At 41.2% G+C, this 70,678-nt stretch overlaps 6 protein-coding genes across 10 annotated transcripts in view; 3 read left to right on the top strand and 3 right to left on the bottom strand.

Moving 5' to 3' along the window:
• The first annotated feature begins 2,256 nt into the window (after positions 1 to 2,256).
• capn10 (calpain 10) lies at positions 2,257 to 12,764 on the top strand. Of its 4 annotated transcripts, none has more exons than XM_061694866.1 (14): positions 2,257 to 2,478; positions 3,597 to 3,819; positions 4,208 to 4,339; positions 4,423 to 4,619; positions 4,875 to 5,110; positions 5,184 to 5,325; positions 6,423 to 6,589; positions 7,138 to 7,178; positions 7,290 to 7,379; positions 7,448 to 7,650; positions 7,878 to 8,130; positions 8,198 to 8,388; positions 10,349 to 10,394; positions 10,885 to 12,764. In XM_061694866.1, the coding sequence occupies exons 2-14, from the start codon at positions 3,676 to 3,678 to the stop codon at positions 10,912 to 10,914; spliced, it is 1,872 nt and encodes a 623-aa protein (XP_061550850.1). In that variant the 5' UTR covers positions 2,257 to 2,478; positions 3,597 to 3,675; the 3' UTR covers positions 10,915 to 12,764. The 4 variants fall into 4 exon arrangements, with proteins under 4 accessions (XP_061550850.1, XP_061550849.1, XP_061550848.1 ...); XM_061694865.1 differs by having other exon boundaries at positions 4,423 to 4,512; positions 4,609 to 4,619; positions 7,138 to 7,379; XM_061694864.1 differs by having other exon boundaries at positions 7,138 to 7,379.
• A 1,508-nt stretch (positions 12,765 to 14,272) lies between these two features.
• eif4e2 (eukaryotic translation initiation factor 4E family member 2) lies at positions 14,273 to 26,236 on the top strand. 2 transcript variants are annotated; one of them, XM_061694713.1, is made up of 8 exons: positions 14,273 to 14,611; positions 15,778 to 15,889; positions 17,367 to 17,501; positions 18,391 to 18,495; positions 18,567 to 18,719; positions 18,899 to 19,039; positions 24,942 to 25,018; positions 25,111 to 26,236. In XM_061694713.1, exons 1-7 carry the CDS (start codon positions 14,592 to 14,594, stop codon positions 24,975 to 24,977), a joined length of 702 nt encoding a protein of 233 aa, XP_061550697.1. In that variant the 5' UTR covers positions 14,273 to 14,591; the 3' UTR covers positions 24,978 to 25,018; positions 25,111 to 26,236. The 2 variants fall into 2 exon arrangements, with proteins under 2 accessions (XP_061550697.1, XP_061550696.1); XM_061694712.1 differs by having other exon boundaries at positions 18,899 to 19,035.
• A 3,082-nt stretch (positions 26,237 to 29,318) lies between these two features.
• On the bottom strand, positions 29,319 to 34,793 carry LOC133412091 (phospholipid scramblase 1). Its single transcript, XM_061695149.1, has 7 exons — positions 34,526 to 34,793; positions 34,377 to 34,454; positions 33,157 to 33,349; positions 30,149 to 30,260; positions 29,965 to 30,064; positions 29,778 to 29,836; positions 29,319 to 29,396 (listed from the first exon to the last, which is right to left on the bottom strand). The coding sequence occupies exons 1-7, from the start codon at positions 34,791 to 34,793 to the stop codon at positions 29,370 to 29,372; spliced, it is 837 nt and encodes a 278-aa protein (XP_061551133.1). The 3' UTR covers positions 29,319 to 29,369.
• A 3,491-nt stretch (positions 34,794 to 38,284) lies between these two features.
• On the bottom strand, positions 38,285 to 48,037 carry chrng (cholinergic receptor, nicotinic, gamma). Its single transcript, XM_061694400.1, is given in 13 exon segments — positions 38,285 to 38,482; positions 38,727 to 38,860; positions 38,938 to 39,202; positions 39,740 to 39,854; positions 39,925 to 40,039; positions 40,170 to 40,370; positions 42,587 to 42,684; positions 45,209 to 45,364; positions 45,439 to 45,563; positions 46,897 to 46,941; positions 47,028 to 47,164; positions 47,928 to 48,019; positions 48,021 to 48,037. Coding segments are annotated over 13 exon segments (1,698 nt in total).
• Positions 48,038 to 49,093: 1,056 nt separating this feature from the next.
• Positions 49,094 to 57,057, bottom strand: prss56 (serine protease 56). Its single transcript, XM_061694403.1, has 15 exons — positions 56,958 to 57,057; positions 56,297 to 56,701; positions 53,982 to 54,140; positions 53,654 to 53,908; positions 53,322 to 53,511; positions 52,938 to 53,046; positions 52,671 to 52,827; positions 52,441 to 52,583; positions 52,124 to 52,283; positions 51,823 to 52,011; positions 51,497 to 51,688; positions 51,175 to 51,368; positions 49,946 to 50,468; positions 49,766 to 49,872; positions 49,094 to 49,662 (listed from the first exon to the last, which is right to left on the bottom strand). Exons 1-15 carry the CDS (start codon positions 57,055 to 57,057, stop codon positions 49,489 to 49,491), a joined length of 3,057 nt encoding a protein of 1,018 aa, XP_061550387.1. The 3' UTR covers positions 49,094 to 49,488.
• Positions 57,058 to 68,021: 10,964 nt separating this feature from the next.
• Positions 68,022 to 70,678, top strand: part of vwa5b2 (von Willebrand factor A domain containing 5B2) — a 19,598-nt gene continuing 16,941 nt past the window's right edge. The window contains exon 1 of the mRNA XM_061694659.1: positions 68,022 to 68,160. Within this exon, the coding sequence (XP_061550643.1) occupies positions 68,022 to 68,160 (139 nt within the window). The remainder of the gene's footprint in view (positions 68,161 to 70,678) is intronic.

Consider the following 70,678-nt stretch of genomic DNA (forward strand, 5'->3'; position numbering starts at 1 on the left):
AGGTTTGTTCAGCTTTGATGGCAGTGCCAACAGCATGGAACCAGGATGAGGATGATGATGACTGCATGATTTGTAACAGAATATACAAATTAGTTTAAACATGTTCAAGTTCTCGTCCCAAGTTATGGATGATAAAGGGAAAATTCAACTCCATGTTAAAGCCAATAGTAATAAAAAATCATTCACATGCACATTTTCACAGATTCCAATGGAAAAAGGTCTCTCTAGCGCCATCTAGTGTTCACTTTGCACAGATGTAACGAGAAGCATGGGATGAGGTCAAATCATGGTTCTGACAATTTCCGTGCAGTTTACCAACTTCTACTGAGCCAAGGCAAATATTGCATTAGAAAAATCTCTAGGCACAACAGCAAGCAAAATCTTCAGTGTCAGGGGGCGGGGTTGGTTTTAGGGGGTTTAGGACAATGAACCTTAGCCATTAACACAAATTACCAAATATTTGGGGGAGGATTCAGGGGGGCTGAAATAGGCCTAGTGACGCCACTGAACCAAGTTAAAATATGTAGGTAAAGTAACGTAACGTATTTCCATGGAGCAGGCATCACAAAGTGTGACACAGTTTAAATTTGAATAAACAGTCCTTTGTATAAAAAAAGATGACATTAAATGGTCAAAACACATTAAAATGTGTAGCCTACGCGCATGACAGGAATGAAACAAAGAATAATCTTCAATTAAGGCACATCATGAAATGCCGAAATACATAAGCAAATTAAGACATCTGATTATGCCCAGATTAAGACACATTCACTGCCATTGACGGCTTTAGAAGTTAACTGGGAAGGCTGGCAGTGAATGAGTTTTAATAGAACAAAACATCCATCCATTTTCTGAGCCGCTTCTCCTCACTAGGGTCGCGGGCCTGCTGGAGCCTATCCCAGCTATCATCGGGCGGGAGGCGGGGTACACCCTGAACTGGCCGCCAGCCAATCGCAGGGCACATACAAACAAATAACCATTCGCACTCACATTCACACCTACGGGCAATTTAGAGTTGTCAATTAACCTACCATGCATGTTTTTGGGATGTGGGAGGAAACCGGAGTACCCGGAGAAAACCCACACAGACACAGGATGAACATGCAAACTCCACACAGGTGGGTCGGGGATTGAATCCCGGTCTTCAGAACTGTGAGACAGATGCTCTAACCAGTCGTCCAACGACGCCGCCTAGAACAAAACAACTTCTAATAAATTTTATTTACATATGATGTAATTTTACAAAAACTATTACTTGTGTGTATGTGTGTGTGTGTATATATATATAAACAACACAGGATATAACAATTATGAAAAATACCATAGATTATATGTAGTACAAATACACTACTACACTATTTGTACTATATAGTACAAATACATTGTTACTGTAATTAAGTACATTTTTCAGGTATCTGTACTGAAATATTTATTTTTCTGTCAACGTTTTACTTTTACTCCTCACATTTGAAAACAGAAATGTGTACTTTCCTTACCGTGTCAAAATAGGCTCTGACTTTTTCAACCACCATTGATGACGACAACTTGGAGATAAAGAAAAGACATTAATATAGAGAGGTACAGTCCTTAATTGATTGAGATCTTTGGGGTTTATGAGGCAGAAAAAATAGGGTTAGCAACGACATGGAGGAACGTGAACCAGGGTGTATGAAGGACAATGACGCAATAGATTCTGAGAAGCAAGATATTCCACATGAGTCCTGAATTAAGAGAATTGTTTGATGTTGTTTGCTACAAGAATGATTTCGTCTTGTGTCTTGTCTTATGCCAGTTTAAAAAGTACCAACTTCTGGCGTTAAAAAAAACCATCTCAATCTGAAAAAAATAAAAATAAATAAATAACACTTACACGTAAGGTGTTTTTTCGGCTATCAAGAGCTAATAATTAAGGATTTTGTGGCTAGGTCTTGGTCTAAAATAAGAAACACGTAACGTAGTTTTTTTTCTTCACAGTACAAGCACTATAGGGAAACTTTTTTTCATTGTGCCAGGTTATCAAACTGAATATTGTATTGAATTAATATGTTAAATTCCTTTGACGTTTTCACTTTTGTATTTATGTACATTTCAGTATGTACCTTTTACAATTTTACACAAAAGCACACATTTCGACGCTTAAATCAGTAAAAACTGGGGGCGAATGACCGTGTTGTACACTATCCCAACAGTAGGTGGCAGCAGTGTTGAACAGCATAAAATAAATGCACTGTATTAATGAATTTACCGACCGGAAGTGACCTTATCTACATAATCTTTGTTCCCACTAAATGATATAACTCGGCTCTCTTTTATAATAAAAGACGTACCAACAATTTGGTGCACACTCTCGTGAATGACAGCAACTCCGAAATCATAACAAGATGAGCTCACGTGAAGACCCTGCATCATCTCCAACGTACAGGCTAACGCTAGCTAGCCTCTATGATATGACGACAAGGGGAAAGATGCTCGAAGCAGGTGAGAGCTAATACGACACGGTTTGTTTTACTGCGTATGGCTTAGACAGACGGGTTCTGATTTATATTGACCCAAATATATTTTAACCCGAAAATTCCATTATCTTTAACAGTGTTTAAATTATTGTGCAAGGGTCCTCGGTTTACGACGGCATTTCGTTCTTATGGCTTCGACGTAATCAGAATGTGTCCGTAAGTGGGAACGCACCGTAGTCTGTCATTAACCAATGCTAATCTATGAAGTCATAATTACAGTACCAACCCTTTAGCTACCACCTTATTGTGGTGGAGGGGTTTGTGTGCCCTAATGATCCTAGGAGCTAAGTTGCTGGGTGGGCTTCATGTCCCTGGTAGGGTCACCCAGGGGATACAGGTCCTAGGTGAGGAACCAGACAAAGCACAACTCGGACCCTCAATGATGGAAAACATACATGGACACGTTTCCCGACACTGGTCACTGGAGCTGGGCCGGCACCCTTGGAGCCCGAAGGTACACCGTGGGTCTCCCTTCCCCTGGGCTCACACTTTTAGGGTTGGGTGCAGTGTGAGCCCAGCGGCGACCGAAGGTGAGGAGCACCATGGCGGTCCGATTCCTAGCTACAGAAGGCTTCTCTATGGACGTAGAACGGGACTCTCTGGCAGGAAAGGAGCCTGAGCTGGTGTTTGAGGTTGAAAGGCCCTGACTGGATGTAGTTGGGCTCGCCTTGACACACGACTTGGACTCTGGAACCAGTCCTCTTGAGGGGTTAGGATGTGTCCTGAACACCTCCAGGCATGTCCTGCTGGGTGGAGGCCCTGGGGAAGACTCACTCAAGGACCCCCAACAAAACAGGACATCTCAAATGCAGAAGAAAAAACACTATGAATGAATGAAACCTAAAAAAACAACACCAAGGTTCCACCAAAGTAATAATTTTATTTGCCCTGGCTAATAGGAAAGTAGTAATTGGTGTCAAGGAAGTATGTTGAAGTGATATATGTCACTTACCATGCCGTGAATTATTTATTTTTTTGTAATATATGTGCATTGGCTCAATAAAGGTTGGGAAACACTGGTCTAGGGAATATATTTTCATGGTGGGGATTGTAATTAGTTTGTTTATTCTACTCTTGTACAAGTGAAACAGCCATGAAGACTGTGATGGTGTTCATAGCTGGCTAAGAGTACACAGCAACCTGCTGGTTGGAGGTTGCTGTCATGAAGGCAGGCGAAAGGACGGAGTGTGGCAGTGGGGTTCTCTTTGAGGACTGGGACTTCCCCTCGGATGACTCGTCTCTTTTCTGTGACAGTTCCACACCCATCTCCAGGCTACAGGGCCACATCACCTGGCTACGGCCACAGGTCAGACCCAATCCAAGAAGCCTGGGGCAGTTGGCAACACTACTGAGAATTTCCCTCCCTGTCTGTGTTGGTGACATTTTTTTAAATTACTGTGGCATACTTGTTTAACTAATGCTCAAGTTACACAAAACAGAATTAATATTTTGACACATGCTATGTCAATTTAAATTCCAATTCAATCAAACATATCAGGGCCACACTAAAACAAATGTACAAATAATGTAATGTTAAAAGAATAAAAAATATTGTAAAATAACTATGGAATGTTAAGCAAATAAAATCCTTAATCGTGAGGAAAAAGTTAGATTTTTCTTTTTTCTGTTATTATGAGAGAGAAATATCATTTTCATTGCAGTTATTCTCTTTTCTTGTGTCTGTGTGTGTGCAGGAGATCTGCCAGTCACCAGTTGTCTTCCCTGCCACCATCCACCATAGTCATGCCAAACAAGGCTTGCTGGGAGACTGTTGGTTTCTGTGTGCATGCTCCATGTTGCTCAAGAACAAACATCTTCTGGACAAGGTAGGAAACACTCTAAAATTGTGATACCATTAAGTCTTTCTTTGATAGATTACTCTTACTTTCTTACTCTTACCTTTTTGTAGGTCTTTCCACCGCACCAGCCCATGTGGGGTGACAGCAAGTACAAAGGTTCCTTTCACTTTCACTTTTGGGTGAAGGGACACTGGACAGAGGTGACCATTGATGACCGCCTACCTTGTATTGATTCAGTTCTCTGCTTCTCACACTGCCACATCCCCTCTGCCTTCTGGGTGGCTCTGCTGGAGAAGGGATATGCTAAGTAAGTAGAGTGAAGAGTTATTGTATCCAATTCTATTTTGGATGGGAACTTTGGCCATGTGCACACAAATGTGTTTTGGCCTTTCTTCCACATGCAAACTATGTTTTATGATGCAGAAAATGCCAATGACATGATAATATTAATAATGTAACCCTAGTCATTTTCTTTGTAGTTGATCAAGGAAATGTAGTCATATGCTCATCCCTCGTCTGGATATGAAATCAAACTCGTTTGTACCTCCTCTTTACTTTTAAGACTTCACGGTTCATATGAGCAGCTGTGGGCGGGGCAGGTGTCCGAGGCCTTAGTGGACCTGACTGGGGGTCTTGCAGAGTGCTGGAGTTTGTCCCACTTTGGTTCAGAGGAGGAGGAGCAGCACACATCAAAGGAGAACCACAATCAGGCCAGGAGACAAAGGCTGGACCTGGACATCATATATCCACTGAGAGCCACTTGTGCACTCAGTTGCTCTACTCAAAGCATCCCGGGAGGTGTGTTTTGTTTTGTAGACTTTTAACAAATTTTCATGGCATCATCTGATCATCCATTTTTATTTAATGTTAGGAGACAGCGAGCTGGGTCAACACCATGCCATGGCTGTGATGGAATGGCTGGATGTGAAGACAGTAGCAGGAAGCAGGGTGCGACTGTTCAGGATCAGAAACCCCTGGGGGAGGTGCTGCTGGAGTGGAGCCTGGACAGAGGGGTGAGGCGTTCATGATATTTATCACACTGCAATGTTTCAGATCATCAAACCAATTATGATATCTGTAAATGATGATTTTATTTACAAAGTTAAAAAAAATCCAAACCTATGTGGTAAAGTAATTGCACCCTGAATCTAAAAACTGGTTGTGCCACCCTTAGCAGTGATAACTGGTGAAGTGTTTTGCATTGTTGTGGAGGAATTTTGGCCCTCCCCTCTTCACAGAATTGTTTTAACTCAGTTATATTGGAGGGTTTTTGAGCATGAACTGCCCATTAAAGGTCATACCACAGCATCTCAATTGGATTTAGTAAGTCAGGATTTTGACTTGGTCACTCAGGAACCCTTTTTTTCAGGTCGTCGTTCTGCAGTACAGTAACCCAAGAACCTTGAGGACACAAACTGGTGGCCTGTTTGCCTTGTCTAGTAGACAGCAGAATTCATTGTTCCATTAATCACAGCAAGTTGTCCAGGTCCAAATGAGCAAAGCAGCCCCAGACCGTCACAGTGTCACCGCCATGTTTGATTGTACGCATACCTTCCAAAATGTTCAGGTTTTGTCTCATCAATCCACACAATATTTCTCCCAAATTCTTGAGGATCTGCAAGATGTTTTTTGGCAAACGTGAGACGAGCCTATGTGTTCTTTTTTGTCAGCAGTGATTTTCGCTTTGGAACCCTTCCATGGATGAAAGTCATGAAATTTAGAGTTACATGTTTTTAAATAGACAGCAACTCAGCAACAATAGCTGATGTCCTGTTCTTTTTCAGGCCACACAAGTAGTTGAGACTTAATCAGTGAGGCACCGAGTTGTGCACGTTCCAATTTAACCTAATAGTTTCAAGACCATCAATAGAATTCTTAATGGTCAATTAATCAGCCCGTCCCTATCACATGCCCATTGCCCATGAATTTTTTTTGTTAATATCAGCTCTTATATTGACTCTCATTAGATGGTACAGTGAGTACAAGAAAGGTTATGTCAGTTAACGAGAGCCTGGAATGTTTGCGTCTGACAATCTAATTTGCTCAATGGTTTTTATACATGGTCTGCTTTAGGTCACCTAATTTGCTCAGTCTTACTCTCATTGTCCAGTGGGGCAGGATGGCGTTCGCTGGATTCGGTCGATGCTTCGGATATCCAAGCTCGGGCGGCACAGGGTGACTTCTGGTTGGATGAAACCGAATTCCTGTCCCAGTTTGATGATGTCACAGTAGGTTACCCAATCAGTGAGGAGGGACACCTACGAAATATCTACACTGGTAATTCTCGTCTAGTATAATATGTCTCATTTGTACTTACAGTGGTACCTTGAGTTATGAGTGCACAAGTTTTGTTGCGAGACAAAATGTACGGTGGAGCGGAGGACGGGGCCGAACCGCTAATAGCGAAAGCATTCAGATAATTGACGCACATTATAATTGCATTCATTTATTTATTTATTTTTAACCCAAAGCATTCTTGAATAAGTGCGGATAACCCGCTAATAAGTGTTTCAGGATTAAGAATAAAAAATAAACAAAATTGAAAAGAATCTGCGAATAGGTAAATCTGCAGGTGTTTACTGTACAATAATTGTTATTTCTATTCTATTTACTTGTATTTATTCATTTACAAAACACTATGTTGGTATTATTTCCTTGTTAAAAAATATATTTTTTGTTAAAAATTGTGGCGGATTAAGGACATTTCAATGGAGAATATTTACTTAGAAAATTTAATTATATACAAGGAAATTGAGATACGAGCTTGATCACGGAATGAATTAAACTCGTAAATCAAGGTACAACTGTATTTCGCTCTCAAACAGGAAACCCGCTGCCTCACCGGCATCACCTCGCTGGACGCTGGGTAAATGGCCTATCCTCTGGTGGAAGTCGAAACAGCAGCACTTACAGCAGTAACCCAAAGTTTTGGCTCAAGATGTACGAAAAAGGTGAGGTTCTCATATCCCTGCTGCAGCACAGGAAGTGGAGGCAATATGCAGACAGACCCCCAGAGAATGACGTGAGGCGCCAGCACTACCAGGCAATCGCTTTACACATGTGGAAGGTTTGTGAAATTACACGTTTTAAAGTGCTGTGCGTGTAGCTTTGTGCCATCACTTTTTCTCTCTCCAGGTGGAGAAGAAACATTTTCATCTGAGTCGTACTGTGAACAAACCGCCATGTGCTTCTACTCACTGCCACGCCCACCAGAGAGAGGTGGTGCTTCCTGGTCAGCTGGAGCCCGGACACTACCTTGTGATCCCCAGCATCTACCAGCCAGGAGCAGAGGCCCGCTTCCTCATCAGGGTCTTCTCCTCCTCTTCCTCGTCCCTCAGGTATGCTAACGGCTTGGTGCAAATTGGGGTGACCGTCATGGTTATCATATTTGCTTAGGGAGTATTCATATCTCCATCTTCATGTTGTAGTGTAATGCTCAACCCATTAAACAATCCAGAATGAGTTTATAGGAGACCTCATTTTGTTAAAAATGACAGGCTTGTGTGCTAATAATAATTTTTGATGATCCTGTTGATGTGATCTGTCATGAAACATGTCCTCTTAGTGCCCTGTCGAGCCCAGCACCTCTACTGCCGTTAACTTCAGACGGAGAGTGGGAGACCAGTCACTTCCGGGGCTCGTGGGTGGAAGGAAGCTCTGCAGGAGGAAGCAGGAACTTCCCGTTCCACGGGCAGAACCCATGCTTCCCTTTCACGGTTTGTGAAGAGCCAGTTACGGCAGGCCTCAACATCAAGGTTACCCTGCGCCAGAGCCGTGCTGACACTGATCTGCTCCCCATTGGCTTCCATATTTATAAGGTGACTGGTCCACAATCCATTTAATAATCTCAAATCATGTTTTAATCGGACTTGGATGACTTTCCAGATACCAGCTGGAGAGCAATTTCATTCCATCCCCAGTGAGGACCCCGTTGCCAGTTGTGTTCCCCACTGCCACACTCCGGATGTTAGCTTGTCCTGCTCTCTTCCATGTGGAGCTTACCTCGTCGTACCATCCACATACCAGCCTGACTGCGTAGGAGAATTCACCATCAGCCTTGCTCGGAGAATAAACAGGTTAGCTTTGATACCTAGCTTTTCAATGTGTTTGGATTTTGTTATCACACAGGTGCAGTTGTACCGCAATTTACAAGTGACCCAACTTACGAGTTTTTTGAGATATAAGCCATTACTTAGCTGTTTTTTTTTTTTTTTTTTTTTGGGTCTTGAGTTACAAGCGCTAGTTTGGGTGGCAGTGAACTTTGCAACACAAGAGGCCAAGTGCTTGGTTCAAGCTGTTTTTATTGCCACTTCCATTTGAAGTTTACTTTGAAACTAAACATAAAACAAAAAAGTACAAAACAACCCACACAACTATGCCAAAAGTCCGCTAGCTTAATGCTAACACGTAACGGGAAACACCATAAATAGGCTAACGAAACTAGCATTGATATTCCTCTAGTTACAAACCTTTAAACAATTAATATTTGAACCCACCGGTAAAAGCACATGCAGACAGAGCATACAATAATACTCACAGGCATATATTCGTTATCCTCTGTGAAAAACAATATTACCCTAGCTTAGTTGCGATAGACTTCTTGTCTTTCATCATCAAATCTTTGTGTTGTATTATGGGTGTAACGATTTGTTTTAGCAACAATTCGATTCATATAACGATTTGTGATTGTGGATTCGATTAAAGGTCGATATTGGTTCATTTAGAACAATACAATCTGAAAAGATTCAGTGGTTGGAAATCGATTGAGTAACTTTTTATCCAAAAATTCATCCAGTGTGACAGTGGAATAAATACCTATAAACTGTTTCAGTGCAGCTGTAATTTCTTAGATTCTGGTTTCTTGTAAGGGACTTGTATAGAAACTAATTATGGGCATTAAATATAAAGATTTTACTGATGTGTTTTTCTTTTATGTGTCTTATGTACTGTACTGTATGGGTTTTCTCAGGGAATATGAGTCTGCTTAATAAAAGTTGATTGATTGTATTGTTTTGCAACAAAACAAAGAGGAAAACAGCAACTTATTGTTATTTATATTATTTCAGTTATGATTGTATTTTTAGGCCTTTTTTTCTCTAGAAAACAGATGTTTAATTGGTGTTAGAATTAAGAGGGAGTGCTTGGGGGGGGGGGGAAATGTTTTTTTCAGGAATAGGGTTAATAATACATGGAGAGGTAAATAAATGAACAAACCTGCTCTTTGGAGCACAAATGTGAGCTTGAAATAGCATCCAGTAGTTGACATTGTCGCTGGTTCTCCTCTGGTTCTTGTGCGCCCGAGTTTCCCCTCGAGGGTACTCTGCTGTCGTTGTTAGCGGCTAGCAAGCTAAGATAAGCAGCTTGAATGGCTTCAAAGTGCACAGCAATTTGCACACACATGCATCCTTAATGATAATTTCTCGCTAGTCACCTTCTCATCTGCCATCCACCAGACAGATGGATGTCTTAAACTTAAACAGCACACACATATACTGTGATGTCTTGTATAACCACTACGGGCACTACGGAAAGGAGTGACTAGATGTGGGGCGTAGAAAAGGAAATGAAGAAGAGACGAATAAGAAGCCTTGAGTGCAAAGCAGCAGTGCATAGTGCTGTGTGGTAACTGAAAAATCAAGCAAAGTAAAAGGAATTGCAGACGTTATTCTTGGAAATACAACACCTCCGCATAAAGCCTGGCATGCTTAAATACAGAGTGTTATTTCCTAGTATCGATACAATCAATTGATTACCTTTTAAAACTATTTAAATCGATATATCTACCTTCAGAAGGCTGATTTGCTGAGCACAGCTCGATCCAGTTGGATCATTGGATTTTAAATCGATACATATATTGAAAACTTTTGTTTGTGTTTTTTTCGGAAGCTGAAACGGATTAATGGCGTTTACCTTTATTTCAATGGGGAAATATTATTTGAGGTACAAGTGTTTTGTGTGTGGTCACAGAATGAAATAAACTCGTAAATCAAGGGACAACTGTATTTGTGAGAGTGGATCTGTATTTGTCTCCTTCAGGAGAGTTGTGAAAAGCCAAGAAAAGCTGGGAAAAGCCATTCAGGAGGTAAGTAAATTACATAATTGAATAGTAAAGTGGGGCACACACCGATTTTTGACATCTTATCCAATTTTTTTTTTAAATGTTAGAGACCCTACACGTGATGAGAAAAAATCTCCATGTGTTTGCTTATTGTTCTATAGTGTGTTTTATACTGACTAACACGGCGCACTACACACATATCTTCACTGACAATCACGAACCCAGCGCCACCCTTTATGCCACATGTATTTTTGTGCCCCCCCTTTTTTTTGTTTTTTTGTTTTTATTCCAAAGAATTTTGCTATATTTCTTGGTGAATGTGAGGCTAATTAGAAAATAGGTTCCACTGGGGAAAAAAACAATAGCAAAGTTTGTGAATAGCAAACTGTGTCGAGGTGGGGGTTAAATTATTTATTTATTTATTTATTTTTGTATAGTTTCAGTGTTTTCCATGGTCAGAAGATGGCAGCAGTGAATAATGCTTGTGTCTTTGTTGTGTGTGTCTGGGCGGCAGGTGTCTCACATCTCTATGATGCGAAGCTAGCCCTCTTTGCCGCTTCAATGATGTCGGTGCCGCATGATGAAAGGACTCCCCCTCCTCCCCACCGAGACGTGTGTGTGTGTGCACATGTACGGCTATGCATGTGCACCGTGACTTAGTGGAAATTTGTGCCTCGGGGGGCTTCTCTTCATCCCGAAATTCTGAGGCTGAGGGCCGATGAACAGCAAGGCACTCATTGGCCATTAGGACATCAGAGGTTGTCGGTGGGCTGGGCTGCTAATGAACTATGACGGGACTGGCTGGTGTAAACAAACAGCCGCCATTGAAGAAAGCCGCCACCTCTGTTGCTCATTCAGTCACTGATGCGCCCGTCGGACCGGAACAAAGGCTCCTCTCATGAGGTCCTCACAGAAGCCCTGTGGGCAAGGGGTGAGCGGGGTTGGTCTGCGACCGCTGAGCCAACCAAACCGCAACGCGACACAACCGTGCCACACTGAGCCAAAGTTGTCTACCAATCCCTCAGTCCCCCGCACACTCCTTTCTCAGCGTCCACTGTGTGTGTATGTGTGCGGCTGTTCAGAATCATAGGTTATACCCTATATGTGCCCTCGATGTATCCCACAATGCATCATGAAAAGCAGTGAACAACCAATGGTCACTGGAAAAGCAATATATCCCATGAAGCATTGCACCGATACATAAAAAAAGAAAAAAACATGGAGCGGACATAATTCTTTGTGTTTATGTTATAAAATACACACATCTTAAAACAGTGACCCGACTTAAGACTTTGTCAAGATACGAGTCGTCGATGTGACGATTTTCTTACTTTGACATGCGAGCGCAACCTTTAGATACGAGCGCTGTATGTCGGCAGTTGACTCAACTCTGTTCACTCCAAGCAGCAGTTTGACAGATATCATTAATTAATTATGTTCAAAAAAGACTTTATTGCGGTTTATTGCCACTCAGTGGGTTACCGTCAAATTAAACTTAAAACATAGAGAATTACACATGCATTAAATTAAATTATGTAGCCTCCTCTAGCTTAATGCTAACATCCATCCATCCATTTTCTGAGCTGCTTCTCCTCACTAGGGTTGCGGGCGTGCTGGAGCCTATCCCAGCTGTCATCGGGCAGGAGGCGGGGTTCACCCTGAACTGGTTGCCATACATACTCTTTTTGTTTCATTACTGTATGTGTTTATGAAGTATTATAGAGTTCTCTTTTCTAATTTAAAAAAATCATTCCAAAAATGGGAGGTTGGAACAGATAATGGTATTTCCATTCATTTCAATGGGGAAAGATGAGTTGAGACTTTTGAGTTGCAAGGGTGGTTGTGGAACAAATTAAAGTTGTATATCAAGGGACAACTATACTATCATTTGACTGATGAAGAATGAACTACAGTATATCGTCCACTGTATACAAATCCCTACATAATGATTGGGGAGGAGGGGATAAGCACACGATTCCAAATACAGACTTTGTCATTTCTGGGAGTTCACACCATGAATCTCCCGCACAGCACGCCCTTAAATGATGTCTGTACCGAAGCCATCCGCTGCCTCCCTTTTCCGTCCCCCCTCGGACCACCGCTCTGACCCGAACAGAGCCTCCGAAGTGGCAGTGAAAACAGATGACAAGGAGCAGGATGCAAGGGATGAAACAAGGGACACGGCTCATCAGAGGAGGTCGGCCTGTGTGAAGAGAGCGCCAATTGGTTTTGTGTTGAGGCTGTGTGCGTTTGGCAGCGGATTTGCCTCCTGCTCATCCACCATATCTGTTATTGAAAGGCCTGATGATTGACTCCCTGTGAGACAGTGCTGAGCCAATGAATAAAAGATTTGTTTTGTACTGTAGTTTTTTTTTCTATATATTTGAGGTCCCTATGGAGAATAAAAAGTTCATGAGAAGTTGCATGTGTGTAACTTTGGCTTTGACTGCACAACTAACCCACGAGAAGAGTATTACAGTTACAGAATTTAATGTTGCTTTACTGTAAAGCAAAAAAACAAAAAAGCTGTCTAGTACTTCCTGTGCTTTTCATAGTGATAAAAGAAACCAAACTATAAGCAAAATGCAGCATCTAAAACAGCAAGCCAAGTATGAAAACACTAAATTGTAACAATATTCTACAGTCACAATTGATAATATGTAGAGTGGCTTAAAATGTTAATAGTTCACTGGTTACAGGTTAGAGCAGTGGGTCCCAATTTCACTTAATTGATCTGAATTACTTATGTACAACAAAATAATGTCTTTGTTCATCTCATCTGTTGTTGTACTAGAGCGGCTCCAACTACAGGAGACAAAAATTCCTTGTGTGTGTTTTTGACATACTTGGCAAATAAAGATGATTTTGATTTATGCCAGCGACCTATAGTGACAGTCTGAAAAATTAAATGCTTTTCCACTAAATGGCAGAAGGTTTTAGGTGTCTTATAATGTGAATAAAATGTATATAAACTGAAAGGACTTTAAGCACAAAATAAATATTACAAAGTTTTTAACTACATCTAATACAGTTTCAGTGGTAACTTGACTTACGAGATAAATATATTCCAAGCTCATCACTCAATTTACTTGTATTTCAAAATTTCATGATAGAAATCAATTGAAACGCCATTAATCTGTTCCAGCCCGTTTTTCAATACAAAAATATCACTGTATTGCGTCAAAACAGTAAAAGACGATGTAAAGAAGTAAACAAGTCATAAAATATCATGTGTGATGGCTGTCTGCCTTTAAGGCGTGTGGCCTAGTCAGTGACACCAGAAGCTGGAGTCTTGAGTCACTCCTTGCGAGTGTTTTCATTTTGTATTTGTGCAACTGAGACTGTGCACGGCTTTCCTTCACCTCGACCTAACGACAGCTCGTAATTTGAAAATTTATAAATTGGGGCGCGTCTTAAATCAGGGTACCACTGGTCCAGAAGGATTCATTTGACAATTTTGTCTTAAGTCCAATGCTGGGTTTACACCTAAGAATGTTCACTGTCACAGACTAAAAACTGAAAAGTAAGAGGAAAATTGTGGGAGTTTTACTAGAGTCACAGCGCACTCCCGTCATCTCGATCATTTAGTATCAGTGACGTCACACAACCAACAACCAATAGATGAGCTCTAATCAAACCGGAAACAGGAAACTTTGCAAGCAAAGGGGCTGGGCTGAAAACTCAAGTCTGAGACTATGTGACGAAAATCTCTACTTTGTGAGCGGGTGAGAGATGATAGTTTTCCAAGAATCTGTCCAAATTTTGACAAAGTCTTCTGATGTAAAGCTAGCACAAGACAAAAACTGAAGGCAACAAAAAAGCTTCAGACGACACTATCTGATGTCACTCACTAGGCCACGCCCCCGAAAGGCACACAGCCAACACATCAATACTATATATAGTACGTACAGTATCATTACCCTTTATGATGATTACAGTTCATTTAAATGTTCTTTTATTATGTTTTATACAATACAGTGCTATTTATTTAAAAAGGGTGAACAAAATATTGTGGCGGATTAATGACTAATAAGTCATCGAACCACTCTAAATCTAATATAGTTTAAACCATTGTCCCGATACAACAAATAACATTTATTTTCCAAGCCAACAGGAATGCCGGCGACCACACGCCGTGCGCGTCCACGTCCACGCACCGTGCGCGCTACCCTTCCTGCGGAATTCACGACAGGAGGCTGAGGTCGCCCCACGAGGAAAATAATGAACAACAAATTTGACGCGTGAGTACATGAACATTTCTTTCTAGCGTCTGCAGCCGTGGAGGTTTTCCACTCGGGGCTTGGAAGTAACTTTGATGAGTGTTGCGTGTAAAACATGCTTTTTTTTTTTTTTTGTATGTATTAAAACGTGCAATGTGAAACAATAAACCCAGACGAGTGTGAGGTATAGTTTTACACTACTATCCGAATGATATGGTGACACCCAATACTACTGTGCGTCATATTATCACGGGGAACTTCCTATGTTGTTAGCTTTAGCTTAGCACAGGAGGAAGGTGTTGGCCGCAAATCCACGGAGCGGTAGTTGTTGAGTGGCCGGGGAAAACGCGTGGAGGCTCGGCGTGAACTAGACGCCCACTGCTGCCTGAAACAGCGAAGAGGTAGCTTGCAAAATGACCAGGGCGAACTCTGGGGATGGTTTAAACAGGTGTGTGCACATACCTTCCATTTATGCACCCATAGTCGTTGGCATTTAATTCTTAAAACTACTGTTTATATCTTCTTTCAAGTACTACGTCGTCATTTTTATCTTTCCAGTTACCAATGTTGTGCACTGATCCAATCAAACTCGGTGTCTTGTGATATGTGAAAGAATCACTGCCTAAGTTCATTCAGTTGTATTTAACTATTAAGTGTAATACATTTGCATTTAATCTTTGGCAAGTCTTTTTCTTTAAACATTTATGAAGGTGCAATTTTTATTTAGCAGTGCAAAACTGCATTATGTCACAGTGGCTTCAAATAATATTAAAGTACTTTTTAGGAATACACACGTTAGGTTCTCAGTGTAAAAAGGATTTGTAACCACTGAATTGTGCAATATTGCAGGCAGCTGGCTCATGTTTAATAAAAAAAAAAAAGGAAAACTGCATATTAGTCATTTCAACACACCACGAATGAGGTTATGCAGACTTGTGCCTGCAAAACCACTGGGAAGACTTTAGAATCTTTAGCCATAACGCTGTGTAGTTGGGGACAAATTTGTGAGTGTGCGTAATGTGAGCGCCGTTCGATTGCCACCTACGTGCCTTAAGTTAGGCTTCACCGTGTCAGGTTCTGTCGATAGACCCTGAAGCTGCGACGCAAGATAAAATGACATTACCCCCCGGAGCTTTCAAATAAACGCGGAATGCGAAACAAGTGACGTTTGTTTCCATCAACTCCAGTCTGAAAGATGACGACAGCGGTGACCACGACCAGGAACAAGGCTCACCGAAAGATGGCGAGAAGGAAAAAATTGAAGACAATGACAAGGAGCAGCTCTCCACAAGGAAAAAAGTAAGTTTTGATTTGTTAAACAGTTGCTGCACAGAGAGCCACCAAGATTTGCACATCTGAATGACAACGGATGATTTATGAGCTCTGAAACAGAACCCAGCTCAGGCCAGATATTGTGGCTACATTGTGCGCATTCACACAGAGACACAGCATCCCTCAATCAGAAAAAAATTAGATGTGTAATGGCATCAGTGCCAGCCTCTTGTGTAATGTATAAAATACGTTCAACACAACCGGGCACAGGAAGTGATCGTGTGTCAAACCTGTCACAGCACTGCGGATTTCCCCGTTGGAGCGTAAATTGGTCCTCAAGTAACATAAAATGACTTAATTGATAAATTAAGAGCAGAATGCCAGCACTCTACTTTTGATGTAATAAAAAAAAAGTATAACTTTCAATAAAGTGATTTAAACTTAACAATATGCCAGTTCAAATCTAGTTTGGAGCACCACCAATTCTGGTAAAACTGTGAAAATCAGTGCAGTCTCATTTCATGGCAGCTACATTTAGTGAGAGAAGTAATTTACTGATAACAAAGAATAAAAGAGGGATGATGGATTATGGAGGGGTTATAATAAATGAAAACAGTGCATTAAGGAAGCAAAACTGAGGGACTGTTATGTAAAGCTGGATTCTATGCATAAAGCTGGTATTTTAGTGGGACTGTTTTATGCTAAATTTACACCCAAGGATAGCTAAATGCAACAACTGTTTTTTTCTGATAAAGGAAGTTGGATTTACTCGCTGACGAGGAGGAGATTTTCATCGGGAAGGATGTACATTAGATACAAATACAGGAACCTATAGTTTGTGGATGGCTGTCTTACAAGAGCAGCAGCAAGTGCGACAATGCATCTGGCATATATTGCAAAGAATGCCTTCCTTAGTATGTCTGAGCCACGTGTATTTGTTGATGCGGCTCTGTATTTTGGGGAAACTCTGTAAAGATTGGGAAAAGATGTTCAAATCAGTGACAAATGATGGCGTCTCGGTAGTTTAAACTTTTTAACTGCTTGTTATCTGCGCTGTTTCACCTGCATCTACGAGAAATCTCTAAAAAGCTCTAATCAGATGGTGTGACGCTCGTGTAATACACCTTTTCCAGAGAAATTGGGCATGCTTAGTGAAGAAACAAAACAGTATTTACCTGTGTGAAAAGCCACAAAATCAGCAGACACATTTGCAGTAGGAAAGACAATCTGTCATTTGCGGTTCTTCTTCTGAAAATTGTTTTAGGAGCAGTTTTTCCAACTGTTTATGCGTTACAGTGAGGTTATTGTGCAATTGCAGTTCAAAATAACACCAAAGCTGGTAAGATAACCGTTTTTATGATGTTAGAGCTTTTTGAGCCAAGACCAACCTAGCGTTTATACACAACAGTGACATGGTTGAAAATGCCAGCTTGTGCAGCGCTGGTGACACTGTCTTGCGTTTACAACCACTTTATCTTCCTGTTCTTCTTTTGTTCTTCCATAGATGGTGATTCCGGGGGTGGGTGAGCACCCTCTTCAGTACAACTACACATTTTGGTACTCCAGACGGAACCCAGGGAGGCCGGCCAGCACTCAGAGCTACGAGCAGAATATCAAACAGATCGGCAGCTTCGCCTCGGTCGGTCATACCCTCTTCAGCGCATATTCAAAGTTGTTTCCTCCTATAAAATCCTAGCTCAACTTCTGTATCACACTTCCTCAATTAGTTTCCTCCACTGACTCTAATATTGACGCTGTCACGTCTAGTTGGGGAGATGCATTTTCCCAATTAGATACCGTCTTTTTCCCCTAAGGAAAATGACTCCTGTAATTATCTCAGTTCATAAATGCCGTTGTTCACACGGAAAAATTAAAAGTGGTAAAAGAGCAGCACCTATAGAAGCATGTAAACCGTCTGTTAGTGTGTTTTCTGGGGAGTTAGACACCTTTAAAGTTCAGTCCCAGCCTGATTAGGTTATTTGTTCCTATTTTCCAATGATGATCCTTCCATATTGTATTTTGTTGTAAACTACATTTTCACTTGGGCTACATTGTAATAGATATTTGAATTAAGAATTATTTATTGTTGGTAAACAATGGTGGTGGTAAATAATGAAACAGACAGCCACATTCACAGTTAAAGGAGGGTGTGCACACTTGTGCAGGGAGATTATCTGTTTATTTTTACTTTCCCATGATTTTTATTTATTTATTTTGTATTTGAGTTGTGCATGTTCTAGACACATTAATGGTGGAAAATGTTTATAAATGATTTATCTTGGTCATGCTTTTTTATATCACAAAAACATGGCATTTGAACAGGGTTGTGTAGACTTTTTATATCCAGTTTATTAAAAAAAAAAAAAAAAAAAACAAATGGATGATTTTGGGGTGCATAATGTATATTTTCGTTAAATGGCTTAAACTTTTCCGGGCAGTATCAACTTTTTTACATGTTCTGTCTGACCTCTGTCCATGTTGATGAAGGTAATCCGCCTTCCTGATGATGTCATACATTTCTCCCCAAGGTGGAGCAGTTCTGGCGTTTCTACAGTCACATGATCCGACCCGGCGACGTAACGGGCCACAGTGACTTCCATCTCTTCAAAGAAGGCATCAAACCCATGTGGGAGGTGAGAGTGTCTTGTTTTTTAGATTGTGGTAGGATTCAATACTATTCTAATCTGACTGTTTGTGTGTAAAGGATGACGCCAACAAGATGGGCGGCAAGTGGATCATCCGTTTGAGGAAAGGTCTGGCGTCCCGCTGCTGGGAGAACCTGATCTTGGCCATGCTGGGAGAGCAGTTCATGGTTGGCGAGGAGATTTGTGGTGCTGTCGTGTCAGTCCGCTTCCAGGTAGTCACACAAACACACATATAGGAAGAGTGCAACACTCTATTTTTACATGTACCATTCTACCCAGAGTAACGATTTATGTAGTTTCACCATTATAACTACAATGCGTTCCGCGATTAAACAACTTTTTCACACCTATGCGCTCAACCGACACCTTGTTTGGTCTTTGCTGCATGCAGGAGGACATCATCTCCATTTGGAACAAAACAGCCAGCGACCAGGCCACCACGGCCCGCATCAGAGACACACTGCGACGAGTCCTCAACCTGCCCCCCAACACCATCATGGAGTACAAGACGCACACAGACAGCATTAAGTATGTATGTCTCCCACCTCTTTTTATTACCTCTATCACGCACCACACATGCATGCACATACTTTATACATTTTTACTCTTATAATTGGTGCAGTGGAAACACAAAGCTAAGTTACTGATTCATCACTCAAGTCATTTCTCAAACAGCCTTCCAATATTGTCAAGGAAATAAAAGTTTTTTTCTTACAGTGGATAACGTACTGTTACACTTGTATGTTCAAATGAAACTTGGAGACATTGTGAATTTTTTTCACTGTAATTTAACACAGTTCCCGGGTGTTTTAATACCACGTGACATGCTTTTGTCAAACTACCCCAAAGATAAAGAATTACAGCATAATTTAAACTCCTTTTTTAATAGCTTCCCAAAACTTACCCTGTTTTGATACTCTCATCAAAATGGCCCCGCCCATTCTACTGCAACATAAGGCTTTCATTACCATGACAACCGGGGGCAGAGCTAGGGGGTTGTGACTATGAGAGTGGTTTCTATTTGTGGAAGTGTAGCCCCTGAGTATGTGGGGGCAAAAAAAGCAAAAGATAAAATAATTTTAACTGCTTGTTATCCAATAAATAAAAATCCAATAAAATCATTTTTACTGATGGAGGCAGCACTTCCTTGTCAATTAGTATTTGGATCCATGCATGCAGTGCACACATCGCCAAATACAAATACCCCTTACCCCACATGTCAACAACTTGGCCGAACATTCGAGTTTGTGCCAGTTAGTAGAAGCCAATGCTGATAATGCTGTTAGCTCATGCTAATTTGTGCTAACACTGCAGCGTTGCTTACTTTCTTCGCTTCTATTCAGTCCAACGGCCAAATGAGGGCTGTATCTTGGAAATAGCCGATTTTTGCCCAGCCTAGCTGTCAAGTCACGGGGGCCGAAATTTGACATGGGGCAGGCGGTATTATGTAAATTGGTAAATCACAATCTGGCAAAATTCACGACGCTTGGCTCGCAGGCCCATTTTTAGAAATAGGCCGATAACAAAAGATTTACTGCCTTGTTTAATTTCAAACCTGATGGGTAAGCAGGCATTCCAGAGACACAACTATTGTATCCAAACAATTACAATTAGAAGTCACATTTTCATAGTATGTCCCCTTTAATATTTAAATAATGTCATATCTGCAACAACATGTTAAAGGCGGGAAACACACTGACCTCTAAATGTGAAAAATTGGCATTATTAAAACAAATATATATTTGGTGATGATTAAAAATGTTGCCCCTTAATTTTTATTGAACAATTATTAGACCTTCCACCGTCTAAAAATTACAATAATATACAAATTACAAATAAACCTTGATTAATAGTGTTTGAGAAAAGAATTAAGGACATCTCTAATTTCCACCCCTACTACAAAAATTCTCCTCACTTCTACAGGCAACTCCCACATTGAATTATTAGTAAATCATCCCCAAATGCATCTCTTTTTTGTCTTATTATTGTATATGTTTTCACAATTATGTTTTGTAGCATGTTGATATTTGTTTGTGTTGCATATACAGTACTGTTTCTCCCAACCTTTTTTGAGGAATAGCACTTATTTTACATGAGAAATCCCACGGCACACCACCAAACAAAAATGTCAAAAGGTACATCTAGTGGTACCTCTACTCACGAGAGCCTCAATGAGTTTTTCAAGCTGTCACAAGCCAAATTTTCTTGTTACGAGCGAACTTCAGCTACAGCCACCACAAGAGTGAAGTGTAAACAAAAGGTGCAATTAAGTTACTGTCATGCTTTCACGTGGACAAGGAGAGTCACAGTCGCCAATGCTCTTTCAGGCGTTTATTGAATGGGACAACAGTCAAACACCCAAAATAGAAAATGAGAACATTTGCAAGAAGCTGTTGTAGACCACAACTCACACACAGACTAATTAGCCAACTCTACTCAACCTTCTGATGTCACTTATTAGACCACGCTCTTTAAAGACACATACCCAGCACTCAAATGCTACAGTGCGTACACTTAATAAAACCAGTCTATTTCTATACAGTGCTGTTTGGCTTTATTGACATGGGTAACAAAAATATTGGGGTGTTTTTTTGGGCAGGCTAGAACAGAGTAAAGGCATTTCAGTTAATTTAAACATTGAAAATGATTTGATATACAAGTAAATGAGTTACAAGCTTGGTCATGGAACAAATTAAACTAAGTAAACTATAGTCTGTCATCTAGGGCTGAAACGTTTAATCAAATAATTTGATTTCAAAAAAGTCTGAAGCCAAATGTCGGCCTCTAAGCTTTGCAGTGATAATTTTCCCAAACATACTGATGTTACTGCAGACTCACGCAACATTCCTTGTAGAAATACGTGTCACGATTGTGTTGAGCCAGGAGCAAAGAGTGTGTAAAAGACTGACAAAGTTCAGATTGGGATCATTTCACACTTATAAAGAAGATCACAAATTGCAATGTGTCACTGCGAAGCAGAATTAACTAACGTACCACAAGAGTACGCCGATGATCGCCAACACACGGTATCGATGTTAGCTAATTTAATATAGCCTACCACTGCAAATTAACAAAATAAAGACATAATAAGCACATGCATAATAAACATACATAAACGAGCTGACACAACCATTGTTGGGAAAGTTACTGTACTTTGGAATTGTAGTTGGTTACAATTACAAATTACCCTGTTGAAAATAAAATAGTAGTATAACCATTTCAATTACTTTGTCAATGTTATATAACTAATTGCATTTGATTATATTTTGATGACTTAATTTTGAATGAAAAATACAAATTAAAAAATTATAATTATAAAGATGAAACTGTTCAAAAGTTAATGTTCTTTTATGTGTTAAAAGTTGTGACTATGAGTCTAAGCCTTTCTAAATCAGACAAATAGATAGCACCACACGGTGATGCTTCAAGGTCATATTTGGAAAAATCCAGTGCCATGAAAAGGTATTAGCCCCCTTCTCAAATTCTTATTTTTGCATAGTTTCCCCCTTTAAGATCATCAAACAAATGTAAATCTATCCATCCATCCATTTTCAGAGCCGCTTATCCTCACAAGGGTCACAGGAGTGCTGGAGCCTATCCCAGCTAACATCGGGCAGGAGGTGGGGTACACCCTGAACTGGTTGCCAGCCAATCGCAGGGCACATATAAACGAACAACCATTCGCACTCACATTCACACCTACGTGGAATTTAGAGTCTTCAATTAACCTACCACGCATGTTTTTTGGATGTGGGAGGAAACCGGAGTGCCCGGAGAAAACCCACGCAGGCACAGGGAGAACATGCAAACTCCACACAGGCGGGACTAGGGATTGAATCCCGGTCCTCAGAACTGTGAGGCAGACGCTCTAACCAGTCGCCCACCGTGCCGCCACACAAATGTAAATAGGAGGGGAAAAAAAGTTATCTGCTGCTGTGTAGAAAAAGTAATGGTCCCCTAAACCTAATAAGTGGTTGGGCCATCCTCAGTGGCAACAAGTGAAATCAAGCGTTTTCTCTAACTTGCAATGAGTCTTTCACATCTCTGTAGAGATATTTTGGCCCACTCTTCCTTGCAGAATTGTTTGAATTAAGCAAGAATTTAGGGTTTTCAAGCATGAATGGCCTTTTTAAGATCATGCCACTGCATTTCAACCAGATTCAAGTCTGGATTTAGACTAGGCTACGCCAAAACCTTAATTTTGTTTTTCAAGCCAATCAGAGGTTGACGTGCTGGTGTCTTGGATTGTTATCCTGATGCAGAACCCAAGTGCACTTCAGCTTGCAGTCACAAATTGATGGCTGAACATTCTCCTTTGGGATTTTCTGTTAAAGACTGGAATTCATGGTTCCATCAATCACAGCAAGTTGTCCAGGTCCTGATGGAGAAAAGCAGCCCAAGACCATCACACTACCACCATCATGTTTGACTGTTGGTATGATGTTGTTTTTCCGAAATGCTGTGCTACATTTATGCCAGATGTAATGAGACACACACCTTCCAAAAAGCAAATTTTTCCTATCTTCAGTGCATAGAATATTCCCCCAAAAGTCTTGGGAATCCTTCAGAAGTCTTTTCCCGCAAAATTAAGACGAACCTTTGTTCTTTTTGCTCAGCACTGTTTTTTTCCTTGGAACTCTGCCATGGATGTCATTTTTGCCCAGTCTCTTCCTTATTGTTGGTATTGTTGTTGTTATTGCCTCTTAACTGAGGCAAAGGAGGCATGCAGTTCTTTAGAAGTAGTACTGAGTTCCTTTGTGGCCTCCTGGCCTCATTGCTGTTCTCTTGGGGTAATCTTGGTAGGCCGGCCACTCCTGAGAAGGTTCACCACTGTTCCATGTTTTCTCCATTTGAGGTTAATGGCTCTCCCTATGCCGCGGTGGGCGACTAGTTGGCACATCTGCCTACAGTTCTGAAGACTGGGGTTCAAATCCCGGCCCTGCCTGTGTGGCGTTAGCATGTTCTCCCCGTGCCTGTGTGGGTTTTGTCTGGGTACTCCTGTTTCCTCCCACATCCCAAAAACATGCATGGTAGGTTAATAGATGACTCTAAATTGCCCTTAGGTGTGAATGTGAGTGCGGATGGTTGTTTGCCCTGCGATTGTCTGGCAACCAGTTCAGGGTGTACCTCAACTTTCTTCCGAAGATAGCTGGGATAGCTGGCTCCAGCACGCCCACGACCCTAGTGAGGATAAGTGGTACAGAAAATGGGTGGATGGGTCTCCCTACGATCCGCTGGAATCCTAAAGCTTTAGAAAAGGCTTTGTCACCCTTTCTAGACTGATGTCAATTATTTGATTTCTCGACTGTTCTTGAATTTGTTTGGATCGTGGCATTTTGTTGAAGCTTTTTTAGATCTTTTGTCCAACTTGATTTTGTCAGACAGGTTCTGTTTAAGTGATTTCTTGAATAAACAGGTCAGGTAATTAGGCTTGTGTGATCAGTGAAAATTCACCAGAAGTTGTGATTAGTCACAATTAATTCATGATTTAACAAAGCGGGTAATTACGTTTTCACACAGGGCCAGGTAGCTTTGAATAGTTTTTCCCTTAATTGAAATTATTTAAAAACAGCATTTTAAGTTCACTTGGTTATATTTGTCAGAGATTTACATTTGTGTGATGATCTTAAACATAAAAGTGGGGAAACTATGCAAAAATAATAAGAATTTGAGAAGGGTGCCAATACTTTTTCATGGCACTGTATGCCATGTTTGAGACTACACAGAACGGCACATGACCAGAGAGAGCCAATCACAAGTGTGTGCTTTAGAATGAGGAAGAGATTTTGCAGTTATTTTTCAAATGTAACTAAAATTGTAATCATGGAAGTTTCCAAAAGTAACTAATTTAATTACACATTTTCTCCCGGTAGTGTAATGGAATTACAATTACATACATTTTGTAATTAAATTACATAATGTTGTTACATGTAATTAGTTACTACCCAACACTGGCCACAACGGACGCCCAGGAATTAAACACAAATACTGGCTAATGGTTGGCCAGTTAACCTGAGCTCGCAGCAACCAACTCTAAACTCTCATTCGCTGACTCCCACATCATTCACCAGGTCAGGCCCCACACTGTCAAAGTTACAGATATTATAGTATGGACCATCAGGATGGCAACCCCATGTGGACAACAACAATACCTGCACCTCACGTACACATTTTTGTTTTGTTTCATAATGCAAAATATTTTTTTTTTATCCAATTAATCGGTAGAATAATTGATTTTAAAAAAAATTCAATAGCTGCAGCCCTGGTCAAGTCAATGTACCACAGTATTTCCATTTCTAGTTTTAAAGAGTTGATGAAACTAATTTCCTAATTTACACACTAGGTAGCAAAACTACACGATGCGTAGTAGTCTGTGGCTGTTTATGTTGAAGTAAACTCGTGGGAATCTGGAATGATCTGTTGCTCGTTTGCAGAGCCTGGGAAGACTTCCATGGTCTGGTGAATGCTAGCGGTGGACGTTAGCCCTACTGCCGCCACAGACCTCTGCAAGGTTGTCAACCGCTTCTTTCATTTGCTCCCACCCATTCATCCAATTTTGTAACGCAGCACTATAAAGCGCGCTTGTCGCATCTTTGCTTACAGGTGTGTTATGTAATGTTGCTGTGGTGGATGGCGAGGGCATATAACGTGTCCGGGTGGGGTGGAGGATACCCTCTGCGTGGATTAACCGAGCGAAGGCCGGGAACAAGAGACGGGAAGAGCATTCCTCCTTTTTCTCAGCTCGGGAGCGGCCAGAAAGCCCTTTGAGCAGAAGAGAGAAACTTGCATTATTTTTTTAGCTAACCAGAGGACCTATATATATATATATATATATATATATATATATATATATATATGTATATGTATATGTATATGTGTGTGTATATATATATATATATATATATATATATATATATATATATATATATATATATATATATATATATGTATATATATATGTGTGTATGTATATATATGTATATATACGTGTGTATGTAGATATGTAGATATAGATACACACACACTTTTATAGCAAGTTGTAAGCGTGGACTGGTGGTGTTCAGCTATTTGTTCAAAAGCTGTTGACAAAAATATTCTTGGCTAAATACATCAACCCTTTTTCGACTTTCATTGTGTGTTCACATCAGATGACTTGTTCTACTGCTTTCGGGACTCAAACAGGGTTTGTGGTAGATGTTATTTTAATGCTGTACTGTATTTTAACGACAATTCCTCTGTTCATTTCCAAATTTCTGCTGTTAGTGTATACTGTATATCTATAAAGATAGGTCATTAAAAATTCTTCTTCTCCTTCTCTGGCTTGGAAGTGGAATTCTAAAGGAGGAGGAGGGGGAAGATATATATATATATACGTATACACTGGGCATCTTATGAACCGACTGCCACGCTGTTCTTAACTAGTCCAAGGAATGGACTATGCTTTAATGTCGTGGACGAGCTAAAAAACAGACGCTCTCTGCTTTTACTATTTTGTAGTCCATGAAATGAAGCTGGGTATGGAATTCCACAAAAGTTAAGATTTTTTTTTTTTAAATTATTATTATTTTTTTCTCCATCTATTGGATACTGAACATAGCAAAACTGTAAGACCACCAGTGTTCGGTGGTGTGGTGACGGGTGCTGTTGTGTAAAAGGAGAGAGAGGTGCGATCGAGATGTACGCTTGATGGATAAAAGCAATAAATTGGAAAATATGCAGCTGCTGGTAACACGTGTCTGTGTCTTTAATACTTAAATGTTTGAGCTCTGTGGACTTTTATAGTCCCTGTAAAGTTAAAATGTAAATTTGACTGTTATCACTGACAAATTCGAATGATTACAAAAATTGTATATAAAAAAAAAACTCAAGCTGTTTTCATATACTACGGGGAGTCCACTGAATGTGCTGAAACCATGTCCTGCTCAGCATTCAATCAAATACCACTTCTTCCACCTGGAAAAATTTATATTTGGTCTTTTAGTGTCTTTTTTTTTTTTTTTTTTTTTTTTAATGCCTTCACATCAATACAAATCTGACAGGTGAGCCACTCGCTTAACAAGCAGCAGTTTCGCTAATATAATTGGCAAATATTCTTCCTAAAAGAGGCTTCAAGATGTTGATTGCCACTACCAGTTGGAGTTTACTGTCAAACCAACCACAAATCTAAGAGACTTAAACATTGTGTATTTGAACCAACCATAGCCTCCACAGAGGTGGGTAGTAACGTGCTACATCTATCCAACATCATGGATATATTGGACGTGTCAGAGTAGTGTAAATACATGCGTTTTACTTTTACTTGAGTATTTATGTGAAGAAGAATCTATAGTTTTACTCCGTTACAATGATGCACATCCCGCTCGCTCCTTTTATTTAACCATTATTGGGTGCACGATCTATTTTTTGACTCCATCTCCGACCTCCGTATAAGGACACCGTTGCGCCAATCAAAGTGTCATTTGACTTGGTGAATTCACCAATCAGACGGTGAATTCACCAATCAGCCAGTCACATGACCGCCCACAACCCCTTTGTAGGCCAATCAAAGTGACTCATTTTGGGGGGGGGTTAACACACCTGCGAGTGTTTAAAGACTGAAAAAGTAACAACTTTGTCATGAAGCTCTTAAATTGTGACTGCCCAAACTTGGATATTTCAGCCCACTTCTAACTTCAGAAAACACACCTTGCGGTAAGTTGCAGATGTTTCTATTGTTGTTTTGGCGGTGTATCTGGCAACATTAGCGTCTTCATTCGGTCGTTTTAGTGAATAAAGCAAATAATGTTTCTGCCGGGCCCAATGCACGAGTTGTTGGTTTTTGGGCAGGCAAATTTAAATGGCGGCAGGTGTGTGTGGACTCCCATATATTATTATTTTTTATTTTACTTCCTCGTCGTGCTCTGATTTAAAAAATAATAATAATAATCAGAAGTTACTCTTTACTTGAGCATTTGTTTTTCCACATATTTAGAGGAATACCTTTTACTTTTACATGAGTCATATTAGTCTAAAGTAACAGTACTCTTATTTGAGTACAATATTTGGATACTCTACCCACCTCTGAGCCTCCAGCAAGCATATAATGAAAAACACTCCATCCAGCTACACAGATAACCAAAAATTCCAAAGTGAATCTGAACATCTGAAAGTATGTTTGATAATAGTTTATTTTGGATATACGTAAGTGGTTGAAAACTCAAGCACCTCCTAGTTGTGGCTATTAGCTGAGACCGATGTGGTTGAATTGGAGTATGCTCGTCGTTTGTTCCTGGTCCCCTGCCCCCCGAAGATGGAAAATGGACAATAGCTAACATACTTATTAGCGCATTAAAATTTGTGTTGTCACAGCCCGCAACCTTGCACCAACTTTAAGAGCTTCCACAGTAATGCATGAAAAGTCTTTTTCATCAGCGCAGTGCACTGTGATGCCCAGACCCAAGGCCCATGTGATTCAGTTTGCTTTTGAAAAGGATCTCACTCACAAATTGCAGTCTGAGTGGAAGGATGCAGCGTTGATGAGAAGGTTCAGCGCGGAGAGACTGTGCCTCACGCTATTTTTATGTACAACTCAAAGTAGGTTCCAAGTGTGTGTGTACATGTGTTGGCAATGCATGTGCCTCTGTTGAGCCCCTAAACCGCACCCGTCGTGGTGCGGTTTCAGTTTGAGAGATGCTTCTGGTGCTACATCTCATAAGTTGAACACTCACGTGATTTGTGGATCATTGAAGACTGCCAGACTGGTGTTTGTAACTGATCATACTTGCTGTTGTTGGTTAGGTTTAACATGATGATTATGTGTGTCAGTGCTTTGCAAAGTACGCTATAGAAGTGGTCCCCAACCAACGGTCCGCGGACCGGTACCGGGCCGTGAGGCATTGGTTACTGTGCCGCAGAGAAAGAATGACCAATTTATATAATTTCTGTTGTATTGCAATTCACATGTCAATGTGTTTTATTTTGAAAATTGACTGGATCTTCTCTGCCGCAACAGCTGCGTGTCTCAAATGACACGTCGAGACTGCACAGAACGCTTCCGTTTCCGGTCCCAGCCGGCTGTAACGGTTCTGTTTCCGGTCCGAGCGGGCTGGCTAACGGCGGCAGAGCTCAAAGAACGAAATCATTTCATAAACTAATTCAATTTACTGAAAAGATTAGTTCTTTTGAACGAAACGTTCGCGAACAAAACAACACTATATCAGGAGTCCTACTTAAAATCCGGGTTTATTGCAACAGTTAACTCTCACGCGCCAAGTCCGCTCCGATACAGTTGTAGGTTGCTGCTCGACACAGGCAGAACTACTTTTACGGGGTTAAAAGTCTACTCTCATTGAGGAGCTATGGTACTGCAGTCTGGCCTGGCTGCCTACAACAACTTCGACACTGAGCTATAGGATTATCAAAAATATGAAGGCTACCGTATTATTACCGTAAGGTAATAATAATTGTGCCCCCTACATGAATTTTATGTGCCCCCCTTAGGATGGAGGTCTGGCGCAAATGTTAGTGTTTTTGTACACAATACTGTACTCTTGGGTGCAACCTTTCTAGTTAAAATACATTTAAAACAACATTTTTTGGAACGTAACCGCTAACGAGAAAGACGGGGCCTTCCTGCTGCAAGACAGAAGCTCGTGAAGGTGTAAAGTGAGTGTGGGAGAGAGAGAGAGCACGCATTTAAAGGCACAGCATGTAAATGTACTACTGTGTGTGTGTGTGTGTGTGTGTGTGTGTGTGTGTTAATTGCATTTGGTTGTCCAGTGTTTTGGGATAAGAGCATGGTCACAGAACGAATTAAATTCATATCTGAAGGCACCGATGTACTGTCAAACGAATGTCCACTTTACCCATCATTCGTCAATCCTTCAGCTCATCTCAAAGAACATGTAATTCTGTAAAAAGATCAAATGAACAGGAGTGTTAATCAGCGTGTAGCGTTGGATATCATTTCAAGAAAATAATGAATTGGATAGCTAATCTTTTAAAAACAGGAATGGGCATAATATGCATAAAACATTCGTTCTCAACCGGTTTGCTCTCTAAAGAAGTGAATTTAATGACGGCTGTGGGATGTGCGTAATTTCTCTTCAGACACACTGCTCTTCCAAAACATGAGATTAAAACATATTCAGAAAATGTTTCTTTCCCAATTAATCAGTTAATTGACTGTTAATGTTCTGCATAGTCAATCTAGGTAATATAGCCAAATTCTCCTTCCATGTATAAAAACATTCTACTTTAACCTTTTTTTTTTCCCTTGAAAACATGCTTACCAGTAAGAATGTGGCTGCCAGTAGCAACAGTTTGGTTTGTGAATCCATGTCAAGTGGCACTGAAACATTAAAATAGATGCACAAATACAAGTGTCATCCATCCAAAACTTGTACGAGCATACGAACAAATATCTAATATAATAAATAAATAATATCAAATATCAGTATCTGCATTAGAGAAACTCACCCTCCATCCCGAAGTATTCATGGTCCATGTTATGCTCTTGCTGAAAGCCAGGCCACTTCTTCCATATGGTACCGATATTCTCACCGATATTGGAGACGATCTCATTAAAACAGAACAACAACCAACAGTGACAATATATCTGGTTTGTTTGCTTAAATACTTGGTTTTAATGAGGGAACGATACCTGGAATTGCTGATTTGACAAGCAGCGGCTAGGGCAACATGCGCTCTGAATTCGGACCGCAGACAATCCCTGGGAGTCTTTGACTTCAAAAAGAGGCGTGAACATGCTCCACCTGGCCACACAAGGCCCACATACACACAGGGACACAAAATAGTGACTCAGAGACGGGCTGTGAATTTGGTACCTGAGCTTTCAAGTGGGGACTTAATCCACCTCTTAATAACACCACCGCCGTGTCACAATTATAGAAACCGTCAATACTATACAAAAACCCAATATAACAGCATGTAACTGTGACACGTTCATCTGGAGCAGTTCAGAATCAATATTTATCTGATAACATGACCGAAGCAGAAAACATTTATATAAAATACATCATATTTACCAGAGATGCTGATTATTAAATGTATTAATGTTTGCAGATCGCTACAGATGTTTTTTGCGAGTGGAATTTAGCCAGTGGTGGGAAGTGACAAAGTACAAATGTTTAGTTACTGTACTTAAGTAGATTTTGGGGGGAATTGTCTCTAGTGTATGTAGTAGTGCTGTCAATTGATGAATTTTTAAAATACAAATAGCCACGCTATTTCATTTTGATTAATCACAGGTGCCAAATATACCACACATAGTATCACATTTTGCTTTCAGATGGTATTTTAAACTTGTTGTGCTTCGATGGAAAGAGAGTTCACTACTGGACTATATGGAAATTCTTTTTTTTTTTTTTTTTTTTTTTTTTAAATTCCCCCCGAAAGTCCCATCGGGGTGACTTTGAAGCAAAATTTGCCACCGAGCAGACCAATTGAAGTCTCCTCACTCATCTTTGCACTGGCAAACCTGTTAACCTGATCACTGACCTTATAGCAACATGCATTTCAGATATCCATCCGCGGTTAAGGTAAAGGAGTGTAAAATGGTCAAAATAAACTGTGTGATTCATCTGAGTTAATACATGTTTAATGTGATATTTTTTGTGATTAATCATGAGTTAACGCTTTCATTTTGACAGCCCTAGTACATATTTATTTTTCTCACAACTTTTTACTTTTGCTCCTAATCCCCCCCCCATTTGAAAACAGGTAATTGTACGTTCTACTCCTTACTTTGTCACAATAAGGTGGTAAAACAAATTACATGTTGTGAATAAATGACATGGAAGAAGTATTAGAATTTAGTTTGTAAACGTAGGTCAGTGCTTGTGATAGTGTTTAGGCCACCACTGGAAGAAAGACTATCTCCTTGCGGAACCCTGCAGCGAGCGACCTGGCAACCACGAACGCCGGGCTTGATGCTTGGCTGCTCCCATTTTCAGCTGTCATGATTCCACAGCACCAAAAGTGTTGTTTTCTCACTGTCACAGGAGTTCAAACTGGGACAGGCTTTATTGTGGCACAACGGAGTGAATATTTATACCAAGTAGATCATACAAATCACCGCCAGTTCTGTCTTAATTAGACATCCGGCGTTGCTTCTGGAAAACTCTAAAATTGACATCCAAAAAGGCCTGGGCGGCCCAGAGCTGGCCCAAGACATAAGTGGACTGAGCACATAATTAGGGCCCAGTGGCCACTAGGGGGCCCCCGAGAGCAATTAACAGTCAACAGAGCCTGGAGTGTTGAGGATGAACAGAGTTAAAAAAAAAATTTGAATCAGTGGTTTATTTTGTTTTATTTTTTCTCAAGCTTTTGGTCACTTACATCCTTATTTAAGTATTTGCTAGACATGACATGTTTTTGCTTTACTTGCACTACAAATCATTTTTTTCATTTTGCTATTGCAATTTAAAGAAAAAAAATAATAATAACAAAAAAAATAATAATAATCACCCTTCTGCATTCTATCTGTGTCTACACTCACGGCTGACAACAAGGCGCTCGAAAGCAGCACCAGCCCAAAGCCCCGGTACACACGCTGGCTGTCACATCTTCCTTTTTTTTTTTTTTATATTACCCTCGCCTTTCACCTCTCCATGACGTCCTTACACTCACAGCCGAGGCACTCTGAAGCAGCAATGCATAATGTATTTAGAAACAAATCTCTGAATTCACTTTACAAGGTCTTTAACATAACAATGTTTCTTCTTTTCTTTTCCTTTCGGTTTGTCTCGTTAAAGGTCACCTCAGTAGTGCGGGCCATCTTTTGCCTGGGCCTCAAATCCGATTTAGGCTAGATAAAGAATGAATTATTTTGGTGTTGCCATCCTCCCATTAGTTAACTTTCCCATTAGGAAGGAAGTCACATTCCTTCCCTCTCAGTTCAGTGCTGTCAATTGTGGCTCCACGCAAACAGCTGCTTAGTGCTAGTTTAGACCACTGCGGAGCTGTGTGGCTCTCAGTTCTATTTCCTGCTCTGGGAGCGACACGGAAAAAGGCTCACATGACACGTGCCGTCTGGGGAAGTTGAAATAACTGTCTCACCATGAGCGCAAAAGGCTTAAAACCTTCATCCCAGCATATTATAAATGATGTCGTAAAGAGAAAGGCCGCAGTTGTCAGCGTGGCTAAAATCAATTTGCTCCATGCAAGTCCGCTATCTTAGTGCTATAGACGGGTTAATGAAACTAGCGTTGATGTAATTGTAACCGTTTAAGCAATGGATACTTGAACAAAAAAATGACGCAGCAGCACATGCATACAGACAATATAACACTACTCCCAGCCAGACGTATATTTTTTATTCCCTGCGAAAAATGCAGCTGTTGGCCATGGCGTGCACACCAGAAGGAGCAGCACAATGTCAATGGGCATTCAAGTATGAAATCATGATGTACAAACAATTGAATTATTTGCATTGTGTTTAATTATGTTATCACTGTACAGTATGCTTTTATGAAGAACTATACGTGTGTTTGTGTTTTTTGGGGGACTGGAATGGATTAAAGACATTTTCATTTATTTCGATAGGGAAAGATGATTTAAGATATGAGTAGTTTGAGTGAAGAGCGTAGTCATGGCCCAAATTTAACTCATAAGTCAAGGCTCCACTGCATTAGCTCCGGTCTGGCCTACCTTTGGTGCACGGTGCCAATGAGTTGCTTCTGACCCGTGTAGGCGCTTATTTCCATGAGGCAGCAGCCCAGGCAGCAGGCGTCCATCCTGAGAGGTCTGTCGAAGTAGAAAACCTGCTGCCCTCGGTGGTCGAAGCCCTGCAAGGAGCAAGACCGAGCTGGACCACAACACTGAAGGCACACACATGAACTCTCTGAAAGCAAGGAGGGAAACGGGAAGGAAATGATGTCAGGTTAAAAGCACATGGAAATACATGTGCGGTTGTGTGTGTGTTAGTACAGCTGTGTTTGCATTTATAAGTGGGGATGGGAGGGGTGGGTTTTTGTATTTTTAATACTATTTTGTCTCTTTTTATCTCTCTAAACACATGTTGTGTTTTTAATGTATGAAAAGTGCTATATAAATTTATATTTTGATCTGATTTCATTTACATGTGTTGCAGCACCGTTTGTGTTCAGATATCCATTGGTTGAAGGGTGACAACACTGCCACATAGAGAGTGGATTTAGGGGTTTACGGGTCACTCGTATGTGAAACCATGACTGTACTATTGATGAACCTCATGTGAAGGTGGTTTTTTTGTGTTGAATAATTTAAATACTGCATACATTTTATGTAACATAGGTTCATGATTACGTACATGCTAGATCAGGGGTGTCAAACCCATTTTTGTCACGGGCCACATCGTGGTTATGACTTCCCTCGGAGGGCCGCTACAACTGTGAACCCATATAAATGAAAGATTACCTCATATACTGTAATTACATACAGTATACACAACTGGTACATACAGTTGATGAATAACCAGTTTTGAAATCAGAAGCCTATAAAAACATGTTTTTTGACTTACATTTCTTTTCAAAGTGGGATTGGTAACAAAAAAATGCTTGCAAATATCTCAATGGTATTACACCAGAACACATGCAATTTGGATTTGCTTTCGCGGGCCACATAAAATGATGTGGCGGGCCGCATCTGGCCCCCGGGCCTCCAGTTTGACACCCGTGTTCTAGATGGCTGTATTTGGTGCTTTATGATCCTGGCATTTACATGCAATTATAAACCCCTTTTAGAGTGGGCATCATTTATTTTCGGTCTTCGCGGCAGGGGTCGGTCCAATCCTCCACGAATAGCGGGGTTTCACTGTGCACACTAGTACTTTTCTTTCTAAGTGACACCAAACTTTTGAATAATAGGATAGTTCAGTTGTGTGATGGTACCTTCCACAGCCACAAACAATTGTGATCTGCTGGCTCCTGTGCCAATGCTGTAGATCCTCTGTGGAACACACTGTGGACCTACAACCAGGAAGCATTCATTTGAGACCTGACCTACAGACACACTCTTGCAAAAAGTGGACAGCACTCACCCTGAAGTTGTGGTCTTGCATTGATATGAAACTGACTGACTTCATCCAACACACTCAAAGAGTTTGACGAGCCTCCTGCACCCTCCTCGCTCCTCAGCAGACCTGGGACCAGTTTGCCAGACATTTGGAGAGGTTTGCATCTGGGTGAGTGAGGGTGGCACTCGCACACAGGATTGCATTTGTTCTGGAAGGCTCGGAAGATCATGCGAATGTGATTCTCTCGCTCCAGTCGGCCATAGGGAAGAGGCTGATTGGTCACGGCGGACATGACCTACAGTACATGGACATATACTGTACCTGTATGATATTTGAAAAATCTCACGACACACTACCAAAAAATGTACAATGAAATGATAATTGTCTCAATTTACTCACAAATTTTATTTTGCAACTTTCTTTTCACAAGAGTGGATATTTAAAAAAAAAAAAAAAAAGGTATTATCAAATCATGTTCTTGTAACTTTCATTTTTTTCCATCACACTGTTTTTTTTTAATAATAGTACCACGTTATTCACATAACATTGTTATTCTCATAAACCTAGATATTTCCTTTCTAAAATTATTGTTCTACAATGTTATTGTAATTTTCATTTTTTTTGTAACACAAAAAGAACATTTTTGAATAAAAGTACGACCAGATTGTCATATCTTTTTGGTTTTCTTGTCATAGGTGTACTTTTTTGCAAGTTGCTCCTCTCATGTACAGTAATGCTAGTTTGAACCACAGAGACTGAGGTTATGTCATCATTAATGGCTGTAGATTTTCATCCAATATCTACAGCATACACCCATTCACCTTGTTTGTAAATTTGAAATAAAATGGTGATGCATTGTATGTATAGTTAATTTGTAAAAATTTATTTAAGATACAACCACAGGACCTTACTCTCGTAAAAGTAGACCTTTATCATCGTAATATTACACATTTATTTGCTTTAAATTTTCATTTCACTTTTTTGTCCGAACATTACAACATTCATTCTGGAGCCTACCCCAGCTATCTTCGGGCGAGAGGCGATGTAAACCCTGAACTGGTCGCCAGCCAATCGCAGAACATTACAACAATTTTCTCGTAATATTATGACTTGCTATATGACATCTTTATTGTCAAAACTTTACAATGTTTTTTCCCCATATCATAGGGTAGTACTTGGAAATTTCAATTTAAAATTATCTCACTAACGCTCATCATGGCTCTTGTTAGGCTTTGCCAAATCATGTGCATAGATGCAAAGAATCACGAAATGATATCATTTTCATCTCCAGACGTTGTGCCCGAGATGAGTTTGTTGACATTCTACAACACTATCATTAATCAAGTTTGTAGCATTGTAAATTCTAAATCCAGACATTAATCTGCTACACGAGCATTAAAAGTGAAGTAGTGTAGTAAAAAAAAAAATGTTTTTAGAAGTTCCTTCCTTACCTTCAATGGCCAGCCTCCTTCCTAGTTACAGACATATAATGTAAGTGTGAGAAGGACCAAACTAGCTGTGTGTCCATGATGTCAAGACTGGGTTCGGTTTGTTTAACACCAACCTTCTTGTCCCTCTGTGTGTGAATATTCACATAGCAATGTTTGGCTTAGTGACTGTGTGTCTAAAGATCTGCTTTCCCGCCTCTGCTGCCATGCCAACCACCCGGATCTGCCTTTTGTAGGGCCCGAAAGGCACCACTCAGCCGTATGATTGAAGTCCTGCTTACATAGGTGGGGGGCACTATCTCTGTTTGTTGGCGGTAGGACAGTATCTCGCTATCTGTTAGGACTTGGCTTGGAGGTGCCAAGGTGGCAGGTTGAAGAACAAACATACGTTGGCACTGGTGGTGTCAGTTAGAACAATTCCCTTGAGCAAGGCAGAGATCAGGGTAGCCTGTCAAAAATATAACAGCAAAACATACATTCATTCATCTCTGTACCGCTTAAAACAAAAAAACAAAAACCAAAATCAATAAACCTAAAACAAAATTTAGAAGCAGAATGTTGTTGAAATAAATTATTTTTGCAATAATTCATTGAAGACTCCAAACTGTTGCCCTAATGAAACCTTTAATAAAATTGCAGAAATTTTTAAGGAACATTTTAACACTGTGAACTCTCATAAAAGTATAACATGAAATCATCCACCAATCTAAACCATAAACCAATAATTACAGACTAAACTTTTGAATAACCAGTGTCAAGCATTAAGCCCAAAATTATTAATACTCTTGCATAATTTGGGGTCAAAAGCAATTTTTATGTGGTGAATGGGTGTCATTTGACGACGAAGTGTCAAAAGGCTGTAGACTACATTTTGTTGTTGCTATTTTCATTTTTATTGACATTTTGGCAGAGTTCAATGTGCAAAAGTATCTTCAAAGCATTACTAAAGATGTAAACGTGTGGTTGAGTTGAATTTTCTAGCTCAGCGCTCCCCAACATTTTTTTGCACAATGAACTGGGGTCACGTAAAGCATTCTTTTGACGAACTGTCTTAGAAACAAATAGAAATGAATTATTTAAAATATAACTCACTGAATGTGCTATAGTTGTTCTAATTAGTGGGAGCTGCGCTTGTTTCTCTTCAACGAGCCGGTCCCAATTTTGGGTGGTAATGGGAGACAACGACACACTTGTTTTTAGTCCAAGTACACAATTTCTTATAGTTATTTGCCTTTTTTGTGTGTGTTAGTTCCACCTAATAGTTGCCCAATCATTCAATGAGAACAAGAAATTGGCCAGGGTTTGGACAATTTTACGCTAATTTGGTAGCAGCTGGTCAGTTGATGGCTAGCTGGCTAAAGTTAGCATTGAGTATTAGCATTGTGAATCACTGCTCCTTCTTGTCAAACAGAAGAAACCAAAGGAACTCAAACACACAACAGCTGTCACCGGACATCCAGATAAAAGTCCTTTCACAAAAAAGCTGGTGGCTATCAGGTGAAATTCAAGCCTTATTTTTCAGTCAACATTTTATGAGCTATGAGGTGTTTGAGAGGTTATCTTGCACCGTAAGTGAAAATGTAGTAAAATGTAAACTTTCCAACAAGAAAAAAACATCAGAGAGTACCCTGCACATAAAATCTTTGAGAAATTAAGATGTACCATGACATGATTACTTTTATTAAAGGCAGCAATTCTCAACTTTGACCTATAAATGCACCATGAGGTTGAGCAGATTACACGGTTTGTCAGTTTACGATTGTACCAACGTATAAGGTAAAGTAAAGACAATACGGCGAGTGGTTCTGGAGCCATTAAAATCTACTCGATTGTGAATGTGTTAGTAGCCTACAGGTAACTAACGCAAGTACAAATACTGATACATATACTAATGTGCGATTATACTATATGTTGTGATGGAGCAAGATTGTATGACTTGATTTAAGACTTGCTTAACCCCAAGTAATGGCTTCCTTGAAATTTAGTGGGGACTCGACTTGATTTTTGCTGCTTTTAGGACTTGCTTGAAACTTGATGAAACAGATTTGAGACTTGCACATACAATATGTGACTTATTTCCACCCACTTCAAACATTCTACAACTGCAGAATTTACAGAACTTTACACCACTGTTAAGTATTATGGCTCCTGTAACTGTGCTATGGATCTTTTCAACACCAGGAAAAAAATAAATACAATTTTTACAGTGGCACACAGACCCACATCAGCCAGTGACGTGTCAGTCATCCTTGGTTATCGCCGACCAAAACTGATGCATAGGTTTCAACCTTGAAAGGATGAACGTGGTGATCCGCTTCACCCCAGCAGGTCCCACTCATGGGTCGGGTAGCTTCGTGAGATTATTTGTCATGGGCAGGTACTTCTTTGGATCCCCCAGGAAGGGATAAGAAGGAGGCCGGTTGAAGTGGCCCAACAGGAAGATCGCAATGGTGCCGACGAAAAAGAGCAGAGCCATGAAAATGAAGCAGACCCGGTCAATGACCCGGGCAACCTGGATCCACTCTTCATTCTCCTGAGAGGTACAACAACATTATCACTACTAGTCTGTCGTGAATGTCGGGTGTTCCACTCCACACCTCGTTCCCACACAGGAGTTGTCAGATTTCTGTCAGGGCTAAATTCTGTGCTTCCAATTTTCCGTTCCCAGTGGACAAAGCAAGGACCATAAAGCTTGCTTACATAGGTTTGGTGTGGAATACCTTGACTAGCTCTGACCCCGATCAAACATCAGATATAGTGATGAAAAAACAACTTACGTTTTGAAAATTGTTGTGCTGTTTTGTCATCTCAGCGATTTGTGTACACGAAGCAACACATTGCTTGAGTTCAGGGGCAGCTTTTGCCAAGCTCACACTAAGTTGCTCTGCCGTTCCCCCTTCCAGTCCTTTGTCTAGGTGCAAAGCAAACCTGAAATCAACGCCCTCAAAAGTAGGATGTAAGTAGGAACCAACTCATCAGCATACTTACTCAACGTCTCAAACACTGACTTCATTAGTCCGTTTCTCTCTCTGAGTTGGGAAAACATGAGTTCAGTCCGAGCTGTTTTTAGTATATATTCCTCTGCCTTATTAATCAGCTTCATCGAGCTGCGGCGCCGGCATGGGACCAGTTGTACTTCGTTGCTATTGTTGACTTTCGTGTCACTATTGGCGGTTTCAGCGGAGGTGTCATGATCTGGCGTCCACGGCTGTATGTGCATCCTCAGCAGCTGAGGCAGAACGTTCAGAAATATCTGAAGGGGAAAGTGACACATGATTATCCAAATCCATGGATGGTTCCATCCTTTATTTGTTACTTATTTCAAGGCACACCTATCCATTTCTATGCTACCTAACCTGTTCTGGGATAGAGTACAAGCTGGAGTCCACCTCGGTTGACTTGGACAGAAGGCAAAGGCGAACTTCATTTTCAAGCTACAGTATGTGAACCACTACACTACAGATCGGCCTCATGTTCAGGCCTTTGTGCGGTCTGGGATGACGCTCCTTAAACATGAAAAGCACCCAACACTTCCCCACTTCAGCAATGGAGGCAGACAAGGAATTTCTCTGACAGGAAGAAACTTGTGGGGCCAAAAAGGTACAGTTTTAAAATTCTATTTTCCAACCATAGAACAACCAACCGAAGATATAGAGGAGGGACATTATGGGAAATGTGTCAAATAACTAGATAAGCTTTATCAGAGTCAATACTTTAAGCCTGTTATTAAATTTAAAGATGGTTTTGTCTCCAAAGGATGATATCTGGACCCAGTGACGCATGGCCCCACCTTTCTGACTTTGTCCGACATCACGTGAGTGTTTGGAGTTCTCAGGGAGATATTGAGATTGATCACGCAGTTCATCACCACCATGGTTGTCACGGACATCACAAACATCAGATACCTGTGGTGGAAGATGAACGTCATCATAAGGTGTAAATGAAATCTATCAACTAAAGTATGCTCAGACTTACTTTCCAATAAGAGGAACCGCCTTGGACGTCTCTGGAACCTTTTTGGCAATGAGGAAGAGGAACACAGTTTGGCCTAGAAGAGTGGCAATAGACATGGTACACTTCTGACCACCAGCTGCGAGAGAGAGAATACAAAGTATTTGTGTCAACTGCACACTGATCTAAAGAGAATGTTGATCATATCTCGTCTTAAAACTTGTTCCTGCACATTGCACAGGTTTTGAATTGAGGAGAAAAAGAGAGACCTTTCGCGGGTAGGTAATAAACCAGCAAGCAGAGAGAGGAAAAGAGCACGCAGGGAGCGATGATATTGATGATGTAGAAGAGGGGCTTTCTCTGGATGATGAGGAAATAGACCAACTCCTGGTATTCCAGGTCGTCCTTGGTGTACTGGTTGTTAATCACCTTCTTCGCTGGCCTGTGTTTAATGACCCATTCTCCATTTTCTTGTGAAGGCAAAAGAAAAAAAAGGTAGTACAGTGAAACCTCAGAAGTCAGACAGCCCTAAGTAATTTGGAGCGTAACAAAAAAAAAAAAAAAAAAGTTTATGTCCAACGAAATTTGGAGTTCAAACCGTCATTATGTGTAGTAACATAATTTACAACTAAATCAAGAGTTGAAGCTAAGGAAATTAATGCTACAAATGTGTATGAATTTTGTTTGGCTTTTTTTGTGAAGCCACCACAGAAGGGTGCCTGTGGGTTTTGTTTGTCAGATGTCCTCAAAAGTTGAGTAATTTTGCTTTATTTTAGTTGTATTGTGCAGAGGTTACCTTGTCTTTAAACCCTTGGAGCAGTTAGGAATGCAGAAATTAATTGAGGTTTTACAACACTTGCTCAGGACTGAATTATTTCAGTCCTGAGCATTGTTTCACAGTTTGGTGTTGTCGTAACATACAACCCCAATTCCAATGAAGTTGGGACGTTGTGTTAAGCATAAATAAAAACAGAATACAATAATTTGCAAATCATGTTCAACCTATATTTAATTGAATACACTACAAAGACAAAATATTTAATGTTCAAACTGATAAACTTTATTGTTTTTAGCAAATAATCATTAACTTTGAATTTTATGGCTGGAACACGTTCCAAAAATGCTAGGACAGGTGGCAAAAAAGACTGAGAAAGTTGAGGAATGCTCATCAAACACCTGTTAGGAACATCCCACAGGTGAACAGGCTAATTGGGAACAGGTGGGTGCCATGATTGGGTATAAAAGGAGCTTCCCTGAATTGCTCAGTCATTCATAACCAAAGATGGGGCGAGGTTCACCTCTTTGTGAACAAGTGCGTGAGAAAATAGTCGAACAGTTTGACAATGTTCCTCAACGTACAATTGCAAGGAATTTAGGGATTTCATCATCTACGGTCCATAATATCAGCAAAAGGTTCAGAGAATCTGGAGAAATCACTGCATGTAAGCGGGAAGGCCGAAAACCAACATTGAATGCCTGTGACCTTCGATCCCTCAGGCGGCACTGCATCAAAAACCAACATCAACGTGTAAAGGATACAGCTGCCTGGGCTCAGGAACACTTCAGAAAACCAATGTCAGTAAATACAATTCGGCGCTACATCCGTAAGTGCAACTTAAAAATCTATGCAAAGCAAAAGCCATTTATCGACAACACCCAGAAACGCCGCTGGCTTCTCTGGGCCTGAGCTCATCTAAGATGGACTGATGCAAAGTGGAAAAGTGTTCTGTGATCCGACGAGTCCACATTTCAAATTGTTTTTGGAAATTGTGGACGTCGTGTCCTCCGGGCCAAAGAGGTAAAGGACTGTTATGGATGCAAAGTTCAAAAGCCAGCATCTGTGATGGTATGGAGCTCTGTTAGTGCCAATGGCATGGGTAACTTACACATTAATGCTGAAAGGTACATACAGGTTTTGGAGAAACATATGCTGCCATCCAAGAAACGTCTTTTTCATGGACGCCCCTGCTTATTTCAGCAAGACAATGCCAAACCACATTCTGTATGTGTTACAAAAGTGTGGCTTTGTAGTAAAAGAGTGCGGGTACTAGCCTGGCCTGCCTGCAGTCCAGACCTGTCTCCCATTGAAAATGTGCGGCGCATTATGAAGCGTAAAATACGACAACGGAGACCCTGGACTGTTCAACAGCTGAAGCTGTACATCAAGCAAGAATGGGAAATAATTCCACCTACAAAGCTTCAACAATTAGTGTCCTCAGTTTCCAAACGTTTATTGAATGTTGTTAAAAGAAAAGGTGATGTAACACAGTGGTAAACATGACCCTGTCCCAGCTTTTTTGGAACGTGTTGCAGCCATAAAATTCCAAGTTAATGATTATTTGCTAAAAACAAGAACGTTTATCAGTTTAAACATTAAATATATGGTCTTTGTAGTGTATTCAATTAAATATAGGTTGAACATGATTTGCAAATCATTGTATTTTGTTCTTATTTATGTTTAACACAATGTCCCAACTTCATTGGAATTGGGGTTGTAGGTCAAACCTGATTAATTAACACTAATTTCAAGTAACACTACAGACCAACTAAGCTGTGCTTTGCTGGCCACGTTGCTATGGCAATGACAACTAAATGTGGAATCAAAACATTGATATAAGCTAAAAAAAACAGCATATATTGTGGCTATAAGTGACACAGTATGTGCAGTGACATTCATGTGCTTTACCTGTGAAAGCCTCAGGGTCAATATCAACCCACTCCAGAGTTTGGTTTTCCTCCTTTTTCAGAACGAGTTCAATCTCATTGGCACTGTAGGTCTGGGAGCTGCACACAAAGACAAGAGATATGGTCTGCCAGCACAATGAAAAACAAACATTTATTTCCTTTCACAAGAGGGCAACGTGAAAAGCGACCTTGAATGGTACTTTTGTCTCTGGTTTGGACACCGCGAGGTCTATTTCAGCACAAAGACAAGCTGACGTGGGAACATGCAGCCTGTAGCCAGGATTCTAGATAGACAAGGCGTCATAAGTCAAAAATAGATATTTTTATTATTTATTTATTTATTTATTTATTTATTTTTTGCAGGAGGAACCAAACCCATTTATATTTCACTAACCTCCACAAAGGTCTCTCTTGAGTTGTGCTTCTTTCTCACGAACTTACACAAACGTTTACACGTTCACATTAATAGAAAATTTACCTATCATGAATGGCACTGTTGATGTAAATAAAAAAAAAAAAATTTTTTTACTTAAGCTTCATCTAACATTGTAATGACATGCATGTTGGGTTCACTGAAGACTCTAAATTGTCCCTAGGTGTGAATGTGAGTGTGACTGGCTAGATATGCTCAGTGATTGAGTGGCAACCAGTCCCAATTTCTCGCCCACAGTCAGCTGGGATGGGATAATATTTCATTTTTGCAATGTGCCAGGATACATTCTATATTATTTCCCTTCTTCAGATACATTACATAGCTATTGTACTGTATCCATATGTACATTTCTTTCAATATTTGCTATCATTACGGTCGGCAAAATATCCTGTTATCGTCTCGCAAGCTCCTCTGTGAGCACCATAGTGGATATAAAAGGTATACACACCCCTGTTCAAATGGCAGTTTTTTTTGTGATATATAAAAAGTAGACCCAGGTAAATCACTTCAAAACTTTTTCCACCATAAATGTCAGCCTCCCTGGTAAGGTCTCTTCAGGGGTGCTGGAGAGGAGGGTCCGTCGGGAAGTCGAATCTCAGATTCAGGAAAGGCAGTGTGGTTACGTGTGTTTTGTGGACTTGGAGAAGGCGTTCGACCGAGTCCCTCGGGGAGTCCTGTGGGAGGTGCTTCGGGAGTATGGGGTCCCGAACCCCCTGATACGGGCTGTTCGGTCCCTGTACGACTGTTGTCAGAGTTTGGTCCGCATTGCCAGCAGGAAGTTGGACTCTTTTTCGGTGAGGGTTGGACTCCGCCAAGGCTGCCCTTTGTCACCGATTCTGTTCATAACTTTTATGGACAGAATTTCTAGGCGCAGCCGAGGCGTAGAGGGGGTCCGGTTTGGTGGCCTCAGTATTGCATCTCAGATTTTTGCAGATGATGTAGTTCTGTTGGCTTCATCAAGCCGTGATCTCCAACTCTCACTGGAGCAGTTCACAGCCTAGTGTGAAGCGGCTGAGATGAGTATCAGCACCTCTAAATCTGAGACCATGGTCCTCAGTCGGACAAGGGTGGCGTGCCCTCCGAAAGAACAAGATCCCGGATACAAGCGGCCGAAATGAGTTTCCTCCACAGGGTGTTCGGGCTCTCCCTTAAAGATTGGGTGAGAAGCTCGGTCATCGGGGAGGATCTCAGAGTAGAGCCGCTCCTCCTCCACATTGAGAGGAGCCAAATGCGGTGGCTGGGGCATCTGATTCGGATGCCTCCCGGACGCCTGCCTGGTGAGTTGTTCCGGGCACGTCCCACCGGGAGGAGACCCAGACGACCCAGGACACGCTGGAGAGACTACGTCTCTCGGCTGGCCTGGGAACGGGTCGGGATCCCCTCGGAAGAGCTGGATGAAATGGCTGGGGAGAGGGAAGTCTGGGGGTCCCAGCTAAAGCTGCTGCCCCCGAGACCCGACCATGGCTAAGCAGTAGAAAATGGATGGATGTTGTTTATAACCTTTACAACTCGATTTGAGAGGGGAAGTAAAAATTTACAGCTGAGATAATGTGGTTGCACAAGTGTGCACAGGGATATGGCTGTGTTCAGAATTCACAAACCTTTGTTTGTTTGTTTGTTCTCCAAGTGTTTGCATGGGTTTTCTCCAGATTCCTTCCACATCAGTTCATTAAAATGCAATTTGGTGGTAATGCAGATATATATAAATACATTAGCAGCAGTGGCACGGAAGACGACTGGTTAGAACGTCTGCCTCACAGTTTTGAGGCCCGGGGTTCAATCCCCGGCCCCGCCTGTGTGGACTTTGCATGTTCTCCCCGTGCCTGTGTGGGTTTTCTCCGGGCACTGCAGTTTCCTCCCACATCCCAAAAACATGCATGGTAGGTTAATTGACTCTAAATTGCCCGTAGGTATAAATGTGAGTGTAAATGGTTGTTTGTTTGCATGTGCCCTGCGAGTGGCCGGCAACCAGTTCATAGTGTACCCCGGCTCCTGCCCGAAGATAGCTGGGATAGGCTCCAGCAGCCCGCGGCCCTAGTGAGGCGAAGCGGCTCAGAAAATGGATGGATGGATGGACATTAGCAGCAATTAATTTGAAGCACTGTTGTCTTCAAAAGGTTCTTGCTAAGGTCACAGCATAGGGGTCTTGTGCGATGCTAGTAATCAATCATCATTCAGCTCTCCACTCACCGGAACACCATGGTACAATTCTGCCAGTCGAAAGGGAAATAGTTGACAGTGATGGCACAGGCGCTGCGGTAGATGGCAGGAGGCAACCAGTACACGCAGCCATCAGGAGACACCAGCGCGTTGCAGTAGAGAGCTACTTCGAATTGTCCATCAACACTGCACATATGTTGGGGAACTTTTAACATGGACACCTAACATACTTGAGCATTAGTTGGTTGAAGGAATCTGACTTGTTCTCCAGTATAACGTCAGGAAGCCAGATATGTTTGGAGGGGACGCGTAGCTGCGAAGTGATGTTCTTGTATAAAGCTGATCTGGGCAGTCTGTCCCACCTGAGCCTGTAGTCGCACCATTGCTATGAGGAGAAACAATTGGAGTTTTATAGCAGCACAGTTCTGCCTTGCGAGAAGAATGTAATTCATTCTGTGAATATAAAATCATCTCTCCCCCTTGAAATGGATGGAGATGTAGCCTTCCCCCAAAAGAAAAAAAAATGTTTTGCACTGTAATATGTATTTGTAATATGTACTAAAATAGCACTATATGATATTGTACTTTATCCATCCATCCATTTACGTGCCGCTTATCACGGGCGTGCTGGAGCCCATCCCAGCTAACTCTGGGCGAGAGGCGGGGTACACCCTGAACTGGTCGCCAGCCAATCGCAGGGCACATATAGACAACCAAACATTCACACTCACATTCTTCACACCTACGGGCAATTTAGAGTCTTCAATTGACCTACCACATTTTTTCAAATGTGGGAGGAAACCGGAGTACCCGGAGAAAACCCACACAGACACGAGGAGAACATACAAACGCCACACTGGCGAGAAAGGATTTGAACACAGGTACTCAGAACTGTGAGGTATATGTGCTAACCAGTCGCCCACCGTGCTGCCGATATCGTAGTTTAGAAAAAGATAAATAACGTAATTAATTAGAATATAAAGAATTATTTTGTGCAACATGATTTAATGCTTCACCTGAATTAATTGTGCTCCACTTTCTGGTGTGCTCACCTTGGCCACCAGGGGAGCAGTATAATACAGTAATGCAGATTAAAAACGAAGACGAATAGTTTCATAACTACTGTCCTGCGACTCACTATGCTTCAGTAATATTATTATTTATTTTATTTTTTTACAGAGGATGAAGAATATATGCTTGATTATTGTGATATTGTCTGTCTACGTGTTGCTCCACCGTTTGTGTTCAAATATCCGTTGCTGAAAGAGTTACAACACTGGGACTATCGATTTGATTTATTAGCCTGTCAATGGCTTTTTTCATTATGTGTTAGCATTAAGCTAATGGGGGAATTCTTAAGGCAAAGTTGTTTGTCTGTTTTAAATACACGTAATTCTCTTTGTTTTATTTTTAGTTTGACAGTAAACTTCAACTGGGAGTGGCAGTAAACAGCTTGAAGCTTATTTTTCTAATAATTCTTATAACAATTTGTATTCTTAAATAATTCTATCTGTCAACCTGCTACTTATTGGGAAGTGAGTTAAGTTGAGTGCACTGCCATCAAACAGCCCTCATATCTCTAGTTAACGCTTGCAAGTTAAGGCAAAAAATCAACCCAATGATGGCTCGTGTAGCTCGAAGAACTCACAACGCGGGTCCCTCATATCTCAAGGCACCACTGTACAAGTTTTAGAAGTCATCAAAATGAATCCGATTACCATTTCGATCCAAACACTGGTCGTCAGGGCCTCCTCCTTTTCATTCTGAGAAGAGATGATAATTATCATTCCCGTATCATCTGTAAATATGCCCATGCCGAGTCAGGATCCTATCAAAAAGCTTTTCTCACCAGGGAGATGAGGTTGGTAAGAGTCATCTTGATGCCCACTTGTGTGACATCCCCATTATTCTCTACGGGCCGCACATTCTTGTTGTACCCTTTCATTAAGTCCCTGAAAAGTTCCCCTTCGAGGTTGAGGCCGGATGCTGCATACAAACACACACATCACAGACTGACAAAATAGAAACAACATAACATTTCAACTACAGTACATTTTTTAGTGCCGTTAAGTTGTATTTAACTTTTAAATTCAATACTTTAGCATTTAAACTTCAAGAACTGTTTGTTTTACATAAAGGTTTGATTTTTAACTTTTATGTGCAAGACATTTTATTTGAAAGTACAGTGTTTTTGTTTTCCTATACAGCGCAGTGTTAATGTTCAAATGTCACAGAGGCTTACAATACTAAATACCAGTATCATTTTAGCAATAAAACCTCTGCCTCATTTTTGAAGAACATTTAGGCCCAGTAGGATACTGTATTGTAATGCTGGTGGTCATTATGTTGGTACTTGGTTGGTACTAAGTCTCAGGTGGGAATAAGTGTAAAAAATTGAGAACCACTGTGCTAGAAGGTTTTGTCACATATATTCAGATATTATTAGCATTCAGATATTGCGACAATATCATGTTGTATCAATTTACACTATAATTTCCACCCCTAGTGTGCAAATATTGTGGCTGCTTCGTGTTAACTTGTAACTTGCTGTAAGTAAGTGGGCTTTGTCCACTCTTAATATAGTAATTATAGAATAAACAAAGCAGATTTTACTGGAGAACGCACACATCATAAATATAGTACAGCACAAGAGGTACATTTGGATATCGCGCCACTATGAAGTGCAACAGCCTCTGTGTTGGAATGAAATGTGCACCAGACAGAAGAGTCACAGGAAATCCACTCTTACCTGTCGCAGAAATCATAAAAATCTTCACGAGGAATGACACACAGAGCGGAGAATACATTGTGTGTTTATGTGCTGCACTGCCTGACAAAACTATGATCGCAGACACACATGCATGCTACTTAATGGACCTGCTGGCATTCTGCCTTTGTGATGCAAGTGTGTGTGCATGTAAGATTGTGTGTGTCTGTCTGTGTGTTTTTCCCAGCACAAGTCTGCTATAATTCCAGTACTGCATAGTCAGCTGTCACAACACACACACACACACACAGCTATTTGCCAGTCAGGCATCTACATTGAGCAAATAAACCTGTAAAAGACAAATTTAGCACAGAAGCCAGCACATAGCCTTTAGAACAATAGCAACAAAAAACCCTGAAAGAAAAAAAAAGCGGTACAGTTGACTGAACAGGTACTAAGTCTTGCTCATTTGCAGGCACCGTCTCTGAAGTATGTTCAGGCTTTGAGGAGATTGAGTTATGTTGCTGGCACATTTGTGGCTCGCTATCAGCTTGTGCGTCACAAAAATACTCATTGGGCACACTTTCCAGGCACCTCCAAACCTGAGGCGGGAATGTTGCTGAAGTGTTGGGAGTGTTTGCTGTGTGTGTTTACAGCTGTCACACTTTATATCCCCCGACATACCATTATTTAGTGTCTTGAGCTGAGCCAGTTAGACGAGTGTAAAGCCTCTTTGCCACATACCGGTATTGCTTTGGTCGATTTGTCAAGTAGCAACTAAGACCCTTTAAAACTGCAATTTTACAATTCGCCAGCTCTAAAACGAGAAAATGTCATCCTAATTTGGCCTCCTCTTACAATTCCCCATTCTGGAATAAGGAGGGATGACGGGAGGAACTGCTTCCAGCAGCTGCTCTGTTGATGTTAACGCTTACTCTTAAATGGTTGACGGGAGGAGTTCAATGTGGGGTCACAGTGCCAGGCAATCACTGCTGGTCACAGAGTGCAACTTGTGGTCAAGGCAGAGCCGCTGATACCTTCCCCCAGCCAACACCCCTTTGTTGTAAAATACTGCCGGATCAGCAGCAGCGCTAGCAACTAATTTAAACATCTTCCATCAAACATTTGCTCTGGAATGACAAGCCCCCGTGTGCTGTAGTGTTAATAAGAGTTTTATACACACGTCATTCAGATATACTTTGCGTTTACAAAAATACATGTTTTTCTTTGTACAAATAAATAAGAAATGAATAATATATAGACAGTCTGTGTTCTTCACAAGAGGCTCAACCTTTGCAAAAGACTTTGTGACAATAAGAAGAATAGAATAACTTATCGTTTGTACAGATTTATAATTTAGACAAGGCTGTTGTAAGGGCTGGTTGATAGCTAGATGATACATTCATAGTTTTTAGGGAGTGCCACAATTTGGCTCTCAAACAGTGAATCCTACTGAGGGATACACTCCACAATATGAAACAACAATGTGCATTTGAGTCCCATGACCAGGGTCCTCTGGTGCATTTCAAACCAAGTCCTGAGCCCACCATCACTTATTTGAGTCTGCAGTCTCTCGCGGTTTGCTCTTGTTGTTGTGTTGACGTTAAGTCTTAAGGGCCTCCAGCGCTAAGGAGATTATCCTCGGCACACTGCGGTAGAATGATTCATTTTCAAGGCCTACAAGACTGTAGAATGTCAGAGGTCGTCCTCCCACAACAGCTCTGACCCTTGCTTGATAAAGTCCTCGATCGTTTTTGGAGCTCAGATCAACTAAGACCTGCAGCAAAAGAGAATCGCAGCAAAACAAGGCGTTAAACATCCATTAATGTGTTCCACTAAATAAACACCTCTGAACCTTGTCATTCTGAAGAATAAATTACCTCTTGGAAGCTCATATGAAGGTTCTTGTTTGGGATACTTAGCACCCAGTGGTATGAGTCTCTCACTTGACTGACTTGTTGTGAAGTCTCTCGAACACCAGGACAAACTACGAGAACAATCCAAACATTTTAGGGGATCGATTGACGTCGTAACATTACGATCTGTCAGAGCAGGCTTACCTTTCCCACCGGGCCCAGATGTCTGTCTCGTACTCAGAAGGCTCCTTTGTTTTCTGAGCGGACTTAAAGGATTGCTGGCATGCAGAGTTTGTCTGGGCTGGGATGTTGTTTTTGCGAGATTTCCTATATTAATTGGTGAAACTGTCGTTGATACCGAAGCAGTTAATTCTCCAAGATTATCCAAATTGTCGAACATCCCATTAGGTGACGGGACAAATCTTTCACTTTGTGTCTCATCACTGGTCAAGGTTTCACCTGGTGTCCTTAATTTCTCAATATCTGCCATTAGGGCTGCTAGAAGTGACCAAGGCTTCTGGGATTTGGGGAAAGAGGAAGCACCATTGTTGACTTGGGGTCCAGTGGTAGATGTTGGAGGAAGAGGAGGGCTGGAAGAACTTTCCTGGAGATAGGATGGGTCTAAGTGGAGGATGGGCGGAGCAGCTTTGGAGTCCAGTTTGGAGCGCAAAGCTGAGATAATATTTTGATATTCCTTCTCAAGATGAAGAACCGAGTAATCCCCTGCCTGGAAGAAACGCATAAATATGGATTACCTACATACAAGATTAGCTGCAAATACATACTTTACAGTGATTGTCTTTTTAAAGGATAACTCTACTGGTTTACTATTATTGTTTGTTAATTTTGGAAATTTAATTGATTTATAATATCAATTTATTTATCATAATACAATTTATTTATAATAATAATATAAAATGAAAAGAATCTATTGTTACAATCTTTTTACTGCCTTCCAAAGACGTGGGGGCCGACATTGTGCTGGCGTGCAATGAATTGTGGGCTATCAGAGTTCTGTTGCTGCCTTGCTAATTTGCATGCATACATACTGGGAATGCTATACCGTGTTACCAAAATGTATCCGATTGCCTGTGTCAGGATTTTGAATCATTCTCCGCTTCCCTTTTATGTCTTTCTGTGTTTATGGAATACAGTATAACAGTTCCAGCTGATATAGGACTGTTTTAACTCTGCTCAACAGTGACAGAAGTATAAATGTTCTAGCAAAGCAGCTCTTTTTTACCCCCCACTTAGATCTTCTGAAGTACAATATTGCGTATCAACATTTTAGGCAATAATGTCAAAAAAAATAAAATAAAGATCCCAGCATCACTTTTTAGTTCAGGACCTGGTAGATTTGAGTCTTCATTGATCTTTAGGGGTTAATGTTGTGACTTTTCTATTCAAGCCAAACAGATTAAGGATGTTGGTACCTGTAAGAAAAGTTTTTCTTCCTGTCTGGATGACGCTGAGGAGCTATCTATGGAAGTGTCGTTGGGCTGTTTCTCCATGTCCTCAGCGATGGTTACCAGATAGTTTTCCCAGTCTTCTACCGAGGGGCCCAACGACTTGAACAAAACTGGAGAGGAATCTTGCTCCTCTGGTGTCACAGCACCACCTTGCTGCTCTGCAATGAATAAAACACCTGTTGAAACAACAGCTATTCTGTTTTAGCGCACATGGAAACTATGGTTATACATTTTAAGCTTCAAGGGACAATGGAGGATCATTATCAGTTGTTCAGACTGTATTTACCTTTAATCTGCACAAGACCATGATTCCCACCCACGTCCCTCTTGGCTCTGCTGTGAAGAAAAGCAGTGCTGTAGATCTGTTCCACCAGTTGAGGAAGAGTCTGGGTGAAGAAAGTTAAGTCCACTTTGTCCCGGATGTAGTCTTCGGCGCTCTGGAGCAAGTCCAGCAGAGTCTGCAGGAACGAACGCAGCTCTGTGTGCAAGATGATGAAGGGGAAAAAAAAACAAAAAACACACAAATAAACCAAAAACAACTTGCATCATCAAAGATGCTACAATGTACTAATTGCACATTGTAGTATATCTTTTTTGAAGAATGTGACGTACGACACTTCTTGAATCGGGTGAGACATTTGTCCTCGGCCATTCGACTGCAAGTGCTGCTCGACTGGCCCGGGGGGCAGGTGAGGGTGTAGAAGCGACACAGAGTGCCAAACTCTGACCTTTGCTCGTCTTCAGTCATTTCTGTGGTTTTTAGAAGCTCGGGACATGTCGGCTCCCGGCTGCCAAATGCCTCTGAGAAAGAGGAACAAATAGACGCTATTAATGCTTGTAAACATTTTGCCAGTCAATGTCAGTTTCCAAATATGACAACATTTTTGTTCTTTAATTGTTGCTCCAGACTTACTCTGTATTTCAACCTGAATCCAATCAGAATAAGCAGACACACGGGTATAAACTCCGGGCTTGCCCTTCTCCCCGCATCCATCTCCCCAGGAGGTGATACCATGTAGTTGAAAGCGACCAGAAATTCTGTCCTGGTATATCAGCGGGCCTCCAGAGTCACCCTATAGGAGTCACAAAGACAGAATAGCAATAAGTGCACCACCAAATAACAAATGAAACATCTGCTATGTCGTGAAGTGCTTTAGAAAGCACAGATACTTAGGTACTTAGGTGAATTCAATCAATTAAAATCACTTTCATCTTAAGTGTGTTGCCCACCTGACACGAGTCGATCCCTCCTGATAAATAGCCAGCACACAGCATGGTGTTAGTGACCAGCTCTTTGCCCAGTGCATTTTTGCAAGTGTTCTGAGGCAGTAGGGGCACTTTGGCCTCCATTACAATGTCAGCGGATGGGCCATCTGCATAGATAATGCGCATTATTGGTCTCTGGAAGACATAAAAGTCATGACCTTAGCGTAAATGTAATATTCAGAGCACATACTCACCTTCGTAGAGGGAGCCCCAGCCTGCCACCAGACAAGGGCTGCCAGTCGGGGGCTCATTCCCAGAGGGCAAACACACGGGGGTGACGCGGTCAGACAGAACCACTGGAGATGTCAACTCCACAAGGGCTATGTCATTGTTAAACGTCTTTGAGTTGAACTGTAAGACATTCAAGACATTTTACTGTCCATTGGGGGACTAATCAACAGTAAAGACTTAATGCTATGTTCACCCTGAACTTTTGGGTTACAGTACGTATGCAAGGCTACCTTAGGATGAGGGATGATGCGGTTGACTTTGAGAACTTGCTCGTCAGGGTCTGTCTTGCTGATATCAAACTCACCCACCACGGCCCTCCAGTAGCTTTCACTACGGCTCCTGTGTGGGCGAAGAATCATGGTTATCATTTTGAATACCAGTCGATCCTTCTGGTGTGCCCGACCTGGCCACCGGGGGGCAGTATGAAACTGTCACGCAGACGCAAAGGAAGAATAATACTTCTCCTTCCACAACGTACTATTGTAAGTGACTCAGTAAGGTGAAGATATTGGTAACTTTTCAAAGAGGGTAAAGAATATATGCCTGTGAATATTGTTACATTGTGTCACTCAGCTGTTTGTGTTCAACTATGGGCAATTGAAGCGCACCCTTACCCAGCAAAACAGTGTGCTGCAGTGACCACCCAGGAGCTCTCCACCAGGACTCCTCCACACATCAATCCACCGTCTAGCTGCAGATTGACTAACCAGGGCCAGCTGCCTGGCGGCGCAGGGGACCCACCCACGATCCTGGAGCGAGGCTGGGTTACGTTGTGTACAGAGGATGACCTCTGACCACACACGGCTGCGGGTATAGACGCAGATGGATAATCAGGAAGTGTAACTAATTCAACCAGCCATTAATGAGCAATACGAGATATTTGCCTCAAACAGTAGCAAATAGGATAATCTACATCGAATGTTTGCAGAAGTGTGTATTCCCTCACCCTGGACATGCGTCTGAGTGGCGGGTTCCAGGTTCTGCATTGTGTTAAGCAAGCTGCACTGGAGGACGCGGGCGCTGCAACTCTCACTCATGATTCTGATGCAGCTCTCTTTGTCCGTGCTGCCGGCTTGACAGCGGTGTTGGTAGAAAGCGCAGGCCTGGCTCAGGGCCCAACTTCGTACGGCTTCATCTTGAAGCTTCTGGGTCTTGATGATTGCATCGCAGCTGGGTTCTGATAAGGCATTGGTGGGAGAAGCTGGTGGAGCGGAAATTGTGGAGGCAGCGTTAATGGGTTATTTGGAGAGAGCCAGGATGAATGCTGATCTTACTGCAAGATCCAGAGGGCTGCCCGCAGTCCTGAAACAAGCAGGGAGCACAACCCCTGCAGCCCGCCTCCGCTCGACTCCTCTCGGATGATGCTCGGTCCAGAGCGGACAGGGCACTGGTCATGGCTGCCTCTAGAACCACAGTGCCACGATCGGACAGAGCTACAGTGGACATAAAGACCAAAACCAAACATTAAAGACATTCCGGTTTGAAATATCTACTTCGTCATTTTGGCCGGTCATATTTCCGGTTACAGATATCTCCATCATCATTTCACCTAGTTAAAGTTGAATTTAGGATTTCTGAAAAGGGACGTTTATATCTTCAATTGAATGAAAGATATCTTGAATTGGAGTTATTACTAGTCAAAATGATGCTGTAGATATCTCAAACTGGAGTTACAGATATCTACAATTCAGTTACAGATATGTGTAATTCACCCAAGGGACATTTGTAACTGAATTGTAGATAACTGTAATGAGAAACCCTATACGCACAAATGACAAAAGTGACGTCATTTGGCCTCCGTGAAATGACATTGCAGATATCTCAAATCTTCTCTTTGACTAGGCAAAACTGAATTACTGATACTGCATCTGCGACACATATCCAGTCTTGCTGTAAAAGGGTTGACATGCAAAACAAGTAAAACGATGAAATTCGATTTGTAACATATGACAAATGAGTCGTCTCTGTAACTCTTATCAGTTTTTTTGTGTTTAATGATGATGATGGTATTACAATAACAAAGACCATAAGAAATTGTCCATGATTAAACACAAATATTAAAGGTTAAAATAAAATCATATCAGATCGTACGCAATGACTTCATGAAGTTGATTATCCGTTCACATTTCGACTTTTCTAAAGAGAATCATGGATTCACTCGACATATCTCTATTAAAGAAAAGTCATTTTAATTTGACTTCACTCAAGGCCATCTTCATGTTTTTGATGCTTGTTAGTCTACAAGGTAGCAAGTTTTGTCCATCAGAAATCTTACCAGGTTTTCAGAAATTTTAGTCTAATAAACCCAACCAGATTTGTGAGTGGGTAGCCCTTTATTTTTCTTCTCATGCCGCTCTTTGAGCTGGTTGGCAGCGCGTCGGGGAGGCTACCTCACGCTCAATGTGCCGCCGAGGCTTTCTACAGACACACTTCAATCGGGCCGCCGGCCCTGCTGCTCCCCCCCTCCGCGCCCGACAACATCACAGGAAGGACACTAACAACAGAGATGTTGATTGAAGTACTTAATTAGAGGGCCGGAGCTGAGCGGGCAGAGGCTGGCAGGCATGGATGGACGGACCCAGGGGGGCTTGGCCCTCGCAGTTTGAGTTAGGCAAAGCTTTGAGAGTTTCTATCAGTCTTGCTCTTGAAACTTTACATCATTTTAAATGTGATTTTATTTCATTGCTTTTACCAGGGCTTGAACAGAAAGGTGAAGTGTAGTATGTATTTTGTTGCAAATTGTTGGCATCACGCAGAAAACTTGTATCTCTAAAACCACCACTAACATTGTATCGTCCATGAGAGCAAGCCATTTTTAACACTTTGTGTTGGTCAGTAATTTGAAAAGGTAACTCACCCACGTGGGGACTGACCAATAGTATTTATTTGTGGAAAAATATGAAAATATTAATATATACAATAATCTATAAATCTAAAATAAAAAAATAGATTTCATATAGATTTACCAAATTTGGACATAAAAGGTTTCGGCCCGACGCCAGCGGAATGTAATTTCACAGCAATGTTTCCCAACCATTAGTGTGCCATGAGGGATCATCAGGTGTGCCACAGAAAATTATCCGATTTCACTTAATTGTTCGGACTTTACTACAAATAATGAATCTTTGTTCAACAATCTATGCCAGCGACATATAATAAGTGCAATTAAATGCTCTTCCACTAGATGGCAGAAGGTACAATTAACCTGTGTAGCCACCTGTCGTCATTCATAGATCATAGTAATGGCTTTGTGTTCAAATAAACAGACCCAGATTTCACACTGAACAAGTACACTTATGAATAAATTGAGACAAGACTGTCATGATTTCAGTTGAAAGACTTTTTGTGACCCTTATTTGATGGTGAACCCACGAGATCTTCCTAATGTAAAATATGAAGTTTGGCTTGAGTTGGGAAACACAGGTCTCCGGTACAAAAGTAACATTTCACTGATCCTAAACCAGAGAGGCTTGTTGTGCTGCACATAACAGTATCATCAGTGTTTGGTAGTGGTTTATCTCTTTAAGCCTGTCATCTAACGACTATTTTTACTCTTATATTTTTGCAGTGGTTAGAGCTGAGTGTTTACCTTTGAGTGCACTCTGGGGCATCCTGTAGACTTCTCTGCCTGCTGGAGCTGCCAGTAAGCAGTCCAAGCCCGTGAACAGCATCAATACGGGTACGAGCATGGTGTCAGCACATGGGACCTCCGGTGACGACAGCCGGGAGATACTCCGGGACACCGGAGAGAATGCCGAGATGATGCTGGACTGCTGTGGCCTGACCGTGTCCAGGTTGGTGTGTCCGCAAAAGACTTTCCCCTTCCTCCTGATTTTCTGTGGCACAGTGCATCTGTCTGTAAATTTAGGTAGAGGGACAATAAGTGCCTCCTGATTGCTCCCCTGGTATATATTGAGTCTCCAGGGGAAGACCAGAATGGGGGAGGCGAGGAAAGGAGCGAGGGGAGGGGAGGGAGAGATGCTCCCATGCAGGGCTAATACACAAACACATGAATTCATTAAGACTGTGACAGCAAATCGGGTGCAACTTGCCAAGGCTGGACATCACAAAGAGGTTTGGTTCTGTGAAAGGAGACGCACGGGGAGAGGAGGGTGGGGGGCAAAGGCGGACTGATTGGCTGGGCGGCAGGCAAGGGGGTGGTGTTTGAATGAATTAATGGGAGAGGAAGCGGGAGAAAGTTAGAGCGATAAGGATATGGGCTGATGTGAAAATGGAGGGGTGGCATGTACCACGAACTGACAGGACGCGGCGTGAGCTGGTCTTACGGAGGGGGCGGGCCGCGGGAGGGAGGCTGGGGGGGAGACAGCGAGAGAGGGAAGTGTCTGCCATTCTCTGTGCCTCTCAAAGAGGGCATTGTACCCCGGCTTCCCTCTGAGGACGCCCGCATCAAAAGGCGTCCCCCGGGCATCACTTGGCCGCCGCCTCCATTGATCACTTACACTCTTTTATCCCCCCCATTAAAATATTGTCAGTTCATATCACTTTTGTCTTTCTCTGCTGAACTCTGCTTTTGTTACATAAAGATGCAGTGCACGAGTGCTTAGGAACATGAAGTGATAGATGTTCTTTTGCATGCAATGAGCAGTAGATTTTTTAAACTACAGTGGTAGTTTTAACTTAAGAGTGACCTGACTTAGAAGTTTTTTGAGATATGAGCCATGTTTTTTTTTTTTTTTTTTGCTTGCGAGCAAAATTTTGAGGGAAAAAAAAATATGAACGCTTAGATGGTGGAAACAAACTCAACTCACTTCATAACAAGCAGCAGTTTGGCAGATAGTAAACAATTCTACAAAAAAATAGGCTTCAAGCTATTTATTGTCACTCCCACTTGAAGTTTACGGTCAAACTAAGCTTAAGTAAAGAGAATTGTGTATTTAAGACAACCACATAATTTTGAATTAGGAACGTCTGCTATCTTAATGCTAACACGCGATGCAAAACGGAAAAGGGATTAACAAATGGCATCAATGTCACAGTGTTATAACTGTGTCAGCCAGGACTATCACTTTTTTTAATTTACAGTTTTAGCTGTTACATGCAAAGTTTTGGTTTTAAGCCTATCTCCTTAACTCTTTCAATGCCAGCCGTTCCCATATTTCCAGTCATTTTAGAGCATTTTGTCTAATCTTGTAAGACCCTCAAAATATGTTTTAGTATGACAATGTAAGCACCAAAACTACCAAAAGAAAGAAAAGTCTTCTTTCACCAGAAAGATTAGGACCGAAGGCAGACAATTTTGTGAAAAGAAACATTTGCTTTTGTGACACCTCAAATTATAAAACAAAACTGGCAAAGGGCATTTGATGGCAAAATAATTTGTTTACAGATATACAACTGCGGCACGGTGGGCCGACTGGTTAGAGCGTCAGCCTCACAGCTCTGAGGACCCGGGTTCAATCCCCGGCCCCGCCTGTGTGGAGTTTGCATGTTCTCCCCGTGCCTGCGTGGGTTTTCTCCGGGCACTGCGGTTTCCTCCCACATCCCAAAAACATGCATTAATTGGAGACTCTAAATTGCCCGTAGGTGTGACTGTGAATGGTTGTTTGTTTGTATGTGCCCTGCGATTGGCTGGCAACCAGTTCAGGATGTACCCCGCCTCCTGCCCGATGACAGCTGGGATAGGCTCCAGCACGCCCGCGACCCAAGTGAGGAGAAGCGGCTCAGAAAATGGATGGATGGATATACAACTCAGAAACGCACCGTGAGTAACACTGACTTACTGTACCGCATGGATTGAATTGAACGTCAGTGGCTTTTTTATATTGTGTTTGTCATTCACTCCATCTTTTCTCACAATCGCAACACACACGTTCTACTACTTTCCATGATTCATACCGTATTTACACGAGCATAAGACGCACTTAAAAGTCTTAAATCTTCTCCAAAATGGACTGGGCGCCTTATAATGCGGCGCGCCTTATGTGTCGCGAAAGCCAGCATCATTGCTGAACAGCCTCCCGGCAACGAGACTGACTCGGACAATGACGAGAGGGAACCCGGTATGTTTGATGGAGAACTTGCCCAGCTGTTCATTTCGGATACAGAAGATGAGGATTTTGATGGATTTGTAGATGAGGATCGATCAAAAAATAACATGAGTACATTGTTAAATACTTCAATAAAGTACAACTGAACTCAGTTTTGCTCCCGCTGCCTTTTTGCATGCATGCTAGCATATGTTTTAGCGTGCATGCATGCTACCATATGTTTTAAGCTAGCGTATGTTTTACCATGTGTGCGCCCAACGTTATGGTGCGCCTTATGGGCGTGAAAATACGGTGTTTATAGTATACATACTCTGTTCAAGTGTGAGGTGCCTAAACTTGTCCGACTTTCGCTGTGTTGCCTTTTCTCTCTCCATAATCGACGTGACGAGCAGAGATTCACTCCCTAATCTTATGTTCTACTCAAAAGCCGTGCCGATTTCAAATCCAAAATTATGCAACACCGCCATATACAGGGAACTGTTCGTCATTACGATGATTTACAAAAGTATATTTCATAGACAAGCTGGGCAAGATTTTCTTTCACGCCTACCTGTTAAAACAATTGATAAATAAAGTATATACTGTATGTTGGTGTCAGTAAATGGCTGGATTTGAATATAAAAATCCAAGGCAGTGAACCAATTAATTTAAAACATTTGCCAATAATCCACTAAATTCTTCATTGAAGCTCAAGTTAAAGATTAGTCTTCTCTCCTAACCATTTTTTTCATATTTTACTTTTTAACTGCATTAAAGGTAAAAAAAATAACAATTTCCAAACAGCTGTCAGTATGATGCAGTGGATTTCTCCCATAATGAATGATCAACATCCGCTTGTAGGTTACAGTAAATCATTCATGTGAAATCATCATCTGGCTTGCAGAGATCCACCGCTGCCTGGCTGAGGAGCGTTTTTCCACAAAGAGAGAAGAAAAAACACAATGCACCACATTGAGGACCTTGACGACAATCGTGTTGAATAATACCCTGATTATTGTCTTCGGTTATGAAACTATTTTCTCCCATTGTCTCGGGGGGAAAACAATTGAAATCTAGGTCAGTGGGGTACGAAAGGGAGAAGAAGAGGTTCCCAACGTGAGCGCAGACAAACACTTGAAGCCCTTGACAATAGTCAAGCAGCTCGTCTGCGTACGCCTCTTGGGTCATTGTTAGCCATGTTGTTAATTCGATCTATTATGACCTCAACTTTGAAAGCAACTGTCTTTCAACGTGCACTAACCATCAGTTTATGATGAAATGTTTACCAAAACTAAGTGATTATAATGGATTACAGTGTTCCCTCGCAATATCGCGGTTCTCCTTTTGCGGATTCCGTCCATTATTATTATTATTTATTTTTTCCCCCATTTTCATATCGCGCCTAATTCGCCATATTGAGGGATTTTGAGTGGATGCTGTAATTTCTGTTGTTGTTGTAAAATAAATGCTTCCTAGCCTAAAACATTAAAACCATATAAGAAATAAAATTCAGTAATAATAAAATAAATAATAAATAAAAGAATTATTACAAGGAATATAATGTTCATAATGTGCATTACTAAATGTTTAAGAGTTTAAAAGGGTATGGTTAATAAGAGTGTGGGTAAGATAAATGAGTCTGGGGAGGTTCCTACAGCTTTAAAATATGTATAAATAATATAAATAAGTCACTACTTTGTGGGTTTCATCCATTGCAGGGGGTGGTCTGGAACCTAACCCCCACAATAAACATGTGTAAAAGGGATTACTGTGTGGAAACACTATCTTTCATACCTAAAACCCCATTCATTTAGCAGACACACATACGAGGCTGCCAAACATGATGTGGTATGCTTTGGATGGACCATACTTTTCTCTTTCGGATCATTCTCATTTCAGTTTGACTTGGTTTGATCTGACCCAAAAACATCTGATTCCAGCATTGGCATTTGTTTGACAAAGTCTAATCTGGTTCTCCTATTCTTGAATTGTATCACTATGTTTTATGTGATGTGATATTGACATTTTTTTTAATCATTAAATGAATTGACTTCACACACAAGCAATTAAATTTAACAGTATAAAAGAAAAAAGAATGTATCTACTTATGATGCAGCTGATAAGAGAAGGCTGACATCTAGTGTCACAATGTTGCAATGTGCCGTACTCTTCAGACTTCTTAGTAATGCTATGAGCATGTGCAGTGGATTTGAAGTCTACACACCCCTGTTCAAATTCCAGGTTTTTGTGATCGAAACAAACTGAGACCACGATGAATCATTTTATAACTTTGTCCACCTATACCTGTACAACTCAATTGGGGAAAAAATAAAATTGTGAGGAATAAAAATAAATTGATAAATTTAGTTTCTCACACCCTCTTATACTAGAACATCTGAACCTTATTTCAACACTTGTGGCATGTGGTGTGCTGACTCCCATCGAACATGACTTTGCATGTGACTGCTTACCTCTAACTCCATATGGACACTTGCAACTATGTCATCTCAGTTTTTTTTCTTAAATTTCCATCTCAAAAATGTGTTTTTAATCAGTTGAATTGTATAGGTTATACATCACAATAATATAAAAAGTTTCAAAATTATCACAAAAACCATCATCAATCATTTGAACAGGGGTGTGTAGACTTTTCCTACTGTGTAATAATTTTTCAGTCCCTCTATTAGGAACTTTAAGTCACCATGGTCATCAAAACAGACATGAAGTGTGTCCCCTTTGTCACTCACGATGCTCTTTACTTTCTCATTCACTCACACACCTGCAGGCTCTCTACGAAACAATGACGCTATTCAGTAAACATGCACTGTGCACTGCCTTTAATATAGTATATTAATACAAGTTGTATGTATTGCATTTTAAAGGCACCATTTTGTTTTACATTGCTCTGCACCAAAGCCGGCATATCGATAGTGTATCTTATCGCTTTAACAACCGATATAAAATTTCCTTTGGGCCGTCATAACGAAAAGCAATAGTTTTTTAAATCTGGGCCTCTACTAAATGGTTAAGATGTCACTTGATGAAAAGAAAAAGGGAAAAAAATAAGAAAAGAATAATTGCAAAATCAAGAAGAAAAGTTCCTTTTTAATTAATACACAGCTGAAAGGTTTTGGGGCATTGCATTTACTGTATTTTTGTATTGTTTTGTATTATTTCAATACAATTTTAGGACTACTACTTTTCTCTTTGTATGTGCTTGCTCCTAGGTCGTATCTTGAGAAAGCATGATACTGTATTTCCTTCCATTGCTATGCTGATGACAGTCAGATTTATGTGCCACTTAAGAAAAAAGATGCCTTCTACTTAAAACCACTTCTATTATGACTTTATTAGATGTAAACTTGGATTTGTTAAATTTTAATGAGAAGAAAACCAAAGTGATGGTATTCGGTCCCAGTGCAGGCCCTTGTAAATCCCTCTTTGTTGACTTGGGTCCCTTGGCACACTTTCCTTTGTGAAGCCAACTGTCTCAAACTTGGGTTTTAAGTTGGACAGTGTTTTGAAATTGAATTGGCAAATCGGTGCTTTTTTCATCTCACACAGCTGGTAAAGGTGAAACCTTTTCTTACATAGCAGACCTTTGAAACAGTAATTCATGCCTTTTACATCACATCTCGGCTGGATTACTGTAATGCACTTTACTTTGGAGTCAGCCAGTCCTCTCTGAAACGGCTCCAGTTGGTGTAAAATTCTGCTGCTCATCTTTTAACTTTTTGAGGTTCTGAATTCTAAACGGAAGATTAGAGAGGATTGAACTTTTTCTATTGCTGGTCCCAATTTATGGAATGACCTCGAGGTGCACATTAGACAAGCCCCCTCACTGTTTTAAAACCCGCCTTTCATTTTTATTCCTTGGCTTTCAACACAGCTTGAGACTCTGCCCTTGTTTTAGTGTCTTATTTGTTTAATTTTTCTCTAACTTTGTTATTAATGTTTCTAAATTATGTTATGTAAAATTGTCTCATGTTACATTTGTATTTATGTACAGCACTTCAGCTGAGGTTGTTCATAAAATGCTCTATAAAAAAAAAAAAATGAAGATTTCATTTGTGATTTTTTTCAATGCATGGAAATATTGAAGAACATGAAATACTACCACAGTGACCATTTCTATTTTCATCTCTGTAGGGCACAACAGCACACCTTAATTTGGGTTCTGCAATAACAAAAAGTGTTACAAATGTAAAATCATTCCTTTAGAAACAAACAGTAGTTCTGTCATCTGTGGTAAAGGCACCTATGGTCCTCAAAATGATTGCCTTATTCATGTCCTCTGCTGATTTGTTGATCGAGTAGTTGATGTGTTATGACAACGATACAATAGATGGCGATATCAGTATTTTGTCTTACCCCAACTGGTAGCTTTACAAATATAAAGGCAAAGAACCTATTTCCCCTAAAATCCCCTTTTTTAAAATGTGTACTATGGTGGTAAGTTAACATTTTTTTAGGTTTTCAAAAGTTCACACAATGCTGAAAGATGAAAGTACAGTATAAATTAGTAGTACTGTCTGTTTTGCAGCGTCTTTGCTCACCTCCAGTCGCCTGCAGCGTCTCCCTGACTGACTCCTACTCCACCCCTTACTCTCCCTCTCCCTTTATGTCTCTCTCTCTCTCGCTCTCTCCCTCTCTGGCCAGGCCATTAGCCATGAATTATGGTACTGCTACCATCGCAGCCAATTGTCTGGATGAGAAGCAGGCTGTGCCTCACTTTGCGTTGTCGTGTCTTCGCCTCTGGCCAAGTAGTGGGCTCGTCGTCGAGCAGCTGCTAATCATCTCTGCAGTGTCGATGCGAGCAGGTAAGCAAAAAAAATAAAAAAATAAATGTCATTCTGGACATTTATCACGGCAATTCATACATTGGATGAAGGATGGTCGCATATCGTGAGAAGGGTCTGAAACTTTGATGTATGGCATGCCAGTTTTTTTTTTAATGTCTGTTTTATACTGTTTTGGTCAAGTTACAGTGGGGAAAAGGTGCTTTGAAAGCAGAGACAGTGCTATAAAGTCCTACACTTGTATCTTTGGGAAAGCCATAAGGAGATAAGTGGCAGGATGCAGTGTTTGGACACAGCCACCGCATATTGTCATATTCAGCACTGAACAGCACAGTGGGTATCCCTGGATTATTTATTGTACGTATGTATTTATTGTCGTATTGTTTTGCACTTTTGTTTTTTTTTAAATCAGGTTTTATCTACTGTTCTAGAGCAGGGATGTTGAAATTTATTTATATACCACACCACACTGTATATACAGTGAACCCTCGTTTTCCGCGGTTAATGGGGACCAGAACCCCCCGCGAAAGGTGAAAAACCGCGAAGTAGGATTTGGCCCCCCCCCAGGAATTTTCGTTTATGTGGGTACCAGAATGTTTAAAATATGTAAAAAGTATTAGTACTTTATATATTTGAGACAAAGATTACAACAGTACACATATTTACTTAAATATTTAATTATAAAACCTTATACAGTCATTAACATTCATCAACATTTCCTTCTGAGCGAGGCGAAAGACGCTTGCGTTGGTGGCGGAGGAGAGGCTCTCACTTGACTCGTAGAGGCTTTAGGTTCACTCGGAGACTCTTCTGCCGGAGGCGCTGATGGTGTAGCTGGGGTTTTGCCTTGGAGAAAAACATGGTGATGGGTAGTTGTTGTCTTTGTTTTTTCCTTTTGCTTCAAAATTCCCCTGTACAAGGACATAACTCCGTCTCTTATTACGCGGAGTTACCAGACGTTTCGCATCCTAAATGAACCAGTTTTGCAGATGTTTGCCTCCTCTTTCTTGATGTACCGCACTGTAGATTCATTCACGACACAATGGCGTGCCACAGATGCATAACTTCTGCCATCTTTGATCATATCTAAAAGTTTCACTTTTTCGCTGATGGTCATCATCTTCTTCTTCCTCTTGGGCGCCCCGGAGGAAGGTTTCGGAGGGGCACAGCGCTTAGGCGGCATTGTAAGGCCTTAACTAATCCCAAAAAGTTATCACGAACACAACACTAAGATACAGTATGTGAGACACTCAACAGCGTGGAAGAGACTGGCGAGACACAACAAGGGAAGATGCTGGGTGAGGCTGCGATGATGCGCAGCCAATCAGCTCACGCGATAAATCCACTCGTGCTCTCATTGGTCGATGTCGCGCCGGGAACCAATCGCGCGCCTTGTATGAGTGCCCGTGACATGTACAGTACAGTACAGTACAGGCATGTACAAAGCCTCTGAGTCAACTCATCTCTTTGTTTGGCATCTCTCTCTCTCGTGCATCAACATGAAACAACCGCAATATGGCTGCTGATATGGCTGTATTTTTTCTTTTTTTCTTTTTTTTTGAGGAATGTTTTGGGAAAACCCGCAAACCACTGGAGCCGCAAAATGTGAAGCGCGAAGTGGCGAGGGAATACTGTACTGTATATGCTCAGTGATTCTCAAGTTGTGGTACAGGTACCACTAGTAGTACGTGGGCTCCCTTTTGTGTTATGTGTAATAATCACTTCCTAAGTACAGTTCAGTTGTATTTAACTTTAAGTTAAATACATTAAAACTGTGTTTTTAAATTTTCATATATTAAGCGTTGTCTTTAAAGTTCAAACTGTGCATAATGTTACACTGGGTTACAATAATATTGCATAAATACGTTACTTCCTGAGTTTTCATGTTCTTCCCGTGCCTGCATAGGTTTTCTCCGGGTACTCCGGTTTCCTCCCACATTCCAAAAATTTGCATGGTAGGTTAATTGAAGACCCTAAATTGCCCGTATCTGTTAATGCAATGGCGGTTTCTGATATGGACAGCCGCCCGGGGCGGCATTCTGTGACTGCCAATTATTGTTTGTTTCTATGTGCCCTGCATTGGCTGGCGACCAGTTCAGGGTGTACCCCGCGTCTCGCCCAGAGTCAGCTGAGATAAGCACCAGCACACACCCGCGAGACTAGTGAAAATAAGCAGTTCACAGAATGGATGGATGAATGAAGTTTTTCATAAACATTTAGGCCATCTGTGCCATTATATTTTAGTTTTTTTAGTATTGTCATGATGCTGGTTCTAAATATTTTTTATGTGGTACTTGGTGTAAAAGGCTTAGAACCACTGCGCTTGTTGGATGTAATTTGCATTTCGTTGCCTTGTACTGGTGACACCTGTAATGACTAAGGTTGAATCTTATCTAACGTACGCAATTGCCCTTGCAATTGAGCATTATATACTGTGTATATTGTTCACAAATTGAATTTAAAATTACAAGTCATTAAAAATTGTGGCTTACAAATACAGCGACACGGTGGACGACTGGTTAGCACATCTGCCTCACAGTTCTGAGGACTGGGGTTCAAATCCCAGCCCCGCCTGCGTGGAGTTTGCATGTTCTCCCCGTGCCTGCGTGGGTTTTCTCCGGCTTCTCCGGTTTCCTCCCACATTCCAAAAACGTGCATGGTCGGTTGATGAAGACTCTAAATTGCCCGTAGGTATGAATGTGAGTGGCAATGGTTGTTTGTTTATATGTGCCCTGCGATTGGCTGGCGACCAGTTCAGGGTGTACCCCGCCTCTCCCCCGAAGATAGCTGGGATACGCCCGCGACCTTCGAGAGGATAAGCGGTACAGAAAATGGATGGATGGCATGCAAATACAGTATTTGAGTATACAACCACAGTGGTGAGTTTTGAGATGATAGCTTTTGTTCGGACAATTTTTTTCGTTTGACTTCTCAAAAAATTGACCTAGCAAAGCTGTATGGTGGCAATGAACTCAACTCAACTCACTTCACAGCAAGCAGCAGTTTGAAAGATAGTGAGCAATTCTTCAAAAAAGAGGCTGCAAGCTGTTTATTGCCACTCCCAGTTGAAGTTTACTGTCAAATAATGTCAAACTTTACTGTCAAACTAAACATAAAAAAGTTACATACATATTCCATATTAGTTACATTAGTTACATATGAAAAAGTTAAAATTAAACAATACCCACAGACATATGTTCTTTATCCTCTGCAAAAAAAATAAAAGTACTAATAGCTTACTGAGTCAATTCCAGCAACTGAATCACTCGTGTTTGTCTCCATGACTGTATTATACTGCCACCCGGGGGCCAAGTCACACATACAAGAAGGAGCCACAATGAATTAATCGTGATGTGCAAACTGTAATTCTAGACAATATATTTGTTATTACTATATGTTTTATGGAGTACAATATTAAAGAGGGCTATTTCACTTATTAAAAACATTACAATTACACATTTTGTGTGTGTGTGTGGGGGGGGGGGGGCGGGCGCTTGATCCTATTAATGGAATTTCCGTTCCTTTCAATGGGGGGGAAGTGTTTTGAGCATGGTCACATGTTACATTTTTGTTTAGGGATTTTGTGGACAAAAATGCATGTAATATGTGTTATAAGTGAAGATAAATTGAAATTTCGGGACAGATTTTCTGCCAAAATAAAAAGAACAATCCCATTTAGCCAAAGACAGGGAGTAGACGCACTTTATTTGTGATGCAGTGGGATGGATGTGGCCCCCGAGCCTTGAGTTTGACAGTAGTCTTGTAGAACCGCATGCAAATTTGTACACAAGAAACCAGATTTCACTTTTTAAGACAGACAGATGTCGTATGGTTGCAGTTTTCCAGTGTTTGTGTTTCAGTTTGCCTTGTTTTAACAAAACCGGCATTTATTTGCCTGTTACGAAGTGAGAGAACAGTAGCCAGATGGAGGCTGTTGATCTTGTTCGAAAGGTCGATGTGAAAAGGCCATTACTTGGACCACGGCAAACACACACTCATAGCCCATTGTGTACACACACATTCACTTAAATTTGTGAAGTCGGGGCTGATGTACTAAAAGTCAGTTGGAATTATTACACGCACTTTTAGGTTGTATGTTGACATGCTTCTGTCGTCATCTTCATGTAAGGTGTGAGTGCCTCTGTGGCAGTGGATGCGTATACAGGTTACCCACCGTTATATGCGAGACATGATACATAGATTCATGAGTGTTGACCTGCGGTGTTAATGATTGACAGAGCCTCTCACACAAAACCACTGATTGCTAAGCGCCTGAGGAAAAGCAGTTGCATGTCTAAGAGCTGCTCTGTACATATAAAAACATGTTTTACATGCATATTGACTTCCAATGTCACAACTATTGGCGCAAAAAAAAAATGTCTGCAAAAAGACATTGTTTGCTTTATTTTTAGCAAGGCATGGTTAATTGATAATGCACACGGAATGAAAAAAGAGGCACATAACATGCGCATATTAGCTCAAACACTGATTTGTGCTTTCCGAGCTGTTGGTGCCCTGAGCTGAGAAGATGGTGGGACTGAGGAACCGTGCCACATGGGATCCACTACTGCTCAAGTCGTCTTGCATCAAATCTTGTGCTGTCGGCTGCTCCTTGGGCATCACTGCGCACCTTACCTATGCTAATGCAGATAAAGAGCCCATTGAAGGTGAGTGATGGGGGCAAGTCAGTTACGTATTGTATTTGCATAAACCAATAGAAATCTTACTTGAGAGGCCCATGAGTCTGTGCTCATAACCACCTTTAAAATACTTGAAATATTGTCAAGTATTGTGGGATTCTCTCGTCTTTTTTTTCTTTTTTTTTTTTTTGGTTAACTGGTAACAAAAACGACATGGCGAAAAAAAATAAGCCTTGCATTGAAGTTACAGAGATTGTTAGGTGTCAATGTGGAAATTTTTTATTATCCTGTGACATTATTTATGTTTATCCAAGGGGATTGATTTAACAAAATGACAATGCAAATAATTTGTAACATGTAGAAGATTAAAAGCAATGAGCTTCACTAAATCCAGCATTTGCCTTTCCTTTTTCATTTGTATATACAGTGGTGCTTTGCCAGATAAGATAACAATACTCACAGACATGTACTCTGTATCCTCTGTGAAGAACAGCTATCACGGATTTGTTGACGTCTCCTCTGTCTCCACGTATATCCGTATATCTGTTTTATACTGGGCACGATGGCCAACTGGTGAACATGTCTGCCTCACAGTTCTGAGAACCCGGGTTCAAATCCGGCCTCACCTGTGTGGAGTTTGCATGTTCTCCCCGTGCCTGTGTGGGTTTTCTCCTGGTACTCCGGTTTCCTTCCACATTCCAAAAACATGTATGGTCGGTTAATTGAAGATTCTAAATTGCCCATAAGTGTTTGTTTATATGTGCCCTGCGATTGGCTGGCAACCAGCTCAGGGTGTACCGCCGCCGACCCTAGTGAGGTGAAGCGGCTCAGAAAATGGATGGATGGATGGCTGTTTTGTAATGGAATGGTGTACGACTGGTTAGGACGTCTGCCTCACAGTTCTGAGGACCGGGGTTCAAATCCCGGCCCCGCCTGTGTGGAGTTTGCATGTTCTCCCCGTGTCTGTGTGGGTTTTCTCCGGACACTCCGGTTTCCTCCCACATCCCAAAAACATGCATGGTAGTTCAATTGAAGACTCTAAATTGCCCTTAGGTGTGAATGTGTGCCCGAATGGTTGTTTGTTTATACAGTGGGTACGGAAAGTTTTCAGACCCTCTTAAATGTTTCACTCTTTGTTATATTGCAGCCATTTGTTAAAATAATTTAAGTTCATTTTTTCCTCATCAATGTACACACAGCACCCCATATTGACAGAAAAAAAACATAATTGTTGACATTTTTCATAATTTATTAAAAAAGAAAAACTGAAATATCACACAGCCATAAGTATTCAGACGCTTTGCTGTGACACTCATATATTTAACTCGGGTGTTGTCTATTTCTTTTGATCATCCATAAAATGGTTCTACACCTTCATTGGAGTCCAGCTATGTTTGATTATACTGATTGGACTTGATTAGGAAAGCCACACCCCTGTCTATAGAAGACCTTACAGCTCACAGTGCATGTCAGAGCAAATGAGAATCATGAGGTCAAAGGAACTTCCTGAAGAGCTCAGACACAGAATTGTGGCAAGGCACAGATATGGCCAAGGTTACAAAAAAAAATATGCTGCACTTAAGGTTCTGAAGAGCGCAGTGGCCTCCATAATCCTGAAATGGAAGACGTTTGGGACGATCAGAACCCTTCCTAGAGCTGGCCGTCCCGCCAAACTGAGTATTTGGGGGAGAAGAGCCTTGGTGAGAGAGGTAAATAAGAACCCAAAGATCACTGTGGCCGAGCTCCATAGATGCAGTCGGGAGATGGGAGAAAGTTCTAGAAAGTCAATCATCACTTCAGCCATCCACCAGTCGGGGCTTTATGGCGGAGTGACCCGACGGAAGCCTCTCCTCAGTGCAAGACACATGAAAGCCCGCATGGAGTTTGCTAAAAAAAACACCTGAAGGACTCCAAGATGGTGCGAAATAAGATTCTCTAGTCTGATGAGACCAAGATAGAAATTGTTGGCCTTAATTCTAAGTGGGATGTGTGGAGAAAACCAAGCATTGCTCATCACCTGTCCAATACAGTCCCAACAGTGAAGCATGGTGGTGGCAGCATCATGCTGTGGGGGTGTTTTTCAGCTGCAGGGACAGGGAGACTGGTTGCAATCGAAGAAAAGATGAATGCGGCTAAGTACAGAGATATCCTGGACAAAACCCTTCTCCAAAGTGCTCAGGAACTCAGACTGGGCCGAAGGTTCACCTTCCAACAAGACAATGACCCTAAGCACACAGCTAAAAGACCAAAGGAGTGGCTTCAGAACAACTCCGGGATTGTTTTTGAATGGCCCAGCCAGAGCCCTGACTTATACCCAATTGAGCATCTTGGAAATACCTGAAAATGGCTGCCCACCAACCTTCACCACCCAACCTGACAGAACTGGAGAGGATCTGCAAGGAGGAATGGCAGATGATCCCCAAATCCAGGTGTGAAAAACTTGTTGCATCATTCCCAAAAGACTCATAGCTGTATTACCTCAAAAGGGTGCTTCTACTAAATACTGAGCAAAGGCTGTGTGATATTTCAGTTTTTCTTTCTTAAT

The sequence above is a fragment of the Phycodurus eques genome, chromosome 13, assembly GCF_024500275.1.
Source record: "Phycodurus eques isolate BA_2022a chromosome 13, UOR_Pequ_1.1, whole genome shotgun sequence".
Lineage (NCBI taxonomy): Eukaryota > Metazoa > Chordata > Actinopteri > Syngnathiformes > Syngnathidae > Phycodurus > Phycodurus eques.

What these genes read in the sequence shown, in the direction of transcription:
- capn10 (XM_061694864.1), top strand. Translation starts at nt 3,676, where the DNA reads ATGAAGGCAGGCGAAAGGACGGAGTGTGGCAGTGGGGTTCTCTTTGAG. An exon ending in TACTCAAAGCATCCCGGGAG is followed by an intron (nt 5,111 to 5,183) that starts GTGTGTTTTGTT and finishes ATTTAATGTTAG; the next exon opens with GAGACAGCGAGCTGGGTCAA. An exon ending in CCTACGAAATATCTACACTG is followed by an intron (nt 6,590 to 7,137) that starts GTAATTCTCGTC and finishes GCTCTCAAACAG; the next exon opens with GAAACCCGCTGCCTCACCGG.
- eif4e2 (XM_061694712.1), top strand. Translation starts at nt 14,592, where the DNA reads ATGAACAACAAATTTGACGC. An exon ending in AGCTCTCCACAAGGAAAAAA is followed by an intron (nt 15,890 to 17,366) that starts GTAAGTTTTGAT and finishes GTTCTTCCATAG; the next exon opens with ATGGTGATTCCGGGGGTGGG. An exon ending in AGATCGGCAGCTTCGCCTCG is followed by an intron (nt 17,502 to 18,390) that starts GTCGGTCATACC and finishes TTTCTCCCCAAG; the next exon opens with GTGGAGCAGTTCTGGCGTTT.
- LOC133412091 (XM_061695149.1), bottom strand. Translation starts at nt 34,793, where the DNA reads ATGTCCGCCGTGACCAATCAGCCTCTTCCCTATGGCCGACTGGAGCGA. An exon ending in TGTCAAATCAGCAATTCCAG is followed by an intron (nt 30,065 to 30,148) that starts GTATCGTTCCCT and finishes TGTTTTAATGAG; the next exon opens with ATCGTCTCCAATATCGGTGA. An exon ending in TGGCAGCCACATTCTTACTG is followed by an intron (nt 29,397 to 29,777) that starts GTAAGCATGTTT and finishes ATCTTTTTACAG; the next exon opens with AATTACATGTTCTTTGAGAT.
- prss56 (XM_061694403.1), bottom strand. Translation starts at nt 57,057, where the DNA reads ATGGCAGACACTTCCCTCTCTCGCTGTCTCCCCCCCAGCCTCCCTCCC. An exon ending in GCATCATCCCTCATCCTAAG is followed by an intron (nt 52,828 to 52,937) that starts GTAGCCTTGCAT and finishes AATGTCTTACAG; the next exon opens with TTCAACTCAAAGACGTTTAA. An exon ending in ATCTGGGCCCGGTGGGAAAG is followed by an intron (nt 49,873 to 49,945) that starts GTAAGCCTGCTC and finishes TTGTTCTCGTAG; the next exon opens with TTTGTCCTGGTGTTCGAGAG.